The sequence below is a fragment of the Ipomoea nil genome, unplaced genomic scaffold (genome assembly GCF_001879475.1).
Source record: "Ipomoea nil cultivar Tokyo-kokei standard unplaced genomic scaffold, Asagao_1.1 scaffold3025, whole genome shotgun sequence".
In the NCBI taxonomy this organism is placed as follows: domain Eukaryota; kingdom Viridiplantae; phylum Streptophyta; class Magnoliopsida; order Solanales; family Convolvulaceae; genus Ipomoea; species Ipomoea nil.
The window spans coordinates 1,052,011-1,124,099 of NW_017619453.1; the positions used below are offsets into that span (position 1 = coordinate 1,052,011).

The following is a 72,089-nucleotide window of genomic DNA, read 5'->3' on the forward strand; positions in this document are numbered from 1 at the left end:
AGATATATATATGAACCAACCTGAGGCTTTGATACCACTTGTTAGGATCGAAACGGGTTTACAACACCAAATTTACAATAGCAGCTTGAACTGGAAATATTGTGAATAAATTTTGGTGTAAGATTTAAAATAAATCATACACAGAATAAGGAAATTTGAAGAAGAATTTTCTGTATTGGCAAAAGGATAATACAATAGGAATTACAAATATAACTCTATATTTTTTCTCTGTATATTTTGTTATACTCTTTATAAATTTCGAATGAGATGGGATGATCTGATTAATGAGGGATGTTGCCTTATTTATAGCAATCCATGTGCCTAGGGATTTGCAAAGCTAGCAACCCATGTGCCTAGAATGCTATTATTCTTCTCCTGCAAGAAAAAGAACAACACCCAAACTTAAGCCCATGCTTTTTCATTAGGCAAACCTCCTCCCAAGTTCCCTTATGAAACCTCCTCCCAAGTTCCCTTGTGAAACCTCCTCCAAGTTCCCTTGGAAAATCTCCTCCCAAGATCCTTTAGGAAATCTTCTCCCAAGTTCCCTTAAGAAATCTCCTCCCAAGTTTCATCTCAGGCAAAACCTCTGCCCATTTCACATTTTGACTTTAATATTTACAATTTAATCATTACATATATATACACACACACTGTTAGTTTGAAATCAAATATCACCAGGGGCAGTGTCTTCGTCAGTGGACTAATCAACATTTAAAAAAAAATTGTATTATGTATTAGCATAAAGATGCATTATTTGCACTTTTATACAAAGGACTTGAACTCGACCACTCCGAGAATGCATATTATATTATCCGTAGAATTCTACTCCCTCACTTTTATTCAATGATGTGCTAAACAAGAATTAGTTTTTTTCATTATTTGGGCCCCAAGGAAAATGCCTATATCAAGTATTTAAGAGCGAGAGCAGAAATTTGAAATAACAAATGAGAGTTCACATAATATTTTCAAAATTTCGGTATATACACGTGGGTCCCATCTTTTGACTAAAGAAATGTCTTCATTCTTGCTCACGCAAAGCCAATGGTTGAATAATTAAGGATAAGACCCGATTTCTTGATCGGGTATCTGGAGCTCCATGGCCATCTCCGTGCTGGTAAGTGCATTGAGAAATTCGAGCAAGATTAATTGCCGCTTCAATGAATGTCTTTCCAAATCGAGAAACATTATTGGATGCATTGTTTTTATTTAGATTCTTCCATGCTTCATCAAGTAAACATCGTATATAGTCACGTGAATCGTCCTCTGAGTGTCCACTTTCTCGCATGTGACATAATATTAAATTCGCAGTTTCACCCCGCTCCAACTCCGCCTGTTCAAAAACATTTAACAAAAAATATCAATACAACATCATTTCACCAATACACACACATGAGTATTTTTGGGATTATGAATAATTTAGCTATTACTAATAAGGTCCTGTTCGGTAACATAGTTAGCTTATCAGCAAATTTTGACTTATTTGACAACTATTAACTGTTTGACTTATTAAACAATCAATATGAGTGTTTGATTAATTAGCTTTATGTAACAACTTATTGCTCCAAAATGCTAAAATTCAAAAAGTTGCTCAAAGCAAATTTTTCGATCAGCTCTTTGAGAAAGTTATTTTGCATGTAATCAATTATCAACTAACAGTTAATTTATCAAACATTTTTCTACAATCAGCTAATGCTATCAACTAGTTAAACTCATTAATCCAATCAGCAAACAGTTATTTACCAAACACTCCAAGCGAATCGGAATAACTAATACAATAGAGAGTTTTAGGGTGTTTACACAATAATTGTTACTATGTAAACAAGATAATTAAAATGAGACGTAGGTAAGTAATTATTAACCTTAGAGGTTCCTAGATCATTGCATAGGCGGAAAATCATGGATGACCATCTTAGAAGATCATTGTAATTCTGCAAGGCATCTAGTGCTTCATGGGTGATATTTTGAGTGACCAAGAAGTAAGTATGTGAAAGAATGACACTCCCTGAGACAGAAACCCAAGCATTCTCAAGATAATCCTTAAGAGATGGTGTAACCTTATTGCTATTCCATGTTGCCTCTACCAAGAATGCTTCACACATATCTGCCCACTAAAAAAAACCAACAAATAAAACAGTTTAACCTCATAATCAAATTATTATCATAATTAAATTCATTTGATTATATTATGTAAATTTACCTTTTTTGCAAGTATGGGTATTGAATTTACTCCTTGCTCTTTAACGGTATCATATCCCAACTCATTTACTGTGTTGTAGAGAGCAAGAAAACATATTTTCATGTAATCTGGAAGATCTTTCACCCCATCAAGATCCCACCTGCAATTTAATTGGATGAAATTAATTAATTTAAAAATGATTTGAATGAATTAAACATTTCAAAGACAGATCAAGAAAAAGACTAAAAGAAATAAAGATGATTTAATCTTACTTTTTAACAACATTTGTAAATAATTGGAGCTCATTTGGAGATCCATAAACATCATAGATATCATCAATTGTCGTTATTAATGCAGAAACCTTTGTTAGGCCTATGCGAGCCTTGCTGAGTTGAGGTTGGGGTGTAACTCCAGCTGCCCAGATGTAACACTCCACTAATCTATCTCTCACAAAGCTTAATTTGCTTGCTAATCCTATGTCTTTCCACCACCTGAGAATTAACATAATGTTGCAATGGGTAAGATCGAGAACATTTAATAATAATTTAATTAACGAACATTTGTCATATGATCAATAACACATAGTGCATAGTACATAGTACATAGTACAAATATATAGCACATGTGATAGAGAAAATTATTATTGTTATATGTACCTTGACACTTCTTGGAGTTCTATTTGATAAAGAGATTGTACCATGTTGAAATCCAACGTAGCAAGCTCGAGTAAAAGGTCATTATAACCCACTGTTTTCCTACATTCCTCAATATACCACCTGGCTTCCAACCTTGGAGGTCTATAGTATTGTGGTAGTTCAAGGGCATGACTTACCTGTTAAAGATATGCATTTGTTAATTCGACAATATTTCACCAAATGTTTCAACCTTAATTGTTATATTTATTATATATTTAGTCAAGTCTGTCTTATCTTAATCAGTAGTCAATTTAAGTATCCAAAGATGGTCTGGATAAATTCACCTTGTGACCCTAGTTAGTAAAAGATCATGATGAGATAAATCACCAGCTTAATTAAGTTGTTCATAGGGCAAATTATTGTCCACAACAAAAAACACATTTTTAATATACTAAAAGTACATTATTCGTGTACTGAGTGTACATTATACAAAATAATATACTTTCAGTACTCAAATAATGTACTTTCATTGAATATAATGTACATTTTTAATATAAAAAAGGACACTATTTGTGTACTGAATTTACATTATTTATAGTATGGTCCACACCGTTGTGTAGTCCCACAAATAACTAATCCACTCAAAGAAAACATGTTAATTGACAACCCATAGCCACGGCCTCAACCCATAAGGTCAACACACAGAGTCATATCGAGAGTTGAATTTGAAATCTTGTGATTACCAAGTCAATTGTCCAACCAACTTGATTAGGGTTGTTCCACAAATAATTTTTTTTTCTTTTTATACTAATTAAATTACATTATTAATTACCTCTTGAGAAAGGCTGCAGTCTTCCTTTGCCATGAGATTCTTGAGGCATTTTATCAAAAAAGGCTTAGCAATTTGAAGAATGTTTTCTCCGTCGAAGGTGAGAAACGAGGCTTCATATAAACTCAAAATCCCCTTAGTATCATTTTGTATGGTGGGAATGAATTCACCATTTTCATCCATGAGATGGCTAAACATATCTGCCGGCCAGTACATGATGAAAGGACATGAAAACACCTCAGCCAGTGGTGATAGCGAAATAGAGTACACATTTCAATCATTTATGCTATATAAAGTGCATGTCATAATTAGATGGGTTATAAATATGCTTGTTTTCATTTCATCACATTTTTTATTCATTATTATTGCCTTTCACTATGCATTTAATTTAATTTTATTTTTAATTTTTGCTTTGCTATAAGACATTCATAATGTAAAACGTATTTGTAGAGTCTATTTGTGACACAATTATTTTTTAATATTTTTTAATTACTATTATATAAGCATAAGAAAGGGATCGGATAAGAGCTAAAAAAAAAATACAAAAGGGTGTTTGGTAAAGTAGTGGTTAGCTGATTGAGTTAGTGAGTTTGATTAGTTGATAGCATTAGTTGATTGTAGAAAGATGTTTGGTAAATTAGCTGTTAGTTGATAATTGATTACATGCAAAATGATTTTTTTAAATAGCTTATCGAAAAAGTTACTTTAAGCATTTTTTTTTTTTTTTGAATTTTAACATTTTGGAGCAATAAGTTGTAACAAAAAGTTAATTAATTAAACACTTACATTGAATGTTTAACCAAGTCAAACAACTAATAGTAGTTAAATAAACCAAAATTGACTATAAACTAACTATGTTACTAAACAGGGCCAAAATATGCATGCATCATGTGAGGGTTTTTTTTTTTTTTTTTTAGCCCATATATTTAAATGCACAATTGTATTAAGATATCGGGTCGGAACAAAGTATTTATTAAAAAAAATGTCACTTTTATATTTGTAAGTTGCACAATTAACAAATAAACTAACGCAATAAGTTAAGAATATACCTTGAGAAACATCAAAACCATGTTGCCTGAAAAGCTTGAAAACAAGACCACATTTCTGAGGTGATGCAACAATAATGTTGTCAAGTCCTATAGAGAAAACTACTCTTTCAAGAGCTTCCAATATATCATCTTCAAAACGATGGCCAAGCCCTAACCTCTGCACCTCATCTATCAATTCAAGCACTTGCCATGGCCGAATCAACACTTCACCCATCGCTCTCCTCACTTCCTCCTCCATATTCTCTGCCCTTTCTTGCAATTCTTCATCCTACATGCATTTTCACAATGTCATTACTTCAAACATCACATAAAATTTACTCCAATACACAGCACACAACTGTCTGGTCACTAGTACACAAACTGTTATTAGTGAAAATTATGCGTTTGTACTACTACAGACGCGTATAACATAGACACGAAAAGTGCTAGCTTTACGCGTTTGTACTGTTATAATAAACAAACACGTATATATAATAGAAAATGGTACGATGCTGTGTGCATTGTAACATTTCCTTCAGGGTATAAAAAGTGGAAATGTCAAATTGTATACCACATTATTGACTTTCAAGGACATGACGAAATCATGAGTCCATATGGTGGGCTTGTAATTTGGGGATGGTCTTTCAACTTGAGAAATTTGAGATCTTGGGGTGAAATAGCATAATCTTGGACATTTTGTTGGAAAATTCTTGGGTTTGTAAAGCTTTGAAGGGAAGGGGGATAGAGAGACAAGATGAAGAGACATTATTAGTCTTGGGGTAGCAAGCTAAGGGAATTGAAAGTTGGACTATCTGTTGAATGTAAAAAACACACATTTTAGCACTCTTTTATAGCCAAGCTAAGTAAAGAGGAGTCTTTTCATTCGAACCCACCGTCCGATAATAATGCCAATAAATAGGTTGTTGGAACTTGGGCGACTGTGCGAGTGTGATTGTGAGAGTGCCACATTTACGTAACACATTATATTAAATGGGCGCTTCTAAATTACACTGCACACAATAATACATTTTTTTTATTATTATTACAAGAGAAGGGATACCCAAACCCACACATGCAATACATTGAATTGAGTAAGACGTTGCAATCAAATGGAAAATGACATTTGTGGTTTTCAATGTTTGCAAAATCGTGACTAGTACATTTTTGTTAGAATTAATAGTATATGTGATCCTTCGAGTATAGTAGTTTTGTCACATTTAGTCTTATACTTTTAAACTGTTTACTCGTGGTTTTTCGACTTTAAAATTGTTACCATTCCTGGTCTAAGTTAATCATAAATGGTCCTTCAACTATCAAGTTTCAAAAAAAAAAAAAAAAAAAAAAAATTATCAAATTTTAACAACCCATGGTCCTTCAGAGAGGACCAAGACTGGTTAAATTTTGAAAGTCGAAGGATCATGGGTGGTTAACATGGATCACGTATAGTCACAATTAGAAAGTCTAAGGACCACATGTGGTCAATTTAAAAATTTATGACTAAATGTAACAAAATACTATACTCGGAGTACCTCATATGGTATTAACTCATTTTTCTTGTGTATATCTTATATACTAGAAAAATTATAGATGTTGTTGGAGTGTCAGGTTGCTGCAGTGTGGTACAAGGGTATTTTTATAAATATATTATTAAGGTTAATTACATAAAAATATGATACTTAATTGTCCTAGCTATTTTATCATCAAAATTAATATAAGAACATCCTTGATAAAAAAAAAAATCCTTGCCCTCATGGATACAACTATACAAGTATACTGTCAAACCACGTGTTTTTCTTCGTTTTCTATTTTCTTTTAATTCTTGTTTCAAATTCTCTCAACAATTTCATATATAATTGTATAGCGCACCACCATGCACTTTTTTTACTTTGAATTGTTACCGTTTTGACAGTCGAATATTCATAATTTTTACTTTTGACTTTCTAGAATTATTTTTGAAAATTTCCAGCATTTCTATTTTAGGCATTTACTAATTAATCTACCAATTAGTTATATTTTTTCAGTTTTAGTCATTTACTAATTAATCTACCAATTAGATATATTAAAAAGGAGAATATATTTAAAGTATATGCATACCAAGTAGGTTGAGAAAATAGTTAAGAACAGACAGACTCAGTAGTGTCAGTAGAACTCATAATTAAGGTTTTAAACGTTTAAAGCTCAAATTAGCATTTTTTTTTAATCACCTTATGCACTAACCTAGCTAGTCACAACACTAATAACTCAAGTCGGAATCAAATGTCATAACACATAATTTACGTGTAAATGGTGTAATCATTGGTCTTTTGTAAGATCATCTCATATGATACATATCTCAAATATATAATACTTTTTAGAGATAATGTAATTTTGTTATTAGTTAACAAATATTACCGTTTCACTAATATTTTTCATTGAAAATGTAATATTTGTTAATGTATAGAAAGATATAGGCCCTGTTTGGTAAAAAATTGGCATATAGGTCAATTTTGGCTTATTTGACCACTGTTAATTGTTTGATTTAGTAAAATATCAATATAAGTGTTTGGTTAATTAGCTTTTTGTAACTCCAAAATGTTAAAATTCAAAAAGCTACTACAAACAACTTTTTCAATTAGCTTTTTCCGAAAAGAAATTATACCAAACAGTTATCAACTAACAGCTAATTTACCAAACAGTTTTTTACAACAGCTAATGTTATCAACTAGTTACACCCTCTAATTAACATAATCAGCTAACACCTAACAACTATCAGCTAATAGCCATTTATCAAACATGACCATTATATTTTCTTATGAAAAATAGATTGTGGTCCCTAAATCTTTTTTTTTTTTTTTTCTTTCTACTTATAATCATCATGAAATATAGATTGTCGTCACCTTCTTCATCGGGAGAAAGCTGATAAAACTTTTACTTTATTTGCCACTTGCCTTGCGCATAGTACGGTTCCAAAATGGTGGTTTGAAAATTTATTGAATCAAAATCAAAACCTTAACATAAAAGTTTGGTTGTAATTTCGCTATTCTGTTTTTAATATGTGAGAAATTTTCAAATTTTTTGATAGTAAAGGAGTGGTCGAATGAGAGGAGTATACAATTCTTGTATATGAATGTCACACGTTCATGTTGCTAGATGGTCCCACCAATGTAGGTAGGGTGGTGACCAAAAGCTTAACAATTAAGCTTGGAAGATGAAGTGAAAGGTTTTTTGATTAATGGCTTCATTCATGTCCACTTAATGGGAGATTAAAGTGGGCAAATGAAAAGACAAAAGAGTTGGTTTTGTAAAGCCTATATAAAGGCCATGGATTTGGCTACCTTGGATATGAGAGAGTTCAAGAAGAAGAAAAAGAGAGGAGAGAAAATTTGTTGAGATATACAAGTGTGAGAAAATTAGCCGAGAAGAAGTTGGTGGATTTCGTAGAAATTCTTGTGCCTCGGGGTATGTTATTTTCTCTTGTATTTTGTGTTGCCTCTAATCGTTGAATTAGAGAAGCCTCCTTTGTTGTACCCATTATCTATATAGTGGAAGGTTTACTGGCTTGTGCCCGTGGTTTTTTACTCCTTGCCTTGAGGAGGTTTTTCCACGTTAAAATTCTTGGTGTTCTTCTTGGTGCCGTTTATTTATTTTCATTGTGCTAATTATATATTCTTGCGAGCTTTCTTCCCAACAACTGGTATCAGAGCCTTGTTCAAGTGCGAAGCTATGGAAGGAAAGTTCAATAGAATTACAAGTTTGAATGGCACAAATTATCACATATGGAGAAATAAGATAAAAGATCTACTATATGTGATGAAGTTGCATTTACCCGTGTTTGCTACCCAGAAACCTGAAAATAAATCAGATGAAGAGTGGGCCTTTGAGCATGAACAGGTATGTGGTTTTATTCGGCAATTTGTTGAAGATAATGTGTATAATCATATTTGTAGTGAAACCCACGCAAGGACACTGTGGAGTAAACTTGAAGATTTATATGCTTCAAAGACTGGCAACAACAAACTGTTTTATCTCACAAAATTGGTGCAGTTGAGATATAACGAGGGTAGTTCTGTTGCGGATCACTTGAATGATTTTCAAGGGATTGTTGATCAATTGTCAGGTATGGGAGTTAATTTTGATGATGAGGTCCTTGCTCTTATGGTACTAGCATCATTGCCGGATTCTTGGGAAACTTTAAAAATTTCTTTGACTAATTTTGCTCCTAACGGTGTTGTAACGATGGAACTTGTTAAAAGTGGTGTCCTGAATGAAGAGATGAGACGAAGGTCACAAGGTACTTCCTCTCAACATTCAGAGGTCTTGGCTACAATAAATAGGGGGAGAAGTCAAAGCAAGGGTCCAAGGAGTAAAGATAAAAACAGAGATAACAGTAGAGGTAAATCTAATAAATTTGCTAATGTTGAATGTTATCATTGTCACAAAAAGGGGCATATTAAGAAATTTTGCCGACTACGGAAGAAAGAAAATCAGAAAAATAAAGACTCTGAAAAGAATAATGGTAGTGTAGCTGCTACAGTTGAACATGATTTTCTTATCTTCTATGATGGTGACACAGATGCCATTAATTTGGCAAGTCATGATACAATCTGGGTAATTGATAGTGGTGCATCCATTCATGCTACAGCTCGAAAGGATTTTTTTGTTAGTTATGCAACAGGTGATTTTGGAGTTGTGAAAATGGGCAATGATGGTAATGCAAAGATTGTTGGTATTGGCAATGTTCAGTTAGAAACCAACAATGGCACCAAGTTGCTTCTGAAAAATGTGAAGCATATTCCAGATATCAGGTATAATTTAATTTCTGCTGGAAAATTAGATGATGAAGGGTATTGTAATACTTTCCAAAATGGCCAATGGAAACTCACAAGAGGTTCTCTAGTTGTGGCTCGAGGCACAAAGTGTTCTACACTTTATGTTTTACAGGCCAAGATCTCAGGAAATACTGTCAATACGGTTGAGAACGATGATACGAATGATATATGGCATAAGAGGCTTGCACATATATCTGAGGAGAGGATGTCCATGCTGGTCAGAAAAAAGAGCTTAGCTGGGTTGAACAATTTTTCATTTGAAGAGGTGTGCTCATTGTCTAGCAGGGAAGCAGAACAGAGTATCCTTTAAAAGTTCTGCTGAGACTAAGAAGAAACCAGAGGTATTGGAAATGATACACTCTGATGTGTGTGGACCTTTCAAAACTATGTCACTTGGTGGTGCTCGCTATTTTGTTACCTTCATTGATGACTGCTCAAGGAAATTATGGGTTTATTCTTTGAGGCATAAAAGTCAAGTTGTGGACATATTCAAGCAATTTCATGCCCTAGTTGAGAGACAGACTGGGAAGAAGCTAAAATGCATAAAGTCAGATAATGGAGGAGAGTATATTGGGCCACTCAATAGGTATTGCGTAGAGCAGGGTATTCGCCATAAGAAAACACCACCAAAGACTCCTCAGTTAAATGGTGTTGCTGAGAAGATGAACAGGACTTTGATTGAGAGAGTTAGATGTTTGTTGTCACATGCAAAGTTACCAAAGACATTCTGGGCTGAGGCACTAAGTACTGTTGCGCATGTGTTGAATCTCTCACCATGTGCTCCTTTAAGGTTTGACATACCAAATCGGGTATGGATAGGAAATGATGTTTCCTATGATTATCTACGTGTCTTTGGGTGCAAAGCATTTGTGCACATTCCGAAAGATGAAAGATCGAAACTTGATGTTAAGACACGACAGTGTGTGTTTATTGGCTATGGTCTAGATGACTTTGGCTACAGATTTTATGATCCGGTTGAAAAGAAGCTTGTGAGAAGCCGAGATACTGTGTTCGTGGAGAATCAAACCATAGAGGATATTGACCGGGTTAAAGAATTGGGATCTCATAACGGTGATTCAGTTGATACTGAGATAGTACCTCCAACAGTGGTTCCTGAAGAGGTTGGAGAGGATGACCAAATTGAGCAGCAAGATGTTACTGATGCTTCCATTAATGATGATGAACTCCCAGTTCCAGAAGCTTCAACTCCACCTCAGCTTCGAAGAAGTTCAAGAGTTAGACAGCCTTCCACAAGGTACTCTTCTGATATTTATGAAATTAATTTTGTTGATAATGGTGAACCAGAATGTTATGCAGAAGTTGTGGAGGATGAACACAAGGAAAAGTGGATTGAAGCCATGAAAGATGAGATGAAATCCTTGTATGAGAATAATACCTTTGAGTTAGTAAAGCTACCTAAAGGTAAGAGAGCTTTGACAAAAAGTGGGTGTACAGAGTGAAGCAGGAAGAACACTCCTCACGACCAAGGTACAAAGCTAGACTGGTTGTCAAGGGATTCAACCAGAGAAAAGGTATTGACTTTGATGAGATATTTTCTCCAGTTGTTAAAATGTCTTCCATCCGTGTTGTTCTTGGACTAGCAGCCAGCCTAGATTTAGAAATTGAGCAAATGGATGTAAAGACTGCTTTTCTTCATGGTGATTTGGATGAAGAAATATACATGGAGCAACCAGAAGGTTTTGAAGTCAAGGGAAAAGAGGACTATGTCTGTAAGCTAAAGAAGAGTCTATATGGCTTAAAACAGGCACCAAGGCAGTGGTACAAGAAGTTTGAGTCAGTTATGGCGAAGCAAGGTTACATGAAGACTACTTCTGACCATTGTGTGTTCTTTCAAAAACTCTCTGATGATGATTTTATTATTCTCCTGTTGTACGTTGATGATATGTTGATCTTCGGCAAGAGTGCTTCTAGAATTAATCAACTAAAGGAACAGTTGAGCAAGTCTTTTGCTATGAAAGACTTGGGGCCAGCAAAATAGATTCTTGGGATAAGAATTACACGAGACAGGAATGCCAGAAAGTTGTGGTTGTCTCAGGAGAAGTACATTGAGAAAATACTTTGTAGGTTTAACATGGACAATGCTAAAGCGGTTAGTTCTCCTCTTGCTAATCACTTTAAATTAAGTAGTAAGCAAAGTCCTTCTACAGATGAAGAAAAGGCAAGTATGCAACAAGTCCCTTACAATTCAGCAGTTGGTAGTTTAATGTATGCTATGGTATGTACAAGGCCAGATATTGCTCATGCAGTTGGCGTTGTCAGTAGGTTCCTTTCTAATCCTGGCAAGGAACATTGGATGGCTGTTAAATGGATTTTCAGATATCTTAGAGGTACTTCTAAATTATGCTTATGTTTTGGTTCTAGTAAGTCTATGTTGGTTGGATACACAGATGCAGACATGGCAGGTGACATTGACTCTAGAAAGTCGACTTCGGGATATCTAATAACATTTGCAGAGGGAGCAGTATCATGGCAGTCTAAGTTACAAAAGTGTGTTGCACTTTCTACCACAGAGGCTGAGTTTATTGCAGCAACTGAAGCTTGTAAAGAGTTGCTATGGATGAAGAAATTTCTTCAAGAACTCGGGATCAAACAAGACAAATATGAGTTATTTTGTGATAGTCAGAGTGCTATACACCTTGGTAAGAATTCCTCTTTCCATTCAAGATCGAAACATATCGATGTAAGATATCACTGGATACGAGATGTTTTGGAGATGAACCAGTTACAACTTGTAAAGATCCATACAGATGAAAATGGGTCTGACATGTTAACAAAGTCATTACCAAGGGAAAAGCTTGAGATATGTCGTTCAGCTGCAGGGATGCAAGTCCCTCCCACATTGGCGTGAGGGGGAGTTTGTTGCTAGATGGTCCCACCAATGTGGGTAGGGTGGTGACCAAAAGCTTAACAATTAAGCTTGGAAGATGAAGTGAAAGGTTTTTTGATTAATGGCTTCATTCATGTCCACTTAATGGGAGATTAAAGTGGGCAAATGAAAAGACAAAAGAGTTGGTTTTGTAAAGCCTATATAAAGGCCATGGATTTGGCTACCTTGGATATGAGAGAGTTCAAGAAGAAGAAAAAGAGAGGAGAGAAAATTTGTTGAGATATACAAGTGTGAGAAAATTAGCCGAGAAGAAGTTGGTGGATTTCGTAGAAATTCTTGTGCCTCGGGGTATGTTATTTTCTCTTGTATTTTGTGTTGCCTCTAATCGTTGAATTAGAGAAGCCTCCTTTGTTGTACCCATTATCTATATAGTGGAAGGTTTACTGGCTTGTGCCCGTGGTTTTTTACTCCTTGCCTTGAGGAGGTTTTTCCACGTTAAAATTCTTGGTGTTCTTCTTGGTGCCGTTTATTTATTTTCGTTGTGCTAATTATATATTCTTGCGAGCTTTCTTCCCAACAGTTCAATTCTTACAAATACCTTCTCGGTTAATTCTTCTAATTTATTTACAAAATGCAAGAAATAAACTAATAATTCATTTACAAAATAAGTTTATAATTTATAATTTATTTAAGAAATAAACTAATAATTTTTATATTAAATTCTCTAATATTTAATCAAGAAATTTCAAAAATCTTGGTCCTACGACTATAGAGGTCTTGTTAATTTCAGTCCTTGCCTTTCAAAAGTGTCAATTTAGTACCATAACTATGCAATTTTTGTCACTCCGGCCAAATTTCTCCAGAAAATTTTAATTGGTTAAATAATGTGGATATTTTAGTCATTTTCCCTTTTTTTTTTTTTTCCTTCTCCGATCCCATTCAAGCTTTCTCTCCATTTTCGGCCATCCTTCCGGCAAGCTTCACCGAGTGAATAATAGGCAGAACACCCTCTTTGAAAAAAGTTGGAACTTGAGAACTCTTATGAGGGGGAGAAGCAATGAAGTGATTGAATGAATCTCTGGGTCGCTTTCTGCAGGCCTGAACCGAGTCGTGAGGCCACTATCGTCTGTGTTCATCGACGTCTTGGCCTGAACCGAGTCGCAAACCAAAGACAGATGTAACGGAAATCAAGGTTGAAAAAATCGCTAGGCTCTCTAGACGTCTCGGGACCGCCTAGAGCGATAAATCGACACTTAGACCTGATTTTTGCAACACTGACAGAAACACACTCTCCAACAATGCGCTGGCGAGGGGAAACATCCCCGATCCCATCTGATGCCCATTATCGAATCCAAACCAATTCCACTGGGCCGTAGTATTCACCAACTCTCTGGAAAAAAAAAATCAAATTCTCCGTTAGAAAAATCCGCACCCAAAACAAATTAAACCCACAGATCAAGAAAGATCAGTGCAGAAGGATGGCCGGAAATGGAGAGAAAGCTTGAATGGCATTGGAGAAGAAAAAAGATGATTAAATGACTAAAATATCCTCATTATTTAACCAATTAAAATTTTTTGGCGAAATTTGACCGACAATTTGACCGGAAGGATCAAAATTGACAAAAATTACATAGTTAAGATACTAAATTGACACTTTTAAAGTCAGTGATTAAAATTAACAAGACTTCTATAGTCGTATGACCAAAATTGAAATATCCTCTATTTAGACAAATATCAATAGGGGCAGTGTCTTCGTCAGTGGACTAATCAATTATTCAAATGTGTCTGGACATCCATATATACGTAAACATATAGTGTTACCAAGTCAAATCAATTCATCAATTAATTCAAAATAAATTGAGAGGTTGTTAAATGCAGGGAGCGCTACAATGTTAAATCATTTACAAGGTGTTTGGTTGGAAAGAAGTGGTATAAAAATTAAAATACCCTTATATAATAATAATAGTAATAATAACCAAGGGTAGTAGTGTCATTTTATATATATTTTCTTACTCACATCCACTGAATTGCAATTCATGGGGTACCCTATGAATTGCAATTCAACGAAGGAGGGAATTGTAATTCGGCGGAATTACAATTCCCTCCAACCAAACAATGTAATTCACCATGTTCATTGAATTTCAATTCCTTTACAACCAAATTATAGTGTACCAAACGCGTCATTACTGATTTATTCAATAATTTCAATTTCGTTGTAGTTAAATAAGTTTATCATAATTCTTTCTAAACTTCACCTTTATGACCAGTTGAGATAAGTTTATCATAATTAAATAATTACCTCACGGTCAAAATTTTTTAGCCATCATTTAACATTACTTATGTCAAAAATAATAATTACAATTGAAATTCATGAGAATGGATACTAGATTTTTTTAAAAAAATAGCATTTATTATTTAGATCATGCGATTAAAAACTCAAGTGATGACAACTTTTCATAACTAAAAGATTAAAAGTGCACATTTTATTATATAAAAGTATATTTACATAAAATTACACATTTTAAAACATAAAAGTACAATATTTCTAAAATATACATATTTTACTTCAATAAAACTGTATATGTATTAGCATAAAGATGCATTATTTGCACTTTTATACAAAGGACTTGATCTCGATGACTTTTTATGTATTCTCAAATTCTACTCCATCATTTTTACTCAATGATGCGCCAAGCATGAATTGATTTTTTTTTTTTTAATCATTTGGGTCGAAAGAAAAATACCTATATCAAGTATTTAAAAGCGGGAGCAAATTAAAAGATTGAAATTGCAAATGAGAATTAACATAATATTTTCCAAATCTCGGTATATATACATGTGGGCCCATCTTTTGGCTAAAGAAATGTCTTTATTGTTGCCCATGCAAGGGCAATGGTAGAATAATCAAGGATAAGACTCGATTTTTTGATCTGGTATCCGGAGCTCCATGCCCATCTCCGTGCTGGTAAGTGCATTGAGAAATTCGAGCAAGATTAATTGCCGCTTCAATAAATGGTTTTCCAAATCGAGAAATATTATCAGATGCATTGTTTTTATTTAGATTCTTCTCTGCTTCATCAAGTAAATCCCGTATATAGTCACGTGAATCATCCTCTAAGTGTCCACTTTCTTGCATGTGACATAATATTGAATTCGCAGTTTCACCCCGCTCCAACTCCGCCTGTTCAAAAAAATTTAAAAAACACCAATACAACATCATTTCACCAATACACACACAAGGGTATTTTTAGGATTATGAATAATTTAGCTATTACTAAGCAAACCAGAATAACTAATACAATAGAGTCCAAACATCTTGTGTTCAAATGACACATCTATGACACTTCTTGAGAGAACGTCACAGGAACGAACCTCAGTGATGGGGTATTGACTCGTTGGACTGCAACAAATAGAGAAAGTATAGAACAAATATTACCTTAGAGGTTCCTAGATCATTGCATAAGCGGAAAATCATGGATGACCATCTTAGAAGATCATTGTTTTTCTGCAAGGCATCTAATGCTTCATTGGTGATATTTTGAGTGACCAAGAAGTAAGCATGTGAAAGGATGACACTTCCCGAGACAGAAACCCAAGCGTTCTCAAGATAAACCTTAAGAGATGGTGTAACCTTTTTGCTATTCCATGTTGCCTCCACCAAGAATGCTTCACACATATCTGCCCACTAAATAAATAAAAACAAAAAACATACAGTTTAACGTCATATATAATCAAATTAACGCAATTCATAGTAATTTGATTATGTAATTAAATTTACCTTTTTTGCAAGTATGGGTATTGAATTTACTCCTTGGTCTTTAACGTTATCATATCCGAACTCATTTACTGTGTTGTAGAGAGCAAGAAAACATATTTTCATGTAATCTGGAAGATCTTTCACCCCATCAAGATCCCACCTGCAATTTAATTAATTAGATGAAATAATTTAGAAATGATTTGAATGAATTAATTAAACATCTCAAAGAGAGATGCAAGGAAAAGATTGAAAGAAATAAAGATGGCTTAATCTTACTTTTTAACAGCATTTGTAAATAGTTGGAGCTCATCTGGAGATCCATAAACATCATAGATATCATCAATTGTTGTTATTAATGCAGAAACCTTTGTTAGGCCTATGCGAGCTTTGCTGAGTTGAGGTTGGGGTGTAACTCCAGCTGCCCACACGTAACACTCCACTAATCTATCTCTCACAAAGCTTAATTTGCCTGCTAATCCTATGTTTGTCCACCACCTAACAGTTAATGTAATGTTGCAATTAAATTAATTTATATGATCAATAAGTAACATATATATAGTACATAGTACAAGTGATGGAGGTTTTTTTTTTTTTTTTTTTTTTTTTTTTTTTTTTTAATGTGATAGACAAAATTAATATATGTACCTTGACACTTCTTGGAGTTCTGTTTGATAAAGAGATTGTACCATGTTGAAATCCAACGTAGCAAGCTCGAGTAAAAAGTCATTATAACCCCTTGTTTTCCTACATGCCTCAATATACCACCTGGCTTCCAACCTTGGAGGTCTATAGTGTTGTGGTAGTTCAAGGGCATGATTTACCTGTTAATTAAAGATTTGCATTTGTTAATTTCAAACTATTTCACCAAAAGTTTTTTTAACCTTATTTATTATATTTAGTCAAGTCTGTCTTATCCTTGTCAATTGGTCTGGATGAAATCCACCGTGTGACGCTTATCGATAAAGGACTATAATGACATCAGCTTAGGTTGCCCATAGCTGATGGAATGTCAATAGACAACTCAAACCAAAATGGCTAATATACTACTCATACGAGAATCGAACTTGATCGAACATTGTATTTACGAAGCCAATTGTTCATCCAACTAGGTTAGGGTTGTTCCCCCACAAGATTAACTTTTTTTTTTTTATATATACTAATTAAATTACATTATTAATTACCTCTTGAGAAAGGCTGCAGTCTTCCTTTGCCATGAGAATATTCTTGAGGCATTTTATCAAAAAAGGCTTAGCAATTTGAAGAATGTTTTCTCCGTCGAAGGTGAGAAACGAGGCTTCATATAAACTCAAAATCCCCTTAGTATCATTTTGTATGGTGGGAATGAATTCACCATTTTCATCCATGAGATGGCTAAAGATATCTGCCATGTTTTGCACATGCATGAAAACACGTCAGCTAGTGGGGACAGCAAAAGTGTATACATTTCAATCAGTATTCTGTATAAAGTGCATGCCATAATTAGATGGGGTATGCTTGTTTAGTTGTTTTAATTTCATCACATTTTTTATTCATTATTTATTATTGTCTTTCACTATGCATTTCAATTTTTTTTTTTTTTTTGCTTCTCAATTTGTGACATAATTATTGTTCAATATAAAACGTATTTGTAGAGTCTATTTGTGACATAATTACTGTTCAATATTTTTTCATTACTACGGAGTATTATATAAGTATAAGAAAGGGGAGCTATAAAAAAAAATACAAAGGGGTGTTTGATAAATAGTTGTTAGCTGATTGAATTAGTGGGTTTAATTAGTTGATTAGATTAGTTGATGGTAGAAAGATGTTTGGCAAATTAGTTATTAGCAGATATCTGATTACATACAAAATGATTTTCTCAAAAAGTTTATTGAAAAAGCTACTTTAGGTAGCTTTTTGAATTTTAACATTTTGAAACAATAAACAATTACAAAAAGTTAATTAATTAAATACTTATATTGAATGTTTAACCAACTCAAACAGCTAATAGTGGTCCAAATAAGTCAAAATTAACTAATAAGCTAACTATGTTATCAAAACATGGCCAAAATATGCATGCGTTTTTTAATTTTTAATCTATATATTTGAATGCTCAATTGTATTAAGATATTGGGTCAGCACGAATTATTTATTAAAAAATGTCACTTTTATATTTGTAATTTGCATAATTAACAAATAAAAAAACGCAATAAATTAAGAATATACCTTGAGAAACCTCAAAACCATGTTGCCTGAAAAGCTTGAAAATAAGACCACATTTCTGAGGTGATGCAACAATGTTGTCAAGTCCTATAGAGGAAACTACTCTTTCAAGAGCTTCCAATATATCTTCATCAAAACGATGGCCAAGCCCTAACCTCTGCACCTCATCTATCAGTTCAAGCACTTGCCATGGCCGAATCAACACTTCATCCATCACTCTCTTCACTTCCTCCTCCATCTTCTCTGCCCTTTCTTGCAATTCTTCATCCTACATGCATTTTCAGTCATTACTTCAAACATCACATAAAATTTACTCTAATACACATATATAGGCGCATAACTGTCTAGTCACTAGTACAGAAAATGCCATTTGTGTCTGTAGTAAGGAAAATTAGGCGTTTGTACGGCTACAGACGCGTATATCGCAGACACGAAAAGTGCTCACTTTAAGCGTCTCTAGTTATAATATATAAACACACACGTACATATAATAGAAAATGGTACTATGCCGGCTGCATTGTAACATTTCCTTCTGGGTATAAGAAGTGGAAATGTCAAATTACATACCACATTATTGACTTTCAAGGACATGATGAAATCATGAGTCCATATGGTGGGCTTGTAATTTGGGGATGGTCTTTCAACTTGAGAAATTTGAGATCTTAGGGTGGAATAGCATAATCTTGGGCATTTTGTTGGAACATTCTTGGGAGTGTAAAGCTTAGAAGAGAAGAGGGATAGAGAGAAAAGATGAAGAGACATTATTAGTCTTGGGGTAGCTAGCAAGGGAATTGAAAGTCGGACTACGATTGAATTTAAAAATCACACATTTTAGCACTCTTTTATAGCCAAGCTATGAAAAGAGGAATCTTTTCATTCGAACCCATCGTCCGATAATAATGCCAGTGATAAGGACAAATTATTTCATGGACCATGGTCCATACAATTGTGTGGACCATGAATATCAGGATCATTTTTAATATGTTAAGGGTATATTATTTTTGTATTAAAGGTCTATTATTTTTCTATTGAAAGTACATTATATAAAATAATGTACCCTTAATATATTAAAAATATACTTTTAAAAGTTACTTTATGTACATAAATAATGTACCCTTAGTGGCTTAGTATATTAAAAAAGTACTTTTTATTTATGGTCCACACAATTGTGTGGACCATGATCCATGCAATAATGATGGAATAAAAAAGTTGTTGGGTGAGTGTGATAGTGAGAGTGCCATTTATGCGCCACATTTTAAATGGGCACTTCTAAAATACACACACATGTACTACGTTGAAGCAATCATTATTGTATGGACGTTGGGTCATACAATTGTGTAAATTATACTATCAAATAATATATATTCAGTACACAAATAGTGTATTTTTAGTATATTAAAAATGTATATTTTATTTATGGAAACTAAATTATTTGAGTATTGAAAGTATATTATTTTGTATAATGTATATTCAGTACAGGAATAATATACTTTTAGTATATTAATAATTTATTTTTTGTTATGGTCCACACAACACTGTAATAATTTGTCACATTCAATTATTATTGTATGGACCATGATCCAGACAGCTATGTGTACTATATTATCAAATAATGTATATTTAATACACAAATAATATACTTTAAAGATATTAAAAATGTACATCGTATTTAGTAAACTAATTGTAGTACGTCGAATTGAGTAAGCTAAAACGTTGCAACTTGCAAGTCGCGTGTCGACTTGTGCACTATCCTCCTGAAGATAATGAAATGGAAAATGACATTTGTGGTTGCCCATGTGTGCAAAATCGTGACTAGTATATTTTTGTTGTGTATATCTTATATGCTAGAGAGATTATAGATGTTGTTGGAGTGTTAGGTTGCTGCAGTATGATACAAGGGTACTGTTGCCACCGTGTCCAGGCCACCTTGCTGCCGTCCGCCGCCACCACGCTGACCGCCTCAATTTCCGCCACGGCCTGAGCGACGGGACTCCCCTCTTCGCTGGGCAGTGAAGGCGACAGGGGAGGTCCCATCGGAGTTGTGGATGAACTCTTGTGCGCCGAGGAAATCGGCTAACTCCGTAAGGGTGACGGGTTGCCCACGAACCGAGAGTGATGCAGTGAGGTTTTGATACTCTGGCCGCAAACCTCGAAAAACATAGAGGTTCATTTCGTCCAAGCCTATCGGTCGACCGGCCAACGCAAGATCCTCCACAATAACACGTACACGACCAATATAATCAGCGATGGAGGAATCGCCTTGCCGAAGAGATTGAAGCTGACCAAGAAGATTCAACGACCTGGCACGAGATGAGGAGGACAGCGATTGTTCTATGGACTCCCAAACCTCCCGCGACGTCCGACGTCCAACGGCGAGGTGCATGACTTCCTCTGAGAGCGAGGAAATTAACATAGACATTAAGGGCTTATCATGCCGAAACCATACGGCATGAGCTGGGTTCGGTTGTGGTGCTATATCGGCGGCCACAGGCAAGAAAGCCGATAGGCACAGATCTGATCCATCAACAAACCCCATGAGTCCGTGTCTTTGAAAAAAGGACACCACTTGTGTCCTCCAAAACAGAAAATTCTTATGGGTGAGCTTAATACTGACAAAGTGATGGGCAGTAGAAAGTGAATTAACAGTCATAGAAACGTAGGAAGTAACGACAGCATCAGAGACGGTCGGTTCTAAGGAATTAACAGATCCGTCAGTCATGGGAATAAGAGAAAACCCTAGCTAGCTGATACCAGATGAACACTGTATGAACTGTATTAGATTCATGTCATTACAACTGTAAAGACTGTGAGAATATATACAAGAGTGAACCATAGGGAGACTAGGATATGGAGTCATAATGTGACTCAAATACATAGAGTCCTATACTAGTCCTAATAATATTCATAAAGAATGAAAAGAAAAAACATTCATGCAATGCAACAACTTAACCTTAATAATCACTGCATGAAATATATATGTGTGTGTGTGTTTGTGTGTGTGTGTGAGAGAGAAAAATCACTTTGCTAATTGTATCAGCGTCCATGATCAATAATGATTAAAGAAATGCGGTGACAGTACAATTTGGTCTTTTTGCATCTTGGTCAAACTTAAGGTGCGTCATTTTAGAAACTTTAGGTGCGTGATTTGTATTTTTAAGGTTCTTTGTTTGTGTGCTTAAGGTGTGTGATTTGTGTACTCAAGGTGCGCTATTTCAAAACTTTAGGTGCGTGGTTTGTGTTCTTAAGGTGCTTTGTTTGTGTGCTTAAGGTGTGTGATTTGTGTACTTAAGGTGCACCATTTCAAAACTTTCGGTGCGTGGTTTGTGTTCTTAAGGTGCTTTGTTTGTGTGCTTAAGGTGAGTGGCTTGTGTATCTAAGGTGCGCTGCCATTTTAATGCTTATGGTGCATCTTTTTGTGTTAACAGCACAATCGTACGAGAAGTTATATATTTGCACCTGATCCACTCTATATATATATATATATATATATATATATATATATATATATATATATATATATATATATATATATATATATATATATACTTATATATATATATATAGGGTTGAATTCACATGAGGACAACAATATAAAGAGGACTTTGCGGACAAATATTGGGCACACAACAAATTAATACCAAACACATAATTTAATATACAATGGCACAATAGTATACATGTAAACATCAGGTTTCGAACCCAGACTCTATTAATTAACAAACATGTGCACGCGACATACAAACTGTGGCACACGACTACATTCGGCTATGCACACGACATACAGGTTAATGGCACACACAACATCTGTCTTCACAGTCCTCTATAATATACTTGTCCTCATTTGAATACACACACACACACACACACATATATATATATATATATATATATATATATATATATATATATATATATATATATATATATATATATTATATATATCCTAGCTATACCCTAGTACGATAGGTATAAGGTTCCTATCTGGTTGGTATGTAGTACCCCTCGAGAAAACAACTTATTTCACGCATTTGGTGTTGTGCTCCTTGGAGGAATAGATCAGAGACAAGATAAGCTAGACATGCAGATCATTTATGACATTTCATTGTATTTATTCATCTTGAGGCTGACCAATAGTGAATTGAAATTGACTCATAAAATGTAGGAATTTTTAATTAAAATAAACATAAAATTTCTCAGAAAAAGATTAAATAAATCACGATTAACCCAATGTATGTAAAACACATTTTCCAGGCCTGGACAATTTTAAATCTTCGGAACTGTTAAAAGGTAATATCATAACAGAGAATTGAGAAAGGAGGATCATTTCTTATTCATCATTTTTACTCTATATAATAAGTATGGAGTATATATATATATACATACAAGGTAATTAACGGAAGCAATAATGAGAGATAATTACATAACCGTTATAAACGTTACAATGCTATATAATAATGTCTATAATAAGTATAATATTTATAACACTCCTCCTTGGACATTATTTGACCACAATCTTGCTTTGATAAAAACTTGCTAGGAAAACCCTGTGGAAAAAACCTATACAAGAAAAGAGTACAATAGATAGTACATTTAAATATATTCATGCCTCATTAAAAACTTCACTAGGAAAACCACGTGGGAAAAACCTAGTTGAAGAAAAGAGCACATGATATATGAAAAAACATATATTGTACTGATTGTCTCATTAAAAACCTTAACTTAAGAAAACCATGTGAGAAAAACTTAGTTAAGGGAAAAAGAGTACAACCATAAGCCTTCAGGACACAATGTACATAATCTTCAGGATTTTTGGATTTGTCTACTTAAGCAATTATTTTGCAACTTTTCCCCATTTACATTACTATATTATACCCATGCCTCGTTAAAAACCCCATTAGGAAAACCACGTGGAAAAAACCTAATTGAGGAAAAGAGTGCATAATGTATGTGTATTCTTGTTTTAGATTAGTTGCCTCATTAAAAACCTTAAGGTAAGAAAACCCAGTGGAAAAAAAGCTCAGCTAAGGAAAAGAGTACAATCATTAGTCGTCAAGACCCAATCTTCAGGATTGATTCATGTAAAATGATACTCCCCCTCAAAATAACAATCTTTAAGTCTGTTAGGAACAAGTGTAATTAGATTTTGATGATACCAAACTTGCTAGGATTGTAGACCCCTATTTTCATTTTGTTTTGGAACTTTCGCTTTAAATGAAAGATGTTGTGACTCAACGTATGATTCGCACTAAGTAGTACACGAATCTCAGTTGAGACTAGCATGATAAGTCTACTTGAAGACATGAAGACAAAGAGAAGAACGAGAGACCAACTCAAACCGAAAGATGGAAGGGTCTGACTCTCGGACAATCATCGAATGACAAGAAAGGTCATTCTTCTAAAGAAAGGTCGAAAGATAAGGTCAATCTTTCGAAGTAACCTTTCCAAAACAACAAGTCTAAGTCAGATTTGTAAAGACAACTTTTATTAAGTGAAGTAAGAAGAATGTTGTCTATGTCTCTCAGCTGGGCAATCATCTAGGCAAAAGGTGTCCTAGAAATGATATTCACAAAAACCAAGGAGCATTAAATGATTGGTACCATCTTGTCAGTGAAAAGGATAAAAAGCCATGGTGCTTTCTATCAACAATGGCTACATAGTACAACCAAATTAAATGCTCCATGCCCACTGGTCATTACCCGCTGGTTATAGGTTTGAAATTCCATCTCCCTCCAACGGATGAATTTCTCCTCACCTATTTACCTCTCTTCACCATTGAAGAAGGTGTTGATTGTTCAACAAATTTTATCCTAAGAAAAGCTCTTTAAACAAGCTCACTCATAAGCTTTTCATAATCAGCATGGGACATCTGTGAAGTTTTCAAAAGAAGCTCATCCTACATCTACACTTCACAAACTCGAAGAAGTCTTACATCTTTTCTCACGTGAAGATTCATCTAGTCAACAAGACAAGACTTCAACCTGTTGGAGAAACACAACATTATCTTTCCAAAACTCAACTCTAAGGAAGAAGTTGATAGAGGCGGAGTAAACTTGAGGAGTTGAAAAACCTACCAAGTAGCTGTCCGGCTTAGTGATCAAGGAAGCTAGCTTGAAGTAGTTTGTACTAGGAGTGATAGTGCAAACCCTTTCACAAGTTGTGAAAGAAGAGTGGAGTAGGCTTTGTTAACAGCCAAACCACTATAAAAATCTTTCTCTCTATCTCTCTTTACTTTCGGTTGATTATCTTTCGTGTATTGCATTTCATACAGACCCAACGATAAATCTCCATAACAAAACTGTGCAAAGTTCAAATTAAAACAAACAAGTTATTCCGACGTGCATCACTCCGAGAGGAGTTGATTTGAAAAATCGAATATTGTCTATTCACCCCCCTCTAGACTCTCATTTCGACCCTACCGGGACCAACAAAGTCCATACATTAAATTTCCAAAATGTATAGAGGAATATTGTAAATAAATATGTACAATTGTAAATGGAATGAATATGCTCTATAATAATCTCGTGACTCTTCTGGAGCTCACATGGGTATAATATTGACATTATAATGTCTTGTCAAAAGGATTTGATTATATATCTTTTTATCATTTATGCAACACAATCTTTATTGTCACTTTATAGGACAATGTGAGTAAATATAGTACAACCAGTTTTGGAACTTGGCATTATGGGAATACAAAAATAATAGCCAGTACCCAAGTAGCCCATTATATATTGGCTTACTGGTGTATAAAAAATTTTCAAGGAAAAACTCGATCTTCAAGTCGAGATATATAATACTTAGCTTTCTCAAGCTTTTGTTTCAAAATCTTCGTCTTTAGACATTGATATCATCAAGCTCTTTAGATATTTCATTGATGCTTATACCATCAATATTGACTGAGATAATAAATAAGTCCATTATCAACTAACATGATGTGATTCACTTCTAAACTTTCAAGTAAATTTCATGTAAAATAATAATTATATCATGTAATCACATCGCGACAATATTATAAACTATTTTTGGTAGAATAGCATAGCACTAAAGATAGGAAGTTAAGACTTCTTCCAAGAGTCATAAGTCATGAGCCATTAGTCATCCAAAGATTATATAATCCTCTTATGAGGTCTTCTAGACCTTTATTAGGAGAACAGTCCAATTACAAGTCACATTGTCAAATAGAGAAAGCTAAGAACTTATAGTATATTCCCACATAAACTAATTAAGTTTTAGATGTATCTTTCAAAATGCAATGACACTCAAAACTTAGTATATATAGTTTTGTTATGTACTACTACTGGAGTACAAAATGATTAGCCTTGAATACAATGAGACTCACACTAGTGCTATGAATTCACCTTCCGGGCAAAACTATAGTCAATATTCACACTAGATATCACAATATTCAAACTCATATAATCTAATTGATATCACAAGATTAAACTAAGGTTTAGCAACGACAGGTGCAACCTAACAATGAAAATCGTATTGAGAATTCATGTTATTGTCTCACTTATAAGTTGTGTGATAAATCACAATAGCTATGACCTATAGCAAATAATTAATTGCCAACAAGAGAAATAACAAATTCTCTTATATGAGCCTAATGTGATATAATTGTCCCTTATGTCTTGCACACCAAAATCTCAATTGAGTCATGCACATCCATTAAATAAAAAGTATCATGTTTGGTACACACAAGGCATGGCATGACAAGAGATATTCTATCAATTTATAAATTAGAAAATAAAATGAGAGAAGTACCGTTCGCCAAAGGATAACGAGCACATGTTCGCTGCCGGATCCATTCATTCCTATTTTGAGGAGTCAAAAATAGCACTTTTCCAAGCAAGCTCTCATTTTATCTCAGAGTTTCATACAAGCATGAAAACATCACAAAATAGCAAGATATACAAGCTAAACTGAAACTGACAGAAAATTTCAGAATTTTGACCTGGATTGCAGGATTTTCTGGGGGAAAACAGTAACTCATTTTGACACAAAATTATTCGTATATGCATTTCAGCAAGTCTAGAGCGTACATAAAAAATTTCATGCCAATCCAAGGTCTAGAAGTATTTTTCGCGAAAGTTTTCCCAAAACTGCGCCAGACAGAAAATTAACTGGCAACATAATGCCAAAACTTTACAGAATTTTCTGGGATAACTGGAGCATATGTTCAACAAATTTTTTTATAGATATCAAATAACACAAGTTTAGGTTCTCCGGGAAAAATTTCAGGCCAAAAGAAGTTCAACAGGTATTTTTCACGAATTTAATTTTCAAGCTGCGCCGTTCAGAATTTTCAGGCAGTGATTACTATGTATAAAAAAAAATTATTCACAATTTGTTTGCTTCAGGCAAACAATCATGATGTGAGTCAATTTTGACTTTTGGAGAATAGCATAGCATTAGAAATAGAAGGTGCAAACTTCATTCATGAGTCATTAGTCACCTTAAAGATCAATCTCATTTGAGGTCTTCCAGACCTTATTAGAAAGTAGCCCAATAATGGCCAAAAACATTGTCAAATAGGGAAGATTTAAAAACTCAGAGAGTATATTCCCACAAAAAAAAAAAAAAAAAAAAAAAAAAAAAAACTAAATTTTTGGTTTCTTATAAGAAAAAGCACTCAAAACACTTTTATAATTTTTTTTTATGTACAATATGACCATCATAGTTGACAATGAGACTCGCATACACCAAGTATCCTTCAGGGATTGACTTAGGGTCTATAGATCCTTTTAGATCAAATATCTATAATCGAGAACTTACAAGCCAAAGCTTAATTTTCTCCTCCGAAGTCCAACCAGGCCGTGCAGAAAGGAGGATCATTTCTTATTCATTATCTTTACTCAATACAACAAGTATGGAGTATATATACATACAAGGTAATTAACGGAAGCAATAATGAGAGATAATTACATAACCGTTACAAACGTTACAATACTATATAATAATGTCCATAATAAGTATAATATTTATAACATGAACTTATTTTTTATTTTGATTTGCTCCCCCTACCCCTACTGCATACGAGAAAAGCTCTTACCTAGGCAAATTTTGTATTTTTTCAATATGGGACAAAGACTACTTAAAATTTTTTTAAAACTTCATTTGTTCTAACTCAATAGATATACTTTGAAAATCAATTTATTATTCATTATTATCCTTTTTGATTACATAATATATAAAACTAAACCTCCCACTTAGAAAAATCCAAATTACCTTTTATTCGACCTAAATCTGAAGTGGATCCACTCAAAACATTGTCTCAAAATGCGTTAGGAATATTGTTAATTAGATTTTAATAATGTCAACTCTGGTAAGATAAAGAATTTAGAGTTTGCGAATTTTCTATGTATATTTTATATTTTGATAGGACCCTTATAAAGACATAAATATGATTAAATTCATTCGTTCATTTTCTAGTGTCATAGCTAAAAGATCCTTAAGTTTTATTACATGTACTTTCAAATTCTACTCTATCACATTTACTTTTTGATGTGGATAAACTATTTTTATCATGTGAGTTCTAAAACAAATGTCTACATCAAAAATTTGAAAATGAAAATAAAACTTGAATCAGAGTAGAATTTTAAACTGTAAATAGTAATTTCCTTTGTTGAGTAAGAGCGACCTCAGGTTTTTTCATAAAATTAATTCACGCGTCTAGTTGGCGTGTGCAATGCATGTGCCTGTTTGGAGTAGCAATTGCTGCCCATGGGCATTTTGGGCAAAGTCTTTCCCTCTTTATCCTTAATAAATAGGGCCCACAAAAAAATTAAAATTGCAGGAGGAAAAACCCAACAAAAATCATGCATCCCATTTTGTTTTAAAATTATTTCATGAATTTTTTTACTTGCAAAAATCAAGAAAAGACTATAAATGTGGTTGCCCTAATCTTTGTGAAGCAGAAGTTATCTTTAACAAAAGATATCTAGTAATTCGTAATTAATGATTTCGGCGATTTTGATAGATAATTGGCTATACTCGCAGCTGGCATGATACATAGTACCTCTCGAAAATATTTAGTACACCCATTTGTCGTTGTGTTCATAGGACGAACAGACCAGACAAGAAAAGACGGACCATTTGCAACGTAACCTTTCATTGCGTGACCATTTATTCATCTTGAGGCAAACCTAGAGTAAAATTGTGCATGACTCATTAAGTGTAGGAATCGATGTACATACATACATATTTATATTATTTTTGGCATGCTACATAGTACCTCTCGAAAATATTTTAGTACACACATTTGGCGTTGTGGTCATAACAGGGACAAACCAGACAAGAAAAGACAGACCATTTGCAAACTTTCATTGCGTGACCATTTATTCATCTTGAGGCAAACCTATTGTCAAATTGTGACTCATTAAGTGTACGAATTGATATATATATATATATACAGGGCCGTATTTTAAGTTTTTGTGGCCCTGTTCCGGTAAATAAATGTGGCCCTACCAAAATCACAAATTTCAAAACCAATACATGCAAATTTTGAACATTTGACCTCCAAATTAAAATACAATAAATACACAGTCATGCCATTTCTTTATGGAGCCTTTAAAGTTTAATTGAAAACTTTTAATTTTTATTTCTAAAGTAGCTAGGTAAAAATTAAATATTGGACCTCTAAAATTTGGGGCCCCTCTAAAATTGGGGGCCCTGTGCGGTAGCCCAGCTTGCACGGCCTAAAATCCGGCCCTATATATATATATATATATATATATATAATACGGATCAAATGTGGATGGTGTGCTCAGGTGCGAACGTGGAGTGAGATAAGAGTCATTGATCTTGTCAAGATCAACGTTCAGGATTAATAAGGACTAAAAAAATATGGTGATTAAAATAACGCGGTGGCAATTTGGTCTTTTTGCATTTATATTAGGTCAAACTTAAAGGTGTGTGGTTTTCCTTTTTAAGGTGCGTGATTTCTGTGTTGTGTGCTTACGGTGCGTCAGTTGTTGAAACTTAAGGTGCGTCGGTCTAAAGCTATAGGTGCGTGATTTTCCTTCTTATTAAGGTGTGTGGTCTGTGTGCTTAAGGTGCGTCAGTTGTTGAAACTTAAGGTGCGTCGGCCTAACGCTTTAGGTGCGTGGTTTTCCTTCTTAAGGTACGTTGTTTTTCCTTCTTAAGGTGCGTTGTTTTTCCTTCTTAAGGTGTGTTGTTTTATATCTTAAGGTGCGTGGTTTAATAACTTTAAGGTGCGTAGTTTTATATCTTGAAGTGTTTGTTTTGACGCCATTTACCTACATTCCAACTTTGAATACATATTCAACCTCTTTTAGTTGGTGAGCCCGGCCTAATGTATGAATCAGGGCATTATAGAAAAGTGTATCAGGTTTACAATCAACCAATTTCATCTTATCATAAATTTGTAGCACTTCCTCAAACTTCTCAAGAACAAACAACTTTAGATCGAATATCTGAGAGAAATATAAAATTCACATGTTTGTTCATATTCTAAAGCTTAAGAGATGGGAAGATCGATAGGGCGTTTTTTAAAATAATTTTTCTTAATTTGAGCCATTGATCTAGATTAGATCAACGGCTCGGATTTCACCCCATCTTTCACTTGGGACCTCGTTTGCATCAAATCTGACAATGATGTAAGAACAGTTTTGTCTGATAAAAAAAAGTACAATTTTTGTAAATTATAATGTACAATTGTACCATTATAGAAATACAGACAAAAACTATTAATATCATAATGACCTAATTCATTTCCAATAATGCAAAGGCATAAATGCAATATTAAGTCTTGTTCTAAATAATCAAAAGAAGGTTAATTAAATGATTTAAAAAAAAAAACTAAATTTGTTTTTTTTTTTTAATGCAAGAAAATGCTTTTCAAGATTATTTACTTGTAATCTTTGATGCTCAACTTTGAATGCTCTGTATTTAGTTAGTCTTTTGACCAAAATTCATGTTAAGTTTTATATTGCATGTTTTAATATAATACGGAGGACATTTATTCGTAGTATATGTTTGATAAGTGCCAAAGACACATCTATTTAGGGGTTGTATTGTGTGTAATTAAGGTCAATTGTGAATGATTTATGTTGTAAATTCTACAATTATGCTAATGTGTTGCAAATGCCCAAAATCATATTTACTTTAGTGGTTTTAAAGGTTTTGAGCACAACTGCACAATCGAAGGCGTATGGATCAAACCGGGGCGAACCACGGACTAGTGCAAAGGAGAAAGGCACCCAAAGGCCAACCACGAGTGTCCAATGCGCATTGGCCATGTGTTGGACGGAACCAGAAAGTTCCACGCGAAGGACCAATGCGCGTTGGAGAGGAACTGGGCAACGTACTTACGTGCGTACGTGCACACATACGCGGGCCAAGGCAGAATCGCGAAAACAAAAGGCAGAATCGCGAAAACAAAAGGGTTGCGCTGGAATTGATCTCCTAACTTCTTTTTCACTTTTTACATTTTCATTCTCTGAGTTTTTAGAGCTCCTTAGGCTAGGGTTTATCTTTCTAGGCTTAGATTAGATATTAGAAGCTTCAATTCATGTAATTGGATTGCAATTGGAGGATTCAAGTGTGGTAACTCTTATTCATCTTTCAGTTCATCTATTAATCTTTCCATTTCATTGTTCATCCTTACTAGACTTGAATTGCTTGATTGTGATCTTAATTCATGATATATAGTTAGATTCTTCTAGGAATTGGATAATTGGCTTGTGATTTATGCATCTATGATTTGTATTGCTTGATTGATGAGTTTATGATGTGATTGCTTGACCTAGAATGCCTATGTTGTGGATGAGTGTATAATGATTCTCTCTTCATAGAGGGCCCCTATGGGAGAGGAGTAAGGGAGTGTGGAAGTAGCAAGAGATTGTGCTTCCATTAAGGGAGTGTGGATAAGTACAGGGACGGAGGGAAGTGGATGCTTAGGGGGGCCTTGGCCCCCCTCCCCCATCCCAAAATTTTTTAATACTATATAGGTATTAATTTTTTTTAAAAAATATTATATAGAATTTTTTAAATTTTGTTGTTTTTTTAAAAATATTTGGTCCCCCTCCACTTAATTAATCTTACAGGTTAAGTTATAAATTTCTTCATCTTCTCAACTTTTTCAGTTCTCCCATATTTCAAATTATGTATTCCCTATATTGTTGACTCACATTCAAATTAAACTTCATTTAACCTACGTACTAGTTTCTCTCTCTAGAACCATGCATATCTGCGGTATATACGTTATAATAAGATAATTTGTCATTAAAAAAATTCATGCATATTTTTCAAGTTAATTTTTGTTTTTTATTTTTGTTTCTAACTACTTGTTTGGTTAATTTTTGTTTCATATTCTATTGTTTATCTTAAATAATTGTTTTGTTTGAATCTAAATCATGGATATCAAGGTGCATTTGTTTGGCTAATTATGTAAATTTGTGGTTGTGTGATAAATTTTGTATTTAATTTAAAATGCATAATAATGTAACAATTGTGTGGTATATGTATTTGATAAAACAATTGTTATTATGTTATGTTGTGAAGAAGAAATAATCAATAGTCTTTTAAAACATGCGTGAATGTTTTCATTCTTTCAACTGTACAAAGCATATTGCAAAATAATTTAATATAGATTCAATTATAAATGAATTATTCTAAACTTTATTGAATTTGTAATGTAATGATTATTTTGAGATATGTTAACGGAATATCAATGTATTTGATTTAGTACTTCAATCGTAGTTGGCCCCCCGCACTATTCCGTTCTGGCTCCGTCCCTGGATGAGTATATAATGATTCTCTCTTCATAATGGTTCTACGTAGCCTAGTATTGGTGCCATTAGTTCTTCCTTATGATAGTCTTGCAATGCCTCATAGCTTTGGTGCCATTAGTTCTTCCTTATGATAGTCTTGCAATGCCTCATAGCTTGTCTACCTTAGGGCATTGAATGCATAAACACAAGTCATATCCATCCAATTCCCTGTTTTCTACTTGTTTGTTGCATTTTCTTTTTATGTTCATTCCCTTCTTCCCCATTGTATATGCTTCCCTACACCCATCTTGCTTGCACCTAATACTCTTGTTAATACATTGTGACACGTGATTGTCTTGCACTCTATTTACTCCAATTCAAACCTAAGACATTTCTTATAAAACTCAATACGTTAAGAATAATATATAATTAATGAAATATTTCGTTACTAAAGTTTATACTAACGAAATGTGGAGGTATTTAAGAGAAGAAAATCATATAATAGAGGATAAAGTAGAAAAATTAAAAAAAAAATACTAAAATGAAAATAATTTGAACCACTCATTTCATCAAATAATTGGACGGACATTTGTAGTTCCCATTATAGGCATAACTTTATTGGCTCTTCTTGCAAAAGGCTGAAACCCAATCCTAAGGGCCCCCCACATCCCGACCCGACAGAGCATTTGGGAGGATGTAAATCATGGTAACTCAACTGAACATGAACCACAGAGGCTAGACCGTGCTCACTGCGCACAACGAACCCCCCTCACTTTGAGGAACTTTATTGGCTCTTATTAGTATTGTGTGTGTATAATTGAATTAAACATAACTAGATTTTTATTCAATATAGTCCAGTTGGATGGAGAAGTTGGACTGCCGACATCTTCAGGAGGTCACAAGTTCAGACCCAAGTGGAGTCATTGATGAATTTTTATTCTATACAGTTCATGCATATCAGAAATTGTTGTTTACTTACGGTTTATGTACTAATTAGCAAACTTTTTATTGAATAAAATGTATAAATTAGGAAAAGCCGCAAAAGAAATACATCCCCTTTATTACTATGTTTGGCAAACCTAGCTGAAAAGGTACCTGAAAGCTATAAGCTGCTATAAGCTGAAAATTGAAGAACTGTTAAGCTAGCTTATTATATGCTTAAAAGTGCTTGGTAAAATTAACTTTTTGATAAGCTGATAAATGTAAGAAGACTAAAAATGACATCTTCATAAAATTTAAATAGTTTTAAATTTAAATAGGTTTGTTTACATATTAAAATTTAACATTTTAAAATGAAACTATTAGCATAATACTGATATAGCATCCCATAATGAAGTAGCAATATTGTTGGACGATTGGAGTTGGAACTTTAAGGAGTTGCTGGGCAGTGAAGAGCTACGAAAGAGGATGAATAAAAATATAGGAGAAGAGAAAAGGCCAAAAGAATTTTAATTAGGGGGTAAATGATGTCATTTATTTAAATTAATAAGGATAAAGATTGAAAAAATAGTTAGGAAGCTGCAGCTAACTTATTTTTGAAACGCTACCTAGGGTACCATTTCAAAATAAGTTCTTATTTTAAGCTAATATCTTATTTTGAGAACATTACCAAACAGAGTTTTTATAGCTTAATAGTAGATTAAAATGAGTTATAAGCTCTGCCAAACAAAACATATATAGTTGTATAATCTATTATGCTATCACATTAAGACTCCGTTTGGAAAGCAGGAAAATGACTTCTGAAAAATATTTTCTGGAAAATGACTTCTGAAAAATATTTTCTGAAAAATGACTCATTTTTCAGAAAACATTTTCCTTTTCGGTGTTTGGCTACACAACGGAAAAGTGTCTTTGTGTGTTTGCTTCATTTTCCAGAAAATGAGTAGGAAAATGAAAAGAATTGAATACTTCAAAATTTTAATTGTTTGATACTTTTGATAAAATCCTTATGTGAATAGCACTCTTTTGACACACACACACAGAGTAACAATACGTATATAATACTACACAGTATGTGTGTGTGTGTGTGTATATATATATATATATATATATATATATATATATATATATATATATTAACCAGGGTTGTAAAAATCCAGCTTAGGCACCAAGTAATCGGCGCCTAGGCGTTGGGCGCCCATAGGCCATGGCGATTTCCGCCATAGGCTCCCGCCTAGGAGACCGGCCGCCTAGCGCCTAATTCAGCCGCCTAGCGCCTAATTCAGCCTCCTAGCGCCTAACTCGTCCGATTACGCCGAGTTAACTCGTCAATTTCTGTCGAGTTAGTCGAGTTAACCCGACCAACTCGACCTTGCTAATTTTTTCCATTTATATGACAAATACATATAATATGACATATATACACTCGTAGACTAGTTTGATACTTTTAATCTTTGGATGATTGAAGTATTTGGGTATTTCATTTGAGTTTTTATTTTTTTAATATTTTTTTGATGTTATGACTTATGAATTGTCAGTATGTCATTTATTTGGATGTGTTATTTGATTGAATGTTGAAAACAGCCTCATTAAAATTGTCAAATTGCAAGTCTGCTACTGTTTTTTTCGCGACCGCCTAGCGCCGCCTAGATTCCGCTTAGCGCCCAGCACCTACTGCAACCATGATATTAACATTTAAAAAAATTAACTTTTTTAATTATTAAATACTAAAAAATTAATATTATTTGTGGACTTTACTTATTTTTTAAAATTTTGAAAAAACAAACTCGCGAACCGACCCGCGGGGCCCGCCAACCCGCATGGGGCGGGCTATGGTTGAATGAACCCTAGCCTGCGGGTTTGGTGGGCCGACTCGCAAAAGCCCGCAAAAAATTAGACCTGAAAAATTTTGCATGCGCACCCATTGGAAAATGACTCCCCTCCCCCCCCCCCCCCACCCCACCCCACAGAAAATTATGCCCTGGACCCGTGTCCACAATGCCCAAAACGACGTTGTTTTTTAAAAAAAAAACGCGTCATTTAGTTAAAAAAAAAAAAAAACAAAATTCGCGCATGTTTTACCGTTAACGGCGTTATTTTTTTTTGGATTATGAATGTACAGTTATGCCGTTATAAATGTACAGTTATGCCGTTATGAATGTACAGTTATGCAATTATGAAATTATGAACTTACAATTATGAACATATAGTGATAAAATTATGACCATGGAGCTTTAAAATTGTGAATATAGAGCTTCGAAGATTATGAATGTACAGTTATGGAGTTATGAATGTACAGTTATGGAGTTATGAATCTACAGTCATGGAGTTATGAATCTACAGTTATGAGATTATGAATCTACAGTTATGGAATTATGAATGTACAGTTATTGATCGAATTATGAACAAAGAGCTCTGACATTATAAACTTACACTTATGAACATATAGTGATAAAATTATGAACATAGAGCTCTAAAATTGTGAACATAGAGCTTCGAAAATTATGAATGTACAATTATGGAGTTATGAATGTATAGTTATGGAGTTATGAATGTACAGTTATGGAGTTATGAATGTACAGTTATAGAGTTATGAACGTACAGTTATGGAGTTATGAATGTACAGTTATTAACATATAGTAATAAAATTATGAACACATACTCCTATAACGAAGCGGTCTGAAATTAAAAAAAAAAAAAAAAAAAAAAAGGAGATAACAGTGCATAACGGCACTGTTACCCGTGGGTCCATAGCATAACGATTGCCCCCCCACCCCCAAGAAAAAAAAGGGAAGTCATTTTCTCTCAAAACATACGTATTTTTCTTCGACTAAGACATCATTTTCTATTGACCTCATTTTCCCCACTCTTGAAAAACACTGGAAACTCGAAAATCATTTTCCAGAAGTCATTTTCTGGGTTTCCAAACGCACCCTAAATGAAAATTTATATACTACTAAAATAATAAAATTTATTTATTTTTGAGATATAAATAATTAATATTTTATTGCATATAAGAATTTTATTTGACACAACTTTGGATTTAATTTTCTTATATGTGCTAGAATTAATTTATATAATATTAATATTAAATTATTGCAACTATTGATTGAATTAAACACAATAGGATTTTTCTTATTCAATATATTCCAGTTGGACGGAGAAACGGAACTATCGGCGTCTTTGGGATGTGTGTTTTTTTTTTTTTTTAAGAAAAATAATTTATTTTAAGCTATTTTTGTTTTTTAAAAAATAATTTTACCTGCTATTACCTTAAGTTTACCTACGAACTAAGCTAATTGCACAAATTTCAGAATTTATTGGTTAAATTGCATAAAAGTGAAGAGATCATGTGTCTGATTGGAGCTTTTCTTAATTTAGAGGACTAATTACACTTTGACCTATAATTGAAGGGTCAATTTGACCCTATACCAACTTTTTATTAAATAGAATGTGTAAATTAGGTAAAACCACAAAAGGAATGCATCTCCTTTATATAGTTGTATAATCTATCAAGGTAACTCTTGAACCATTGAGCTAAGTCATGTGAGGTGAGAAATGCCATTTTTTTGTTTTTATAGCACATTACTACTAAAGATTCCTAATAAGTAATTCCAAACAAAAATTATTCTAAATCCTAATTAATTATTTTTTTAATTTTAAAATAAAAATAAAAAATTTGCAAGAAATGTCAATTAATTATTTATTTATGATTTTATTTGTACATGTGTTTTTGAAGAAAATTGAATCAAGTGGATCATTGAAGGACAATAAATTTTTAAAAACTGGACACAACACTTCAAAAGTCAAAAAAGTGGTTTATTGAATGGTCTTAATCATATAAATAAATGAAGACAAAAATGGAACAAATTACTCCTAAAAGATTAAATTCTCACTCAGAAACCAAATTTGATAATGCGTATTATTAAGGGACTTAATTAATTATTTTCTCACAATTAAAAGGTTAAAACTACCATTTTCCCTTCTAAATATCCCAAGTGGGGTTTTAGTTAGTTGTACCTAATATACAGGACAACTCTGTTTTAATTGTAAGTATGCTACCTCAGGTGAAATTTTTTAGACAAGGATATAAAATGTAGGGTAGTGTTAGTTCAAATAGGCCCTTCAAATAATTAAACCATCAAACATTAAGGGGCGTTTGGTTGGATGAAAATATTTTTCATGAAATATGTTTCTCTAATAAAAGTGGACGAAAAATAGTGTTTTATGTTGTTTGGTTGGATGGTTGGATGGAAAACATTTATCATTTAAAAAAAATTTTCTTCAAGAAAAAGTAAAACTTTTTCCTAGCTCATCCTAGGTATTTTGTTTTCCATGGAAAATTAGTATGACAATTTTGCCCTCACCATACTTTATTAATTACTCATTATTATTATATTATTATTGTTGCGTAGGGTTATATTTGTCATTATACCGATTATTTGTTACCACTCCAAACCCAACCAAATACTAGAATTCATATTCTCAGTAATTTATTTTCCACCAACCAAACAATGGAATCCATTTTCTTAAAATTTATTTTCTATAGAAATTCAATTTCATTCCTTTACAAATATTTTTCAACGAACCAAACGTGATGTAAAGAGTTGTAACTAAGTACTTAAATTTAATAAAATTGTTCATATAAATCTTATTTATCAGTAAAATTTGATGACGTAACATGATTTTATTTACTTGGTCGCTAGATCTTTGTCCGATCTCCGTTGATTATCACTGACCACCGTCAGACAGTAGTTAACCTCCTTCGGACTGCCTTTGACTACCACATCGCCTTCCTCAAATCCGAGGGAGGCGATCCAATGATCACTTTATTCATATATATGACTATATGAGGTAGGCAGCCGTTGCATTCCTTAAATCTAAGGAAGGTGATGCAACTTTCTATGACCCTTATTCCAACTTTTTATTAAATAGAATGTTTAAAGAATTAAATTCATCAGAGGTACCTTGTCTTTGGTAGCAATTTAAAATTTAGTTTTCAATTATCGTGTTTGTCATTTAACATTTCAGATTATTATTTTTTGGACACTTTTAGTCCTTCTTATGACTTTCCTATTTTTAGTAAGGGCATTTTTGTATATTCATATTTTTCTTTTATTATTTTTTTTCGGTTTTAACCGGTTTAATTTGTTTAAAACTTTATTAAAATCGGTTGAAAAATATGGTTACTAAAAAGCCGAGGTTACCTAAAGTCCTAAACCAATTAAACTGGTTGGAACCAAAAAAATAACAAAAAAAATATGAAAAAATAAAAATGTCCTTACTAAAAATAGGAAAAGTCATGAGAAGAACTAAAAGTATCCAAAAACTAATAGTCTGGGATGTTAAAATAGCAAAAATGATAGTGTGAGACTAAATTTGGAATTGCCACCAAAGATAAGGGACCTCTGGTGGAATTAACTCAATGTTTAGATTAGGGAAAACCACAAAAGGAATGCATTTCCTTTATATAGTTGTATAATCTATTAAGGTAATCCTTGAACCATTGAGCTAAGTAACGAGAGACAAGAAATATCATTTTTTTTTTCTATTTTATAGCACATTACTACTAACAGGGCGTTTGGTTGGATAGGGGAAATTACGTGGGAAAAGAATTACAATTACATGGGATATGAATTACTGGGAATAAAGTGAAAATTTAAATTCCAGTGTTTGGTTAACAGGAATAGAATTACTGGGAATTTCAATTCCAATGTTTGGTATATATGGGAATTGAAAGAGAATAAGTAGTATAAAGTCAAAAATGTCCATTGTTGTTGTTAGGCATTAATTTAAGGTTGAAAAAGGAAGGGGTAATTTTGACTCATCACTATCTTTTTTTCTTCCTAAAATTCCATGAATTAAAATTCCAGGGGGGGCCATGAGATTTTAATTCCATGAAAATGGGGGAATTGCAATTCCATGGAATAACAATTCCTTTCAACCAAACAAGGGAATTTTGTGGCCTTTAGAATTAGGTGAGAATTAAATGAGAAGGGAATTTAAATTCCCTTCAACCAAACACCCAGTAAAGATTCCTAAAAAATAATTTCAAACAAAAATTATTTTAAATCCTAATTAATTATTTATTTATTTTAAAATTAAAATAAAAAATTGAAAGAAAGGTCAATTAATTATTTATTTACGATTTTATTTGTACATGTGTTTTTGAAGAAAATTGAATCAAGTGGATCATTGGAGGGCGACAAGAAATTTTAAAAAAATGGACACAACACTTCAAAAGTCAAAAAAAGTGGGTATTGAATGGTCTTAATCATATAAATAAATGAAGACAAAAAATGGAACAAATTACTCCTAAAAGATTAAGGCCGTTTACTAATGGGAAATTTCTGACAATTTTCAGAAATTGGAAAATAGAAAACAGAAAACATGTTTACTAACACAGTTTTTCATTTTGAAAACTAAAAATAATTTCTGGAAATTTCTAGAAAACTGGAACACACTTAAAAACTATTTTCGAAATGGAAAATAGAATCAGCTATCATCTATTTAGTTATATGTCACTATAACCACATTACTATGATTACATTCATTATTATCATCTTATTTTACTTATCACTATTTTCTATCTTTTCTACTTAATTTACTTATTTAAACATAGTTTATTTGCATACACTTTAAAGTTAGACATTATTTACATTATCAAAATTAAGAATTAAACTCTATATAATGTTTTAGATTTTGATTGAACTCAATAGATTATTAGTTCGAATATTTTTAATTATGTTACATCATAATACAAGTCCGGTCCAGATATCGGATATTGAAATCTCAAATATATTAGAATTTAAAGTAAAAGTTATATATTCATATATATGCCATTCAAATGAATATATCCAAAAAAATATTTTAAATATTAGCTCAAAAAAATATTAATATTATAGAATCTAAATTTTAGGTGAAAACTAAAAATTAGAAAACTGAAAACAGAGAACGGTTTTCTGTTAGTAAACAAGTTTTCTAAACAGAAAACAGAGAATGAAAAATTGAGAACGAAAACTGAAAAATTCGAAAACAGAAAACAGAGAACAGTTTTCTGTTTGTAAACGGACCCAACCTAGGCTATTAGAATAAAGCGAAAATAGAGTCAGAAGGGACACCGTCCCAGTACATAGAGCTAGTTTGATTAAAGGTCGTTGTAGATTTTGATTGAACTCAATAATATTTCAAGGAAATCCATCAACCAGATGGATGATCAATTTCTTAATGATTATTTGCTAGTGTACATTGAAAAGCAAATTGCAAAACAATTTAGTATATATTCAATTATAGATGATTTTTGTAATATGCAATAGATATGTTCTAAATTTTAGTATATTTGTAATGTAATGATGTATTTTGATATATATTAAATGAATATTAATGGATTTAATTGTCCACTCTTAAACCGTGATTGGCCTCCCCTCATCATCTCCGTCCTTGATTATGCTCTCACATTAAGTAAAAATTTATATACTACTAAAATAATAAAATTTATTTATTTTTGAGATATAAAGAATTAATATTTTATTGCATATAAGAATTTTATTTGAAAAAACATTGGATTTAATTTTTCTTATTTGTGCTCAAGTGAAGAGCCATCCCGGATTATGTCGTTCCCAGGGATAGCCGCTCGAAGTTACTCCTAAGTTGTTAATTTTGGAAAGTAACGACATCGATAATAATTGCAAGCATGTCACGTGCACACAATAGAATAACGTCGTAGTTAATTAATGAAATGAATGCTAACAAACAATGAACAAATGAAAAACAAGTATGGTTGAATTGATTGGTGTGGATGAAGATGCTTAGGGGATCATTTGACATAGGGAAAGAGGATACCATTGCTAAGTCTAGGGAGTGGCTTACGTCCTTTGGTAACTTAGACTACTAGGACCTTGTTTAGGTTTTCACCTAAAGCTTTCTCGAATATCTTGCCTTCAACTCCTTCCCAACCAAGCCCCGTAGGGTTCCTTGAGCTAGAAAATGCTAAGGATGGGTGCTTGGATTGACCTAGCATATGTCAATCCCTCAAACACCAAATGAGGTGATCAAGTTCCTAGGATACAAACAAGTCAATCCCCAACAACAAGACGTAGAAGCAATGCAATCAATAAATCCCTAATTTAAGAACTAAGTCATAGAAGTATCATCAATACACACTTCCACAATCCAAACCCTAACTAAGCTAGCCTACAATAGACATGGAAATCATAAAAGCATTCATAGATCTAACCCTAGCAAAGCAAGTAGAAATTGAAAAGAGTAGAAATAATACCCAAAGTAGATTAGGAAATGAAATCAAGTCTTGCAAGATCTTTTGAAATGGAGTTTGTCAAGCTCTTTCTTCAATCAATCTCTCAAGAAACAAAGCTTGAATCTACCAAAAGTCTTTTACAAAAGTGTTTTCTCTCTATTTTTCTAAATGCTAATCTATCAAATTCTCTCTCTAAAATTGTGTTCCTCCCTACAAATCTTATCTAAAACAACTTAAATAGACTTCCCTTTCAATTCCTTTTGCAGCCCTATCAATGCAGCTTCCAACGCCCGGACAACGTGTGTTGTCTGGGAACTTACTCTGCCCAACGTGCGTCACAACGCACGTTGTGCTGGGTGTGAAACTTTCTGGAAATCAGCCCTGTTTTGCCTCTCCACAACGCGTGCTACAACGCACGTTGTGGCCTCGTGGCTTGGTCCCGACTTGTCTTCTTATCCCGCTTTCATTCTGGTTGTGCCACTTTGCCCTGTTTAAGCCCGAAACTTACCTAAAAACCTGTAAAACGTAAAGTGTGGTGGTAATTTCTAATACAAAGCAAAACATAGCTAATTGGCACAATATTACTACACAAAGGATTGCTTTTAGCATAGAATTCACCCTCAATGGACCTTAAAAGTGTGTGTCTTTGACATTTATCAACAAGCAGAATACATGCAACCATCTCTGAAAAATAATTTTTTTTTGGTACATATAAAAAATATGATTGGCCAATCCAAATTAACAAGAAAACTAGACACAACAAAGCAGAAGTGAAAAGGGTATATTCAAGAATCAAGATGGAAACCCCTAAAACTGTTGTGCAAGAATTGATGCTCAGGAGGCATCACAACCAATTCAAGTAAAATATACATTTTAAAATAAAAACCTAGAGCCGAACAAGCAATCGGCAATATCCTAAAATAGGAGCGGACAAGACACCGAATTTGAAATCAAAATCGCCTAACATAATATACAGAAATATTTTCATTTTCACTTCCCTACGACTAACACACAAAGTGAAAGAAAAAAATCACTAGACAAATTTTTGCCTCACATACAAACGCACCCAAAGAACATATATAACAACAACACACAAAATATCAAGAAAAATCATACCAGGGATTACAAGGTTGCTGAAGAGTTGTTTGAATGAAGATGAAGGAGGATGTTTGGCGATGAAGGAGTCGCAGAACGATGATTAATAAAAAAATTGGAAAAGAGAAAAGACCAGAAGGGTTGGGGTAAATGACGTCATTTATTTAAAATAATAGGATAAATATGGAAAACAAAGTTTAGAAGCTACTAGCTTATTTTTGAAACGCTACCTAGGGTAGCGAGGTAGCCTTTCAAAATAAGCTTTTATTTTAAGCTACTAGTTTATTTTGGAAACATTATCAAATAATCTTATAACTTATAGTAGATTAAAATAAGCTATAAGCTCCTAATTGCATTTCTTAGAGGATAGATTTTAGCGTAATATTTAATTTTCTGAAAGAGTTGTGGTCCCAAAATGTATTATTATTATTAAAAATTTTTGAGTGCGGATGAAAACCTACATACACTCTTTGAGAGTATGCATAGAATAAATTTCATCTGATTGCCTTAACTTCTTTTTCACAAGAAACCAATAACGCCTCCACAAAAACTTGAACACACAACCTTCGAAATGAAAGTCCAACTCGGGTACCATTACACCATTATAGATTGCCTTAACTTAATCGGTTATCACTTCAAACCAAATCAACAGCTACCGTGACCATGTAAATTACATGGATTTGATGAATCCACATGAACTTTTTCACTTTAGTAGATTCACATCTCATCTACTATTGGCAGATATAGATTGGATGGCAGTAAATTTGACGTATTAATAGTAGATTTGAAATTCTCTCTCTAAATTTGCTTTCTCTCCCATTTTCATCTCCTCTCAAGAAGTAAAGCCTCTACGACTTGGTGTTGCCGGCCGACGCTCTGATGGAGCATTGAGCTGACGGTGCCATTAGTAGACTCCATCCTCCGACTATTTTAAGAATAAGTGTTAGATCTCAAATCATCTCCGATCGTTTTCAGAGAAAGCTTCAGAGACTCTCCAGATCTAACAGGTTTTCTACCCTCTTTTCCATTTATTTTGCTTTCTTTTGGTCAAAAAAAAGTACGTTATCTCTTTGTTCCTTTGACTAGTTTGTTTCCTCTCGTCTCTCTGGCGAGTGTTTCCCTCTCGTCTCTTTCGGCGAGTTTTTTCTTCTCGTTTCTTTCGCGAGTTCTTCTCATAAGCGTGGAATGATAAAATGGTCACATCAGAGTCAGGTTTGGCTATATTTGACCAGATCTATGAAGAAGCGCCGAGTTCATCCAACAACTTCGGCTTCAAATTTGTAAAACAGTCTGCGATCCAAGTTTTCTATATCATTGCTAGGAAATTTGTTTCTATTCTGACTGTAAAGAATGTATTACCATTCTATCGATCTGAATTATAAACTGCTTATGATTAATAAATTAGCCTGTTATTATTATTATTTTTTTTAAAAAAGTAGATTTGATGGATCCACATAAACCCTCCTAATATGCACTACTTCGGAATAGATTAAAAGAAATCATTAAGAAACTTAGACACGTAGGGAAGTGTAGCGATATGATTGTAGTATATTTTTAAACAAATAAAACTCGGAGCATCGGGTAATTGATTCACAGGGAAGTGGGGTATTAAGCACTAGTTACTAATTTATTCATGAGAAGTTAATCCTAATGATAATGATTGAAGGTTGCAATAAATAAATAAAGCAAAGCAATGAATCAGGGTTTTGAAATCAATAGAGAGAAAATGAGATTCCTAGGATTCAAGTGTTTAATCCTCTACTGCTTAACCTAATGTAATATTAAATCTGGATTTAAACTAGTGTGAGATTGCAAAGATGGTATAGAGTTACTCCCGTAATCTCTAACCCTAATGAATATTCACTCCCGTGATATAAACACCCATTAAGAACGACAACAAGCATTCATAATAAATTCCTAACTACTACCATCTCACGATGTGCAATAATCAAGAATTAAAACTCCCTAACATACACGGCCTCTCCCAAGGTGCAATAATAGTTAAGTGCAATTGTGTGTGTCCTAAATTATGCCCAACTCCCGTTGTGACACAAATAAAGCAAAGAAACAAGTAATTACGACCGTACCTACTAGCAACAACAATATAAAACTCAATCGCACACATAAGTTTAAAACCCAAATAATAATATATTCAAGAATCTAAGAGCACAGGCACATAGGTTTATAAACACTTTTTACCCAAGAGTCTCTAATGGAATTTAGCCAAGCATGGCTAAATTATGTTGGAAATAATGAACCAAATTCGATTTAATATTGCAAAATAATATTTATATATACACATGAAAATATATAAAATATTATTCGATATATATATATATATATATATATATATAGGGAAGGGATCAGGTGCATTTGTTGCTTCCCGTGATGAAGTTTATGATGGCCAACATGCTTAAGCAAATGAATGAGCAACAAGTTCTACTAGACAACATGATGGCTCAAATACAAGGTTTGACAACTCAAGAACCCGTTCAAGAATTGTTTTCCAAAGGAGAGGTTCTACAAGAGTTGCTCTTGCCAAATGAAGGTCATGTGGTTGAAGAGAAAGAGAAGATAGGCGAGGACCTTGAAGTTGAAGACGATGAGGTTTATGATGAGTGCATTGAGATGGAAACACCAAGTTTGGGAGAAAGTGTAAACTTGCAAGGGAATGGTTATAAGGAGCAACTAGAAGATGGTCCAATTGAAGAAGTGCAAGAAAATGATGGTGTTGAGGAAGAAACAAAAGATGAGAGTGTTGAGGAAGAAAGGAAAGAGAATATGGAAGTAGGTGACAAGGATCACATTGAAAGTTGTCCATTTGAAGAGAATTTGAAGGAAAATGTAGTTGGGAGAACACAAGACTTAAATGAGGAACTCCCTTTAATGGAGCATGTTGAGAATTTTAGAAGAGTTTGGGAACCGGGAGGAGTTAATGGTTTTGAGAGTATTGGCCCACATTGTCCGATATTCATATTTAAGGACTCCAAATTCTTATTGGTGAATGACAAAGTCCCAAGGTTCTCCTTGCTTATTCGACACAACCCATTAGATACAATTAAACTACCAATAATCTGAATTTATTCTCCATGAGAAATACAATCTCCGTAATTATTGACTGGTTGTACGTTAGTATCTAACGGTGTCTAAGACATTTGATCATCATCCTTGCAAGGATTCAATCAACACAACTGAGATTGGCTTTACCACAGAACATCCGGTCTTCTCACAATTTTAATCCCGAGGATTAAATCCGCCAAACCCATGTCCTTTATGTCAAATCTCAATTTTAACACGTTCCTAGTAGATTTGATCATTGATCGTTACTACCCACGATGAGTTTATCGTGTATAGACAAATAGTGATAACCTCGTCTATCGTACGCATTATGTAGACCCTTGTCACCTTTGTTTATACTAAACTCGTTGGTCATCATTGTATGATCAAACCTAACATGCCAAATACTAAGGCAATTGTTTTGAACCATACAATGATCTCACCAATTACACACTTTCTTTCCATAGCTCAGAACCACAAAACCCTCAGGTTGTTCCATGTCTATTAAGAAAGTGATACATCAATTTCGATGAACTTCCAAGTCTCGCTAAACGGCTGTGGCAAGTATCATACTAATAGATTTCATTCTCATCACAAGAGAATACATATCGAAGTAACCATGGCACTCGCATTGCATGTAATATATAATTACAAGCCTGGCCATTTACTTCAATATTACCAACCGGTTTATCTTCCAACAGTGATCCACTTAGGATCTAGAGGTATTACAACCCGGATGAAAAACAACCAGTTCCAAGTATGATTTTCTAAGATAGAATCTACTTCACTTTTTCTTTGCCTCTTTCATATTGGTCCATCCGTAGAAGTCACAACTTCTACATACGTTTTCAAGGCTCATTTTCTAACAACCATATCAGAAAATCCGGACCAAAGGATTTTCCAATCCTAGCTCTCTTGCTACGTCTAGCTTTGAGCTCGGGTTCTCTTTCATACCCTCCAACCATAGCTACGTCGAAAGATCATTTCAACGTGCTAGGTCATTTTATTGAACCTTCACAGATATGCATCTTCTAAAGAGTAATGAATTTTTTGGTTCAATTTATCGTGTTCTTATGTACGTCCAAAACATAGGACTCGTGTACTAAGAACCAAAACGCCTTTGGCAAGACACCCCCACATTTCAGGCATTAGAAAGAAAACCTCCTACGTACCCACAATTCGTAAGAATTTCATGTGGGTAACCTTATTTAAAAGGTACTTACTTGTCCAAAGTATTGTCTCACCCCACATACCTTAAGTTAAACCCGAACTTATCAACGTCTTGATATTTTATGTTCGGTAATAATGTTCGATTGAGGTGAATACCGTGTCGTACGCCCGAGTACGATACCAATGCTTGCGCAGAAATCACCAATAGGTGTTTCATGTTCACCACATCGATCGTTCGTAACCGCATTAAGTCACGATTAATTTTTTTTTCTCCTTTATTCTAATAAAGAATAAGCGTGTGCTACTAATTAACACATCTTGTTGGTGCGAACGAATCAGCACTTTCGAATCCATTCGGGATTGACCGAAGCCAAAACCACGAATCAGTGCTTCCGAAATTGAAGCACGAATCAGTGCCTTAGGAATGAAGCACGAATCATGATATACCAAGCACGAATCATTGCTGCCAAACTAACGCACCGATTCCAAAGCAATTTCTATTGCTTTAAATTATAAACTTACAGCAATGGTCGGTTGCTTATTTTATAATTTCAGTGCTACCTAGCACTAAGATTATTAGCTAATTACACAATTAGCCAAACCTCCTTAAGGTGCTAGTCACAAAGCGCTTTACAACGCTAAATTTAATTAGCCCCTTGCACAGTGTTATTCAACATTTTGGACGTCCAGTGCTATTAAGCACTACAATTAGCACTTCAACAATGCTAAATTTAATTAGCATTTTCCGTTAAGCTCAAGCTTAATTTGATGTCCCAATAATTTGTCTCAAATTATATTCCATACTAGTATAATTCAGATTTTTGATCGAGTTAATTATAACAAAAAAGATCAAATCAACCAAATTTCCAACTAGTTGAATCAAGCTTATATAATTGTACCAAGAACATTATTAAAACATTCAACACTTGAGCTGCGACACTTGCGATTACACAGTTATCCCAATTTTTGAAAAATTGATCCTTGAAATCCTTATCGTTCTACATGAACCAGAACCGAAGTCCTTTTACGGGATTTCAACATGTAACACATTTGTTACATTTCGTTACGGCCGTTAAGCCATTTTAGCATTTTTCTAGATAATGCTACGTGATGCTCAAAACATCCTTATTGAATCTTTTATATATTAAAACTATCATACAAGAATATTTTAAAATATACAAAGTTCAACACACATAAATGGAACAATTTGTTTTTATTCAACAATAAAAATGTATCACAAGGATACTACAACCTTTATTTTTAAGCAACGGGGACATTTATTAAATGCGAACAATCCGGTGAGAAGCGAAGCCTCTTAGATCATACATCATAGCTAATTTAACCTTGTTAGGCATAAGAACAAAGCTACTGAAAACTTTGGGATCAGTGTTGAGAGCTTCCTCTGCTAGTGCATCTGCCACCTGGTTTGCTTCCCGGAAGACATGTCGAATGGTAGAGCCCCATTCTGAAAGGCAAGCCCGGATGTAGAGAACTGGCTCACGTATCCTCCACGGTATCAACTCCCTCGGCGAGGACACACATTTTGCTAGAGTAAGTGAGTCAGCCTCAACCAAGTGAGGCCGTGTCGCAGTGACCTCGCACCACAAAATGGCATTTTGTAATGCTAGAGCCTCCGCTTCAAGAGCTGAGGATGCAGCGCCAAGACGATAGCATAAACCCACTACAAGATGGCCGCTTGCGTCCCTTAGGCAGGCGCCACCAGCCACGCCGTGCACAGAGAAAGAGGCGTTCGAGTTCAACTTTAATCTCACCGACGGCGGAGCCATCCACTTGACCCAAACTGTAGTACGTCGTAGCGGAGAATAAATGTGGGCAATCAAGCCTTCAGCAACCAGAAGACTGCCCATTGATCCCTTACAGCGCGGCTTCCGAGCAAGGGAGAGCAAAAGCGCTTCCGATTTAATCTTTCGAATAGTTCTTGAGGGGGAAAAGGGTGTACCATTATAAAGACATTCATTGTAAGCAGCCCACAAAGTCCACCGAACAAGGCAAGGGAGCAAACATGCGTAGCCACCAAGCGATGAGGAGTCATGGAGCCACCAATTCTGGAAAACCTCCCTCACCGAGATGCCGCCGCGTGAGCCAAAGCCAAAAATTTTGTCAAAATGCCTCCATACCATCTGGACGCCACTGCAATGGTAGAGGCAGTGCTCCATGCTCGAGCTTGCAGCTAAGCAGATAGGGCAGACCGAAGGCAACCAAAAACCAAAGCTTTGAAGAACATTCGGGAAAGGTAGCAGTCTTCGCAGTAGACGCCACATGAAGACAGAAATCTTCGAAGGGATTAAAGCTCCCTAAATGGCTGTTGAGGGTAAACTCCTTCCTACCGTTGGCCGGACCAAATCGTAAACAGAGAAGGAGAAGTTACCATAAATCGACGGCATCCACAATACTGACTCTGATGATGTTGTATTTTCCTCCACCAAATCCCTCACGAGCTGCATTCTCCTCCAGGTGTGCGAGGCAGCTGTAATTGAGAAATCACCACGATAGCGTTCCTGCATGAATGAGCTCCACAAGGTACCCCCTTTTAGATAATTGAAGTACAGCTTTGCAGAGAACGCTTCTTGGATGGACGCAAGACAGCGGACACCCAAACCGCCCTCTTCAGTCGGTAAGCAGAGTTTTTTCCACGCCAGCCAATGCCGTTTCGGCTTTCTATCTATGATTCCCCAAAAAAACATAGCGAACTTTGACTCAAGAGCTTTTTCAATTTGCTTTGGCAAAGGTACAGAAGCCATTGTATATAACGGGATCATTGCCAATACATGCTTAATTAGAGTCAGCCTCCCTCCTGGAGATAGCAGCTTGCGTTGCCAAGAGTGAAGCCTGCTGTTAACTTGTTCTAGAAGATGATAATAGTAATGTACTCTGTTACTCCCCGCGAACATGTTTACTCCGAGGTAGCGGAAAGGTAGAGTACAGTGCTGCATAGACAGAATGTGCGACAATGTGGACAACCTTCCCGTATAATAGTGCTTGGAAGTAACGAAGAAGCTCTTGTTATAATTGATTTTCTGTCCGAACCCGGCCTGATATTGTTTTAGCACATCTGAAAGAGCCTTCAGTGAGCCTGTAGAACCATTGACAAAAATTATAATATCATCTGCAAATGCCAAGTGAGTAACAATGGTGCATCCTAGTCTCGACGAGTATGGTGATAATAACCCCCCGCGTCGGCTGAAAGAAACCGCAGCTGACCCCGTTTACCAAGACTGACAGACGTGTTGCTTCCAGATTGTTCAAGACCAGATTAGTGAAAGCCACAGGGAACCCAAACCTATCCAGAAAGGGCCAAGAAAGCCGATCAAAGGCCTTCATCATATCAAGCTTCACCGCAACATTCGCTCCCCGGCACCGCTTGTTAATGAATTACAGGAGTTCAAAAGCCAGCAACACATTGTCTTTAATGCTTCAACCCTTAACAAAACCTGCCTGCTCTCTTGACATAAGCTTGGGCAGAATAGTGCTTAGCCGAGAGGTGACCACTCGAGTGAAAATTTTTTTGGCAAAGGTGCAGAGGCAGATCGGGCGATAATCCGCGAAAGTGTCCGGATTATCTTTATTTTTTTGGAATCAAAACTATGTGAGCACTTGCCATCGCGCGAGGTAGAGGTACGCCGGAGAAGAAATCCCGGGCCGCCATGAAAACGTCTTCTTCTACAATGTCCCAACAACTTCTAAAGAAAGCTCCCGAGAATCCATCAGAGCCAGCTGCGCTGTCTAGATCCAACTTCCACACCGCTTCTTTAACCTCCTCGCTTGAGAGAGGAAGGGTTAAATGAGAGATGTCTGCGTCAATTAGGTTCGTTGGAAGGCATTGTAAAAGAGGTTCCACGCCTGAACAGTCTAGCCTGAAGTAAAAAGATGCTACTTCTTCCTGTATAGCAGATTGAGTCGTGAAGAGCTCCCTTGTGCCACTTCTGATAGCACTAATTCGCTGCATTCGGTCCCTGTTTTTAACCACAGAATGAAAGAAACGGGTGTTAGAGTCTCCCTCTTTAAGCCACTTCACGCGAGCCTTTTGTTTCCAGAATATTTCCTCCTGTTTGAAAGGCTGAAGAAGGTCCGCTCGCTGCTTGTGTAGAAACTCACGGTTGACAGGCGAAGGGTCTTCATCAAAAGCATTCTCAGCCTCCGTTGTTGCTTGTTCCAAATCTATTCGGTCAAAAACATTCCCAAAAGTGTCACGGTTCCAAGACCAAAGGCCCTGCTTTAGCTTAAAAGCGAGAGCCCGCATTCCCCCTCCTTCTGCAGGTTGATTCCAAATTCTGCTGACTACAGCCCTGAAACCTAGGTGGGTGATCCACATGCTTTGAAAATGGAATTGTTTTGGGCAAGACATCGACGTATTGGCTCATTTAGCAGAATTGGGGAATGATCCGAAGATGTCCTGGTCAGAACATTTATTCTCACCTCCGTGAAATAATCCCTCAAAGCAGTGTTCATCAAGAAACGGTCTAGCCTCTTCCAAACTTCCCCCGTGGTTCGGATCCCCTGCCAAGTGTATAGGCTGCCTAAAGTGGCGAGATCAAGAAGTGCGTTGTCTGCTATAAAGTCTGAGAAGTCGGACATGCACCCCAGAGCTGGTATAGCATTACCCCTGTATTATGAAATGCTTGAGATTACGTTGAAGTCTCCTCCTAGGAGAATTGGCCCAAAACTCGTCAGGCAGGCCCTGAGCTGCGACCACAAAAGAGCCATGTCTGTTCTCGTATGTTTTGCGTACACCGCTATGAAATCAAACGAAAAGTCCCACGGAATGTAACGAGCTTTACAAAGAACTAACTGATCACTGTCTATTGCAACTTCGATGTCAAAAGAATTTGACTATAGCAACCAGATTTTAGTCTCTCGGGACGCAAAGCCACCCGAGAAGTGAAAGTCCCGAACATATCTGTCCAGTTGATCAGCAACAAGTAAAGGTTCAATAATCGAAACCAAGTGTATGTGCTCACGATGGATTAGCCATCTAAGCCTGCACCGTGAGGTGAGCAGGCCCCGGACGTTCCAGCTTAGAAGATTCATTTAAGTCGATGCGAGAAAGATTGTAACACCCCGTGTTACGACCCTTAAAACCAATTAATCATTTAACCAATTGCCCAAAAGAAAGAATTAAATTACAATAATTAATTAGGAAAAGGCTCACCATAGTCTGTGGACCCTCATCTCTAAACCCAACCCCTATTCCTAAAAGGAATAGAGTTAGCAAGCTTATAGTGTTTGGACCCTAAGTAAGACACTTAGATATATAAATAGGAAACATAGGAGGCACCTAGAACCCCCACAACAATAATCTCTCACCACACCAAGAATTCCAAGAATTCCCCTAGGAGGAATCAAGAAAGAAGAAAGCTTAAAGAAAGACCCTTCATAGCCAAGAAATTAATTAAGGCTAAGAGGTAACCCATGTCTCAACAAAACCTATTTTCATAGCTATGATTCCCCTCTTAGGATTTCCCCCATATTCCTGTGTGTTGATGATTCACTATAATGATTTTGATAATTGGTGTTATGATTCCATGGGTGATCTTGATGTTCTTGATGATTATATGGTGTTCTTGATGATTATATGATGTTCTTGATGTTTATATGAAAATCCTACCGAATCTTGATATTAGAAGATGAATTGTGTTCTTGTTGATTTAAAAGTAATTAGAACCCTAGGTTGTATCGTAGAACTCGTATGGTATCATTCTTGGTATATTGGGTGGGAATTCGTATGTTTGGGTGTTGTTTATGTTTAGAAAAGCATGATAGGTTATGTGCCGTATGTTCTTGCCTTTGGATCCGTTAATTGTCTACGTGTTGTTATCAATTGCGTTTGAAAGTGTCTAAGCATGGTTCCGGGTTCCACTAAGGTTCCCGGGGCGTTTTCTGTGATGAAAGAGTCAGTGGGGGGTAGGGGACCCGCCACCTACCCGCGGCCAAAGTTGGTAACACCGGCAGCGGGCGGGCAGCTGCCCGCCGGGCACCCGCTGCCCGGAATCACGCCACCGGCGGGCAGCCGGCGGGTGACCCCTCACCCACCGGCTACCCGCTGGAAAATACCCCACATCGGGATTCCGGCTTCCCCGTTTGATGTTCCCCTGACCCCCGAGGTGTCCCAACGGACTCCGTCTATCGTGCCTATGTCTAGTTTGATATTTCGGGTACCGTTCGTAGGTTGTATGAGTCTTATATATTGCATGCTAGTTGAATTGGTATCCCGTTGACCTAGGTAAGAGAAGTATGCACCCCTTAGGATTATTCTTAGTATGTGAAGGATCACGCATAGGTTTTGTTATACGTTTCCTCCCCTTTCCCAATGTGTTAATGTGGGTTGCATGTGCTTGCTATGTGTTATGTGCGCATGATACCCCAATCCGGTTGCGATCGGATTGGTTATTCCTGAGCTGCGGTTCAGAAGCTAGCTGCGGTCAGATTTACACTCTCGGGCTGCGGTCCACCGTTTGGTTGCGATCAAACGTTTTACATGAGCTGCGGTTCATATTTCCTGGCTGCGGTCAGATGACATACTCCTGGGCTGCGGTCCATTGTTTGGTTGCGATCAAACTATGATGAGCTGCGGTTCATCGGTCGGTTGCGATCGACCCCTCCGTGTTGCGATACGGGGCAGGGTGCTACGGGGCCGTGTCAGAGCTATATGCGCTGACCCTCATGTATGGGCATGCGATTGGTTTTGTGGCGCCAACAAAGTGTGCTTATGTGATGAGATATGGATAAGATGTTGTTATGTGTGTTTTGAGAACGTGACTATAAGATTTATGCTAGCAACTGTATATGCTTGGTTATGTGCTTGTCTCTATCTATCGTGCTTGTCTCTATGCTGGAAAACTGTATATGCTTGGTATAACTGTTGACTGTGCTTACCCCTATCTGTCGAGTCTATTCCCTGTTTTGAAAGCTAGAGTCTCTTAGGATATATCTTCATGCTTCGAAATGGTTTTCGTATATCTATGTATATATCTATATGTATTGTATTTCAACGCGTTGGAGTGGGTTACCAGCATCTCTCGTTGAACAGATATATTTGGCTTTCAGGCACAGAAGAGTAGACACTGGAGCGCGCTAGAACCTTGAAGCGTAGAAGTAGTTAGTTTCCCTTTCGGCCTATGTGCCATGATTATGTATTTGCATTATTGAGGATAGTAGTTAGTTAGCCTGTGCACCTGAGTTCTCCAGCTCAGGTGTGGCATAGCACCTCGTACTCTTTGTATTGTGTTTTGGGAATTAATGAGATTTCGCCTTTATTATATAAGCTTCAAAAGTTTAAAAATTTTGGGGTGTTACAGTTGGTATCAGAGCCTAAGGTTGACCCTAGGATAAGACTATTAAGACAGAGCTTAGGACATAGACTTGAACTCTAGGTACTCAGGGACATAGGATTCGGGAATCCTAGGACGCGCAGTGAGATTGTGAAACCTACACATAACCTCCCCTCACTTTATACCCCCCTATCTAAAGAAAACTTTTCCCCGCCTATCACATCGAAAGAAGAGCACCATGCTCTAATTTAACGTTCTTATAAACATTGACCCAGAGAGACGACAGCATGGCACCAAACAGAAGACAATCAAGGACTCCAGAACCCGCCGCACACGACCCCCTGACCCAAACACTACAACAACTAATGCAAGTCGCCCAGGCGCTAAGCGACGTAGCTCTTCGCAACAACAGACCCCCGCCTCCTCCATCAAACGCGAACTCAGACGTCGCCCGACAAGTTTCAAACCATCGACCACCCACGTTCTCAGGAGAAGAGGATCCCGTAATCCTGGAGGAATGGATCCGGACCCTCGACAAAATTCTAGGGTTAGTAGAATGCCCAGAAGAACGTCGCGTAGAGATAGCCTCGTTCTACTTCGGACACGAGGACGATCTCTGATGGATCCATGAGGGGCCCACTTACCAACAAGAACCAGGGTTCGACTGGGAAAACCTCAAGACGCGACTACGAGAACGGTTCTATCCCATACACGTAAAGGTATCCATGTACGAAGAGTTCCTCCTTCTGAAACAAGGGATAGCTACCGTCATGGAGTACCATAAACGATTCCTCGAACTAGCACGCTTCGCGCCAGAACTAGTCCCCACCGAGGTAACCAAAATAGAGAGATTCATATCGGGCCTCAACTTCGAAGCCCGAAAAGCACTGGTGGTAAGCAGACCTCGGACCCTCAACAAGGCTTACTCCAGTGCTGCAAATCTCTATCGAATCCAACTACTCCAACGTGGGGTTCAAGAACAGATACGGAAAAGAAGCACCAGGGGTGGAACACCACCCGTAAAAAGAACGAGAAACGACACCAACACAAGACCAAGTAACCTAGCCAACCAAAGACCACCCCTAGGGAACAATGACACTAGCACAAGAAGCTTCCCTTGCCCAAAATGCAACAAGAGCCATCGGGGCAAGGATTGCATGGGCAATCCCTGGCGGTGCTTCAACTGCGGTGAGGAAGGACACAAGGCCTTCCAGTGCACTCAACCCCAAAGGCCACGCACCACCACCACGGGCCAACATGGGAGCACCACCCACCAAGGAAACTACGGCGCTCCCGGGAAAATATTCGTCATGAGCCGCACTCAGGCCAACCTCGGGGGCGAGAGCAACCTCGAGGAGGGGAACCCAACCCCAGAAGGCGAGGACCATGCCAACCCCGCGGAAGAAAATCAAGAAGACGAATTTTGTCTAGGATAAACCAGCAATTTCCTTGTAATCACCTTCGTAGCAAAACTACTTATTTAGCAATTACTTCGGAATTATTATAAATAAAAGATTAGATCGAAATTCGATCCTACTTACAGAGATGAAACCAAAATTATATAAACAAGCCAAGCCTCCCACCACTAGAAAATGAAAGAGGAAAAAAAAAAGACAAGGACCACACCATCAAGAAAAGCCTAATGTTACCAATGGGAATTGGACCCTTGACCTCCCACATGCAAGACCAAGGTCTTGACCACTAGGCTAAGGGTACTTCTTAAAACCTCAAGGAAACACTTTCTTCTTAGAGCCCCTGCAATCCCTAAAACCCACAAAAATCCCCAAATCAAAAACCCTTCTTCTTCTTCCTCTCCTTCTCCCACATTTCCTCTCCCTCACTCCTCCTTCCCATCTCGCCTCCCCGCCGTCCCAAAACACCGGACCAGCAGCCCAGCTGGTCGCCGTCAACCGCCGGAGCCACCGACGACCGCCCAGGTAACGCCCCACCGTACACGGCCGCCGCCCGAAAATAACCCGCAACACCGCCGTCTCCCGTCACTCGCCTGTAGCACCCCTGCTGCCTCGACTCACCGCCACTGCCAGCCCGATCTAAGGACCATCGCCTACTCGCCAAGCCGTCGCCAAAACCAAGTCTGCCGCCGCCTCGTTACCAGAAACCCTCACCGCAGCTTCGCCAGAGACTCGCCGGAAAACACCGCCTAGCCGAAAACCCAAGATGCCGAAAAAGCCCCTCGGAACCCGTACCCGGAATGGAGCAACGCCGATTATACCGTAATCGGAGGTAAAGCCCTTGAACCCGACCAATTTTCTCCGGAATTGGTTGATATGCTTAATCACCAAGGACTTTTGGATACGTATCTCGCCATCAAGGGGGATACGTACCCCGAATTGGTGAAAGAATTCTATCAACATCTAGTAGCCACCAAACGGGGTGATAAGCTAGAAATCACCACCAAGGTCCGAGGCAAGGAAATTATACTCTCCGAAGGCCGCCTGGCCAAGCTCTTGAAATTGACCACCACGGGTGTGTCAAACTACGACTGAAAGGGGTGGATTGACACCCAAAATATGGGGTACAATGACTATCTCGGGTACCTACTCGGGAAAGAGGAAGGATTCACCTCGGCCACACGACCGAATAGGAAGTGGCTATCGGCGGAGCAAAAGATACTGGTTATGATTGTAACCGATAGTCTCTTGCCCACAAACAATAAAAGCAAGGACGTGGGGAGTTTAGAGTGCACTTTTGCCTATCTCTTGAAACACAAAATCAAGTTCAACCTGCCAGCCCTCATGCTAAAACACATGGAGTTTTGCAAAACAAGTAACCGACTTAGCCTACCCTACGGGATGATCCTAAGTTGGATCATGGAGAAAAAGGGGGTAGACCTAAGCCACACGGAGGTCAAGACCGCAAACGGCATGATCTTTAACGCCCAGAACCTCCGCCGCAATGATATCTACTACACTGAAGGGGGACAATACCTCACTCTCGAAAAAATTTGCTTAAAACCCGAGGAGGAGCGAAGAGAATTGGTCGACCGATTGGACATCTCCAACAAAAAGCTCAAACGGGCAATGCAAGATTGTGGGGGTCCAGAGGAAAATGAGGATCAGGAAGAGGATAGCGAGCCTAACCCACCGACACACACACGATCGGGGGGAAACCCACGGGGACAACACGAAGACTCGGTCAATGAACGCATCCTAGCACAACTCACCCGGCAAAACCAAATCATGGAAGAGGGGTTCTTGTCCTTAATTCGCACGACACGCGCATTAGATCAGAGGGTGGCAGCAATCGAAGCCACCTTGGGCACCCGCAGGGCATCCAGCTCCGGAGCAGGAAACCAAGGTAGACCCAAACTTCCCTAACACAACGACACCAGAAGTCCAGTCTACCCCAGCAAAGACAAAGCATGGGGCCACGTTCCTAACCAGGAGGCCAAAATACGGGATGTCCGGGGGTGAAAGAATGGATTAACACACCGGGCTTCGGGGACGAAGCCCCTTGTAAGGGGGGGGGGGGGGGGGAGAGTGTAACAACCCGTGTTACGACCCCTAAAACCAATTAATCATTTAACCAATTGCCCAAAAGAAAGAATTAAATTACAATAATTAATTAGGAAAAGGCCCACCATAGTCTGTGGGCCCTCATCTCTAAACCCAACCCCTAGTTCTAAAAGGAATAGAGTTAGCAAGCTTATAGTATTTGGACCCTAAGTAAGACTCTTAGATATATAAATAGGGAACATAGGAGGCACCTAGAACCCCCACCACAATAATCTCTCACCACACCAAGAATTCCAAGAATTCCCCTAGGAGTAATCAAGAAAGAAGAAAGCTTAAAGAAAGACCCTTCATAGCCAAGGAATTAATTAAGGCTAAGAGGTAACCCATGTCTCAACAAAACCTATTTTCATAGCTATGATTCCCTTCTTAGGATTTCCCCCATATTCCTGTGTGTTGATGATTCGTTATAATGATCTTGATAATTGGTGTTATGATTCCATGGGTGATCTTGATGTTCTTGATGATTATATGGTGTTCTTGATGTTCTTAATGATTATATGTTGTTCTTGATATTTATATGAAAATCCTACCGAATCTTGATATTAGAAGATGAATTGTGTTCTTGTTGATTTAAAAGTAATTAGAACCCTAGGTTGTATCGTAGAACTCGTATGGTATCATTCTTGGTATATTGGGTGGGAATTCGTATGTTTGGGTGTTGTTTATGTTTAGAAAAGCATGATAGGTTATGTGCCGTACGTTCTTGCCTTTGGATCCGTTAATTGTCTACGTGTTGTTATCAATTGCGTTTGAAAGTGTCAAAGCATGGTTCCGGGTTCCACTAAGGTTCCCGGGGCGTTTTCTATGATGAAAGAGTCAGTGGGGGGTAGGTGTAGGTAGGGGACCCGCCACCTACCCGCGGCCAAAGTTGGTAACACCGGCAGCGGGCAGCCGGCGGGCGGGCAGCTGCCCGCCGGGCACCCGCTGCCCGGAATCACGCCACCGGCGGGCAGCCGACGGGTGACCCCTCATCCACCGGCTACCCGCTGGAAAATACCCCACATCGGGATTCCGGCTTCCCCGTTTAATGTTCCCCCGACCCCCGTGGTGTCCCAACAGACTCCGTCTATCGTGCCTATGTCTAGTTTGATATTTCGGGTACCGTTCGTAGGTTGTATGAGTCTTATATATTGCATGCTAGTTGAATTAGTATCCCGTTGACCTAGGTAAGAGAAGTATGCACCCCTTAGGATTATTCTTAGTATGTGAAGGATCACGCATAAGTTTTGTTATACGTTTCCTCCCCCTTCCCAATGTGTTAATGTGGGTTGCATGTGCTTGCTATGTGTTATCTTTGCATGATACCCCAATCAGGTTGCGATCGGATTGGTTATTCCTGAGCTGCGGTTCAGAAGCTGGCTGCCGTCAGATTTACACTCTCGGGCTGCGGTCCACCGTTTGGTTGCGATCAAACGTTTTACATGAGCTGCGGTTCATATTTCCTGGCTGCAGTCAGATGACATACTCTTGGGCTGCGGTCCACTGTTTGGTTGCGATCAAACTATGATGAGCTGCGGTTCATCGGTCGGTTGCGATCGACCCCTCTGTGTTGCGATACGGGGCAGGGTGCTGCGGGGCCGTGTCAGAGCTATATGCACTGACCCTCATGTATGGGCATGCGATTGGTCCTGTGGCGCCAACAAAGTGTGCTTATGTGATGAGATGTGGATAAGATGTTGTTATGTGTGTTTTGAGAACGTGACTATAGGATTTATGCTAGCAACTGTATATGCTTGGTTATGTGCTTGTCTCTATCTATCGTGCCTGTCTCTATGCTGGTAAACTGTATATGCTTGGTATAACTGTTGACTGTGCTTACCCCTATCTGTCGAGTCTATTCCCTGTTTTGAAAGCTAGAGTCTCTTAGGATATATCTTCATGCTTCGAAATGGTTTTCGTATCTCTATGTATATATCTATATGTATTGTATTTCAACGCGTTGGAGTGGGTTACCAGCATCTCTCGCTGAACAGATATATTTGGCTTTCAGGCACAGAAGAGTAGACACTGGAGCGCGCTAGAACCTTGAAGCGTAGAAGTAGTTAGTTTCCCTTTCGGCCTGCGTGCCATGATTATGTATTTGCATTATTGAGGATAGTAGTTAGTTAGCCTGTGCACCTGAGTTCTCCAGCTCAGGTGTGGCATAGCACCCCGTACTCTTTGTATTGTGTTTTGGAAATTAATGAGATTTCGCCTTTATTATATAAGCTTCAAAAGTTTAAAAATTTCGGGGTGTTACAAAGATGCTCTTGCGATCTTGCCCGTTGCAAGCCTGGTGGTAACAGAGGGAGTGTTCGCTGAGTAGTCTTTCCTGGGACGGCTCTTCTTCTTAGTAACAACAAAAATATCAACTGGCTTTGATTTCCCAATCCTGGCTGCGAACATTTCACTGTCCACTTTCCAGGAGTCCAGTAAAGATTGCGAGAAAGCCCGGGCATTTCGTATATCATCCCCGTCTGATAGGTGTCCCGGTTGCGAGTCTGATTGAGTCATTTCACGGACACCATGATCGTCAATGAGAGTCCTTTCCAGAGGGGCGTTAGCCTCCGGAATTGTCAAAGGCAAAATAGCACTTTCTGTATCAACCACCGCAGCGTCGTCTTGAGGGCTGGCTGAGCCGCCTCCATGCACTTCTTCCGACAGATTCTGTATAGGCTGCCATCTCTTCCTTGGAGGAACCAGAAGAGGCTGTCCAGCGGCCGGGGGCGTCTTCATTGGAGCCTCTTGGCGGGGTTCTAACACCGGTTGCGTGCTTCTGCAGTCCATCTCAGAGTGGCCAAATTTGCGACATCCCAAGCAGTAGGGAGGGGTGTATTCATAGCTGAACGGCTGGGCGAATCCCCCGTAAGAGCCATTAGTGATCCAAATCTTCTTCGGGAGAGCGTTGCAGACATTGAGTTCAACACAAACGCGTGCCATAGAAGGCCGATTATGAGTTAACGTGGATGCGTCCACCTTCAAAGGCTTTCCAATTAAGTTGGCAATCGAATAGATTGCCCTCTTGTCCTGCAGATGAGTCGGGAGTCCTTCAAAGGCGATCCAGACTGGAACGATTACAACCTTTATTTAAAAAAATAAATAAATAGGAAAATACATTGGAAACAAATTCCTTATTCCTATCTCGTAGTAGTCCTTCAAACCCGTGTGCCTTGTTCCATTTTCCAAACGTCCACTCCACGAAGGGTGGTCTCATAACGCACATCGGGGGTACCTGTTAAAGAAACCTCGGTTGTGACCTCACTCGTCCAACCATCCACATTCTTTAACCTGTTAATTATACTCCCTCACATTTATTCAATAATGTGTCAAAAAAGAATAGATTATTTTCATCATTTGAACCTCAAGAAAAGTATTTTTCATATCTCGGTATATACAAGTGAGCCCCATCTTTTGACTAATTAAAGAAATGTCTTCATTCTTGGCCATGCAAGGCCAACGGTAGAATAATCAAGGATAAGACCCGATTTTTTGATTTGGTATCCGGAGATCCATGCCCATCTCCGTGCTGGTAAGTGCACTGAGAAATTCGTGCAAGATTAATTGCGGCTTCAATAAATGGCTTTCCAAACCGTGAAATATTATGTGATTCATTAATATTTTTATTTAGATTCTTCCATGCTTCATCGAGTAAACCTCGTATATAGTCATGTGAATCGAGCTCTAAGTGTCCACTTTCTCGCATGTGACATAATATTGAATTCGCAGTTTCACCCCGCTCCAACTCCGCCTGTTAAAAAAACATTTAACAAAAAACATCAATACAACATAATTTTACCAACACGACGACTCAATGGCTCAGGGCTTGTCGGTGTGCCCAAGGGATCTGCCCACTTTGGGCATAATCCCCTACACTGCCGCTGCCAAAGTTTGAATCTTAGTTTATTCTCCTAATTACTGCCTACCGAACCAGTGAGCTATGCCCGTGAGGCAATTTTATAGAATTATATTTTAGACAATATTTGTTATTATGTAAACAAGATAATTAAAATGAGATGTAGGTAAGTAATTATTAACCTTAGAGGTTCCTAGATCATTGCATAGGCGGAAAATCATGGATGACCATCTTAGAAGATCATTGTAATTCTGCAACGCATCTAGTGCTTCATTGGTGATATTTTGAGTGACCAAGAAGTAAGCATGTGAAAGAATGACACTCCCTGAGACCGAAACCCAAGCATTCTCAAGATAATCCTTAAGAGATGGTGTAACCTTGTTGCTATTCCATGTTGCCTCCACCAAGAATGCTTCACACATATCTGCCCACTAAATAAAAACAACAAATAAAACAATTTAACCTCATAATCAAATTATTATCATATAATTAATAGTGTCATTTGATTATGTAAATTTACCTTTTTTGCAAGTATGGGTATTGAATTTACTCCTTGCTCTTTAACGGTATCATATCCCAACTCATTTACTGTGTTGTAGAGAGCAAGAAAACATATTTTCATGTAATCTGGAAGATCTTTCACCCCATCAAGATCCCACCTGCAATTTAATTGGATGAAATATTTTAAAAATGATGTGAATGAATTAAACATTTCAAAGAGATATCGAGGAAAAGATTGCTAGAAATAAAGATGGCTTAATCTTACTTTTTAACAACATTTGTAAATAGTTGGAGCTCATCTGGAGATCCATAGACATCATAGATATCATCAATTATTGTTATTAATGCAGAAACCTTTGTTAAGCCTATGCGAGCCTTGCTGAGTTGAGGTTGGGGTGTAACTCCAGCTGCCCAGATGTAGCACTCCACTAATCTATCTCTCACAAAATTTAATTTGCTTGCTAATCCTATGTCTTTCCACCACCTAAGAATTAATGTAATGTTTCAATTAGATTTGCATGATCAATAAGTAACATATAGTGCGTACATAGTACATGTGATGGATGTTTTTTTTTTTTTTTTTTTTTTTAGACAAAATTAAATGAATATATGTACCTTGACACTTCTTGGAGTTCTGTTTGATAAAGAGATTGTACCATGTTGAAATCTAACGTAGCAAGGTCGAGTAAAAAGTCATTATAACCCCTTGTTTTCCTACATTCCTCAATATACCACCTGGCTTCCAATCTTGGAGGTCTATAGTGCAGTGGTAGTTCAAGGGCATGACTTACCTGTTAAAGATATGCATTTGTTAATTTGACAATATTTCACCAAAAGTTTTAACCTTAATTATTATATGTATTATAATATTTAGTCAAGTCTGTCTTATCCTAGTCAATTTAAGTATCCAAAGATAGGCCCGAGTAAATTCACCTTGTGATCCTAGCTGGTAAAAAATCACAATGAGATCAATCACCAATTTAAGTTGTTCAGAGGCCAAATTATTTGTGTAGACTATAACAAAAAGTACATTTTTAATATACTAAAAGGACATTATTCGTATACTGAGTGTACGTTATACAAAATAATGTATTTTCAGTATGCAAATAATGTACTTTCCTTGAATATAATGTACATTTTTAATCAGGGTTGTAAAAATCAGTCTAGGCGCTAGGCGCCTCTAGACCGTGGCGATTTCCCCCTAGTATAGTTCACAAAATGTCTTGTGGTTAAAAAGTCAATTGTCCAACCAACTTGGTTTGAGTTGCCCCACAAATACGGAGTAATTTTTTTTCTTTTTATACTAATTAAATTACATTGTTAATTACCTCTTCAGAAAGGCTGCAGTCTTCCTTTGCCATGAGAATATTCTTGAGGCATTTTATCAAAAAAGGCTTAGCAATTTGAAGAATGTCGTTTTCTCCGTCGAAGGTGAGAGACGAGGCTTCATATAAACTCAAAATCCCCTTAGTATCATTTTGTATGGTGGGAATGAATTCACCATTTTCATCCATGAGATGGCTAAACATATCTGCCAGTGTTGCATTTCAATCATAAAAACACGTCAGCCAGTGGTGACAGCGAAATAGAGTATACATTTCAATCATTTATTCTGGTACAAAAAGTTAATTAATCAAACACTTATATTGAATGTTTAACTAAGTCGAACAACTAATAGTGGGTCAGAACGAATTATTTATTAAAAAATGTCACTTTTATATTTTATAAGTTACAGAATTAACAAATAAATTAAGAATATACCTTGAGAAACCTCAAAACCATGTTGTCTGAAAAGCTTGAAAACAAGACCACATTTATGAGGTGATGCAACAATGTTGTCAAGTCGTATAGAGAAAACTACTCTTTCAAGAGCTTCCAATATATCATCTTCAAAACGATGGCCAAGCCCTAACCTCTGCACCTCATCTATCATTTCAAGCACTTGCCATGGCCGAATCAACACTTCATCCATCACTCTCCGCACTTCCTCCCCCATCTTCTCTGCCCTTTCTTGCAATTCTTCATCCTACATGCATTTTCACAATGTCGTTACTTCGAACATCACATAAAATTTACTCAAATACACATATATAGGCGTACAACTGTCTAGCTAGTCACTAGTACAGAAACTGCCATTCGTGTCTGTAGTAACGAAAACTAGGAATTTGTACTGCAACAAACGCATATAACGCAGACTCGTCTGTAGTTTTATAATAAACACACACGTATATATAATAGAAAATGGCATAATGATGTGTGCATTGTGACATTTCCTTCTGGGTATAAGAAGTGGAAGTGCATGTCAAATTATATACCACATTATTGACTTTCAAGGACATGATAAAATCATGAGTCCATATGGTGGGCTTGTAATTTGGGGATGGTCTTTCAATTTGAGAAATTTGAGATCTAAGGGTGGAATAGCATAATCTTGGGCATTTTGTTGGAAAATTCTTGGGAGTGTAAAGCTTAGAAGGGAAGGGGGATAGAGAGACAAGATGAAGAGACATTATTAGTCTTGGGGTAGCTAGCAAGGGAATTGAAAATCAGACTATGTTTGAATGTAAAAACACACATTTTAGCACTCTTTTATAGCCAAGCTAAGTAAAGAGGAATCTTTTCATTCGAACCCACCGTCCGATAATAATGCCAATAAATAGGTTGTTGGAACTTGGGCGACTGGGCGAGTGTGATTGTGGGAGTGCCACATTTACGTAACACGTTATTTTAAATGCATGGACACTTCTAAAATACACTGCACACACATGTAATACATTGAATTTAGTAAACTAAAACGTTGCAATAAAATGGAAAATGACATTTGTGGTTTTCAATGTTTGCAAAATCGTTACGCAGTGGTTTTCAATGTTTGCAAAATCGTGACGCAATTCACTCAAGTAGTTTTTTTGTTGTGTATATCTTATATGCTAGGGAGATTATAGATGTTGTTGGAGTGTCAAGTTGCTGTAGTATGGTACAAGCTAAGGGTATTTTTATAAATGTATTGTTAAGGTTACATAAAAATATCTTCATCTTTTTTTTTTCGGTTGCCCAAAGGTATCCCTTCAGTTGATAGTCAAAACACTAATCCCTCGTCCCTACTGTCAGACTAACCAAATGGTTTGTTCCGATCCATTCATATGAGTGAGAATCAAACCCCCAACCTCATGCTTAAGGGACAAGGTGCTGAACTTGCATGCCCATATATTTTTTATCATCAAAATTAATATAAGAACATCCTTGCTCTCATGGATATAACTATACTATTAAAGCTCTTAAATCTTGTGTTTTTCTTCGTTTTCCATTTTCTTCTTAATTCATGTTTCAAATTCTCTCAACAATTTCATAATTGTATAGCGCACCACCATGCACCTTTTTACTTTGAATTGTTAACGTTTTGACAGTCGAATATTATATTCATATTTTTACTTTTGACTTTCTAGAGTTGTTTTTGTAAATTTCCAGCATTTCTATTTTAGGCATTTACTATTTTAGGGACACCTTTCACTCCACAGGTGCCTCTTCTTCTCTTGACAAGCTTATAACTTGACTGAATGGATAATCGGTGGCATATAACAGATTGGTTAACTCCAGGCATGCCCTCCGATATCCAAACAAAAACATTTTTAAACTGTCGTAGCACCCCGATGATATCTTCTCATAGAGTCGTAGATCGACCGGGAGGCCCCGATCGATCTTGACCATCTGCTCGAGTTGGTTGGGGTCAAGTATAATTTCTTCCATCCCTGAGGTGGGTTGCGGCTTTTCCTTGGTTTTTCCTCATCCATCTGATGAGATATAGTGTGAATTCTCACATCTTGACAATCGGACTACTTCACCGCATGTACATAGGCATTACCGAGCAGCCCGTTGGTCTCACAGAACCACCCCGACCCCACTAGGTGTGTGGAACTTCATGCACATGTGATGCATCGATATGACAATTGCCACTTGGGAGATGCGTGGTCGACCGAGTATCGCGTTGTGAACCCACTTCAATTTGACCACCACAAAGTCATGGTAGTCCCTAGCACATTGGGTTTCATACCAAACTCCACGTGTATGGAATCGCCGGTGTATGGGAGCCAATTGGTCGGTCGAAAGACCTAACCAAGTAAAAACGTCAAAGTACAAAATGTTTACGGAACTCTCGGTGTCAACTAGAATTGAATGTAGCAAAAATGAGTGATGATGAGTGTATGTATGGGTGTGAAATGTCGTCCTCAGAGAATTTGGGGTTATGTCACGTAATATGCAACAACAAGAAACTAGACACTAGCAATATGAAATCAACAAGAAGCTAAGCAATTCATAACAATTTTTAAGGTTATGGTAACTAAACAAAGTAACTCAAACACATATTAACAAGATATAAACACGAAACAAAGAAATAGAACTCAAGTTAATTAGGGAGTATTATCTTCTAGATGCGTAATACAACCTAAGGATTAGGGACAACAAATTAAATAGCCAAGGAATCAAGTGGAATGCACTGCACGTAGGTATCCTAGTCTACTAACCACTCTCGTAATGATGAATGCGATAAATTCAATCAATTGCAACAGGAAAGAATTACAGAAAGTATATCAGAAGTCTACCACTAAAGACTCCTATCTATCAGGGTAGTAGAACAGGACTTAATCATCTACCACACACTAATAGACTATAGACAAATAATAATAATAACAAATATATTAACCATACTAACACACCCCCTCAAGCACAAGGTGGGTGAAGCACAACATTGAGCTTGTCCCGTAAAAGAGTGAACCGCGGCCCTAGTAGAGGTTTGGTGAGGATATCTGCTATCTGATCTTTCGTAGAGACGAAGTTAACCAAAAAAATCCCCTGAAGCAACTTTGTCACGCACAAAATGGTAATCAATCTCCACATGTTTCGATTTGGTATCAGAGCCAGACCAAAGGTCATGGGTTCAAATCTCAGTGCCACTCATAAGCGACTACGGTTTACCAGTCCACGTGTTGCTTGGAACCCACCGCACACGTGAGGGGGCGTGTGAGCATATAGCCATTAATGTGCAATCCAACTGGAACTGGATTCGCCGGCAGGGGAGGAGACCATCGCCGCCGGGCAGGGGTAGCTACCGTCGATGAATCCAGTGAGGTCGTGGCTGCGTAAGAAAGGGAGTAACTGAGTGCGCCAAAAGAGGAAGTTGCGTTGCGTGAGCTTCATCGAGATAAAGTGATGAGCTCCGGCAAGAGGGTTGACGCCGGCCGGGGAGGAGCCACCGGCGGCGGAGGGCGTTCTCTCGGAAGAGTTGGATGACATGATCGCAAAACGAGGGGGGGTTGCCCAAAGAAGGGAGAGAGGATCGTTTAAGTTAGGCTGATACCAGATGAATGCGATAAATTCAATCAATTGCAACAGGAAAGAATTATAGAAAGTATATCAGAAGTCTACCACTAAAGACTCCTATCTATCAGGGTAGTAGAACAGGACTTAATCATCTACCACACACTAATAGACTATAGACAAATAATAATAATAATAACAAATATATTAATCATACTAACAGTAATCAATAAACAAGGATTAAAACAAGGAATTGCCTCACTCTCATGGTGTATATATAAATTCCAAGTCCATCAAGCACACAAAACATTGAATTAGAACCCCCAATTTCCCCATACATTCATAGGAGCAAATTGGGTTTATGCAAGGAGTGACTAAAACCATTGACCCAATTCTCATTGTAGCCAATAATTCTCCAAAAACATGATAATGAATGTGTACATCAAATATTAACAAGATATGAACACAACACTCTCACAAACACATGAACCCCTAGGTTAGAGTTCTTCCCCTTATTGCAATAATCACAAATCAAGCATCAAGATAGATAATACAACCCTAGCTCAAGTTCAAAAACTAAATACTCATGATTCAATAGCATAAGAAACACAAAAACATAAGTGTACATCATAAACATTGCAAGATAAAGAGAAAAAAGGAAGGAGAACTTATGTGTTGAAAATGGAAGAACAATCTTGAAATGTTGGATTCCAAGCTTCAAATCCAAGATTACAAGCTTCCAAAATGATATAGAACACAAATCTAAACCTAATCTAACCTAAAATATATGAAAGGAAGTGAAAGAGAGAAGCTAGGGCTCAACCATGGGTCAAAACCATGGAGAAGTGAGTGAAAACCGACATAAATAGTGAATAGAGCACAGTGGGACGCCCTTAGGGACGGCCATCACTAAGGCAGTACGCAATGTTCCAATGAGTACTGGAATAGACAGACGGGTAGGCGGACGGGCGTACGCGAAGGTGTCCGAGTTTCTCAGCTACACTCTGCTTATGGATGGTCAAGCGGACGGGCGTACGCGAGGCAGCACAAGACTCCTGAAAATTCTTAAATGTATTCCAAACTCTTTGATTGATCTCTTGGTCCAATAATTGTTCGGATCTTCCCAAAAATCATTGAATTCCTCACTTGTTGTGAATGATTGCACCTTGAAATAAAACCAACATAAATTAGTCACAATTCACACAAGTTTTTAGGCAATTCACAAATAAAATGAGTTCAAGAAGGGATAAAAATATAGACAAAACTGCACTTTTATCAAGCATTTATTGGACATCATTCCCATTAATGTCTATTGTGATAATGAGTGGGGAAGATCCTCATCCGCGAATACTATCGGCTAAACACGGGTTTTTTCTTCTCACGTGGTTCCGAGTGGATTGACCCAATGTACAAGTTCAGAGTTCCTAGCACATTGCTTCCTTCGACCAAATGAATCTCCTCCTTCGGGCCCTCCAAAAATGACATGGATCACTAGTTTTTTTCGGTTGCCTTGTCGTCGACCAACCCAGGCAGCCTGGGTACCTTTGGTTGTTCCTTGGGGCTCCTCTTCGGAATAGATTAAGGAGGTGTTAGGTAAATAATTGTTAACTGTTAGCTGATTGAGTTAATGATTTGATTAGTTGATAGCATTAGTTGATTGTAGACAGGTGTTTGGTAAATTAGCTGTTAGCTTGATAGTTGATTATATGCAAAATGACCATCTCAAAAAGCTTATCGAAAAACCTACTTTAAACAGGTTTTTGAATTTTAGCATTTTTTAGTAATAAGCCGTTACAAAGAGCTAATTAATCAAACACTTATATTGAATGTTTAACTAAGTCAACTAGTTCATAATGATCAAATAAGCTAAAATTGACTGATAAGCTAACTATGTTACTAAACAGGACCTAAAAGAAATCACTAAGAGACGTAGGGAAGTATAGCAATAAATATCTAATTTCATCCTCTGTCATTTTATTGCTGGATTTGACGTTATTAGCAAGCCAAAACGTTTCTTTCACGATCTTCAAATGTTTTAAACATTCACGGAAAATGCATTGTGTTACATTTTCGTATCACATTCATACATCTTCTAAGTTCGGTAATGACCCTTGATCAAAGGATTGAGGTGAAACCATTTACGTTAACAAAAAATACAAAGTAAACTCTCATATAATATTACCCTAGACAGAAATTTTAACTTCTTTTTTTTGTTTGTTTGTTTTTTTTTTTGTTTTTTTGTTTTTTTTTTGTTTGTTTGTTTGTTTGTTTGTTTGTTTTTTTTTTTTTGAGGAAACCGGCACACAATTACTACCTGCGTATGCATTGTATAGATAAATCAAGTTCCTATATCTATTTTTAATTTTTTTTTAGATGACGAAGGAGACCCATAGTCATTACCTAAGGGTGTGCACTGCATAAATCATGCGTTGTGACATTTGCCGACGAAAGACCACAAGCCCAGATTGTCCATAGCTTACTAGCTAAAACCAAGAAAGCTAATAGGCCGCTCCTTCTGAGAGTCACAGTTATAACTTTGTGGTTACACAGTTAACAGAATTAATTTGGTTGGAGTTGCTCCCATTTTTATCTTTTGATTGTGTGGTATGTTAATAAATACATGTGAGTTGGACTTTTGGCAAACCTTACAATTTGACAAGGATACCAAAGGCAAGTTGGCAACTATATATATAAGTTTACAACTCTTTTGAGGGAGAAATGTTGGATATTCACAAATTGACGCCGTACCTCATGGGTTTTGCCAAACCTAAATATGCATGTGACAAATTAAGGATACCAAAGGCAAGTAGGAAATTATAAGCCTACAACTCTATCGAGAGAGAAATGTTGGACATCCACAAATCGACGTTTGTGTCTACCTCATGGTTTTGGCAAACATTAAAATGTGACAAATTAAGCATACCAAAGGCAGCAGAGGAGAACCTCACTTTTATTCAATAATGATGTGCTAAGCAAGAATTAGTTTTTTTTTTTTTTTTTTTTTTTTTTTTTTTTTTTTTTTTTCATTATTTGAGCCCCAAGAAAAATGTGTATATCAAGTATTTAAGAGTGGGAGCAGAAATTTGGAATAACAAATGAGAGTTCACATAATATTTTCAAAATCTCAGTATATAGATGTGGGTCCCATCTTTTGACTAAAGAAATGTCTTCATTCTTGCCCACGCAAAGTCAATGGTTGAATAATCAAGGATAAGACCCGATTTCTTGATCGGGTATCCGGAGCTCCATGGCCATCTCCGGGTAAGTGCACTGAGAAATTCGAGCAAGATTAATTGCCACTTCAATAAATGTCTTTCCAAACTGAGAAACATTATTGGATGCAGTGTTTTTATTTAGATTCTTTTATGCTTCATCAAGTAAACTTCGTATATAGTCACGTGAATCGTCCTCCGAGTGTCCACTTTCTCGCATGTGACATAATATTAAATTCGCAGTTTCTCCCCGCTCCAACTCCGCCGGTTCAAAAACATTTAACAAAAAATATCAATACAACATCATTTCACCAATACACACAAATGGGTAATTTTGGGATTATGAATAATTTAGCTATTATTAAGGCCATGTTTTGTAACATAGATAGCTTATCAACCAATTTTGACTTATTTGACCACTATTAACTGTTTGACTTATTAAACAATCAATATAAGTGTTTGATTAATTAGCTTTCTGTAACAGCTTATTGATCCAAAATGCTAAAATTCAAAAAACTGCTCAAAGTAGATTTTTGGATCAGCTCTTTGAGAAAGTTATTTTGCATGTAATCAAATATCAACTAATAGTTAATTTATAAACATTTTTGTACAATCAGCTAATGCTATCAACTAGTTAAACTCACTAACTCAATCAGCTAACAGCTATTTACCAAACACCCCAAGCAAACCGGAATAACTAATACAATAGAGAGTTTTAGGATGTGTACACAATAATTGTTACTATGTAAACAGGATAATTAAAATGAGATGTAGGTAAGTAATTATTAACCTTAGAGGTTCCTAGATCATTGCATAGCGGAAAATCATGGATGACCATCTTAGAAGATCATTGTTTTTCTGCAACGCATCTAATGCTTCATTGGTGATATTTTGAGTGACCAAGAAGTAAGCATGTGAAAGGATGACACTCCCCGAGACCGAAACCCAAGCATTCTAAAGATAATCCTTAAGAGATGGTGTAACCTTGTTGCTATTCCATGTTGCCTCCACCAAGAATGCTTCACACATATCTGCCCACTAAATAAAAACAACAAATAAAACAGTTTAACCTCATAATCAAATTATTATCATAATTAATAGTCATTTGATTATATTATGTAAATTTACCTTTTTTGCAAGTATGGGTATTGAATTTACTCCTTGCTCTTTAAAGGTATCATATCCCAACTCATTTACCGTGCTGTAGAGAGCAAGAAAACATATTTTTATGTAATCTGGAAGATCTTTCACCCCATCATCAAGATCCCACCTGCAATTTAATTGGATGAAATTAAATAATTTAAAAATGATTTGAATGAATTAAACATTTCAAAGAGATATCAGGAAAAGATTGAAAGAAATAGAGATGATTTAATCTTACTTTTTAACAACATTTGTAAATAGTTGGAGCTCATTGGGAGATCCATAAACATCATAGATATCATCAATTGTTGTTATTAATGCACAAACCTTTGTTAGGCCTATGCGAGCCTTAGCTTGCTGAGTTGAGGTTGGGGTGTAACTCCAGTTGCCCACACGTAACACTCCACTAATCTATCTCTCACAAAGCTTAATTTGATTGCTAAAAGATGTCATGTATGTATGTATGTGTGTATATATATATATATATATATATATATATATATATATATATATATATATATATATATATATATATATATATTTTGAAAGGTTCCCATGCGATTGAATGCTTCCCGTGCGGATGTGCGGTGGATTAATGTGCGTGAGATTTGTACTCAATGTGCGTGAGTGTTGTGCTTAATGTGCCTGAGATTTGTACTTATTGTGCGTGAATGTGTAAAATGCAACAGAAAATATGAATGTCAGCTTCTTCCCCATTCGCAGTAGCCA

At 36.5% G+C, this 72,089-nt stretch overlaps 5 protein-coding genes across 6 annotated transcripts in view; all 5 read right to left on the minus strand.

Moving 5' to 3' along the window:
• Nucleotides 1-849: 849 nt before the first annotated feature.
• Nucleotides 850-5,465, minus strand: LOC109163396 (tricyclene synthase EBOS, chloroplastic-like). The gene is made up of 8 exons (XM_019312138.1): nucleotides 5,240-5,465; nucleotides 4,690-4,957; nucleotides 3,644-3,840; nucleotides 2,833-3,008; nucleotides 2,449-2,667; nucleotides 2,198-2,336; nucleotides 1,860-2,108; nucleotides 850-1,330 (listed from the first exon to the last, which is right to left on the minus strand). Exons 1-8 carry the CDS (start codon nucleotides 5,432-5,434, stop codon nucleotides 1,019-1,021), a joined length of 1,755 nt encoding a protein of 584 aa, XP_019167683.1. The 5' UTR covers nucleotides 5,435-5,465; the 3' UTR covers nucleotides 850-1,018.
• Nucleotides 5,466-15,120: 9,655 nt separating this feature from the next.
• Nucleotides 15,121-19,073, minus strand: LOC109163393 (isoprene synthase, chloroplastic-like). The gene is made up of 8 exons (XM_019312134.1): nucleotides 18,851-19,073; nucleotides 18,287-18,551; nucleotides 17,263-17,462; nucleotides 16,727-16,902; nucleotides 16,358-16,576; nucleotides 16,103-16,241; nucleotides 15,761-16,009; nucleotides 15,121-15,505 (listed from the first exon to the last, which is right to left on the minus strand). The coding sequence occupies exons 1-8, from the start codon at nucleotides 19,043-19,045 to the stop codon at nucleotides 15,194-15,196; spliced, it is 1,755 nt and encodes a 584-aa protein (XP_019167679.1). The 5' UTR covers nucleotides 19,046-19,073; the 3' UTR covers nucleotides 15,121-15,193.
• Nucleotides 19,074-47,814: 28,741 nt separating this feature from the next.
• LOC109163417 lies at nucleotides 47,815-48,816 on the minus strand. The gene has a single exon (XM_019312161.1). The coding sequence runs from the start codon at nucleotides 48,814-48,816 to the stop codon at nucleotides 47,815-47,817; it is 1,002 nt and encodes a 333-aa protein (XP_019167706.1).
• A 33-nt stretch (nucleotides 48,817-48,849) lies between these two features.
• On the minus strand, nucleotides 48,850-50,900 carry LOC109163418. Its single transcript, XM_019312162.1, has 3 exons — nucleotides 50,154-50,900; nucleotides 49,780-49,915; nucleotides 48,850-49,628 (listed from the first exon to the last, which is right to left on the minus strand). The coding sequence occupies exons 1-3, from the start codon at nucleotides 50,898-50,900 to the stop codon at nucleotides 48,850-48,852; spliced, it is 1,662 nt and encodes a 553-aa protein (XP_019167707.1).
• Nucleotides 50,901-60,651: 9,751 nt separating this feature from the next.
• Nucleotides 60,652-72,089, minus strand: part of LOC109163391 (isoprene synthase, chloroplastic-like) — a 16,221-nt gene continuing 4,783 nt past the window's right edge. The window contains exons 1-8 of one of the 2 annotated variants that reach the window (XM_019312132.1): nucleotides 64,008-64,245; nucleotides 63,454-63,718; nucleotides 63,021-63,223; nucleotides 62,308-62,483; nucleotides 61,958-62,176; nucleotides 61,712-61,850; nucleotides 61,374-61,622; nucleotides 60,652-61,086 (exon numbers count right to left, since the gene is read on the minus strand). In XM_019312132.1, the coding sequence (XP_019167677.1) occupies nucleotides 60,772-61,086; nucleotides 61,374-61,622; nucleotides 61,712-61,850; nucleotides 61,958-62,176; nucleotides 62,308-62,483; nucleotides 63,021-63,223; nucleotides 63,454-63,718; nucleotides 64,008-64,202 (1,761 nt within the window). In that variant the 5' untranslated portion in view covers nucleotides 64,203-64,245 and the 3' untranslated portion in view covers nucleotides 60,652-60,771. Of the gene's footprint in view, nucleotides 61,087-61,373; nucleotides 61,623-61,711; nucleotides 61,851-61,957; nucleotides 62,177-62,307; nucleotides 62,484-63,020; nucleotides 63,224-63,453; nucleotides 63,719-64,007; nucleotides 64,246-72,089 lie in introns of those variants that run through there. The other variant, XM_019312133.1, reaches the window with a different exon arrangement.

Bases quoted from the DNA above. Each gene is read 5' to 3' on its own strand.
- LOC109163393 (XM_019312134.1), bottom strand. From the start codon at position 19,045: ATGTCTCTTCATCTTTTCTCTCTATCCCTCTTCTCTTCTAAGCTTTAC. The intron at 16,903-17,262 runs GTAATTAATAAT...TTTAATTAACAG, and splicing joins ACTGCAGCCTTTCTCAAGAG to GTAAATCATGCCCTTGAACT. The intron at 16,242-16,357 runs GTAAGATTAAGC...ATTAAATTGCAG, and splicing joins TTTACAAATGCTGTTAAAAA to GTGGGATCTTGATGGGGTGA.
- LOC109163418 (XM_019312162.1), bottom strand. From the start codon at position 50,900: ATGTCTTGCCCAAAACAATTCCATTTTCAAAGCATGTGGATCACCCAC. The intron at 49,916-50,153 runs GCAAGTGCTCAC...TTCATTAACAAG, and splicing joins TACCTCTACCTCGCGCGATG to CGGTGCCGGGGAGCGAATGT. The intron at 49,629-49,779 runs GTCTGTCAGTCT...ATGGTTCTACAG, and splicing joins GAACAATCTGGAAGCAACAC to GCTCACTGAAGGCTCTTTCA.
- LOC109163417 (XM_019312161.1), bottom strand. From the start codon at position 48,816: ATGTGGCGTCTACTGCGAAGACTGCTACCTTTCCCGAATGTTCTTCAA.
- LOC109163396 (XM_019312138.1), bottom strand. From the start codon at position 5,434: ATGTCTCTTCATCTTGTCTCTCTATCCCCCTTCCCTTCAAAGCTTTAC. The intron at 4,958-5,239 runs GTATACAATTTG...AAATGCATGTAG, and splicing joins CCTTGAAAGTCAATAATGTG to GATGAAGAATTGCAAGAAAG. The intron at 2,668-2,832 runs GTACATATAACA...GTTAATTCTCAG, and splicing joins GAACTCCAAGAAGTGTCAAG to GTGGTGGAAAGACATAGGAT.